The sequence below is a fragment of the Pan paniscus genome, chromosome 20, assembly GCF_029289425.2.
Source record: "Pan paniscus chromosome 20, NHGRI_mPanPan1-v2.0_pri, whole genome shotgun sequence".
NCBI classification, from domain to species: Eukaryota; Metazoa; Chordata; class Mammalia; order Primates; family Hominidae; genus Pan; species Pan paniscus.
In genome coordinates this window covers 34,645,642-34,717,730 of record NC_073269.2, presented here as the reverse complement: position 1 = coordinate 34,717,730, position 72,089 = coordinate 34,645,642, and the positions used below count along the sequence as shown (strand labels likewise).

Below are 72,089 nucleotides of genomic sequence, written 5' to 3'. Positions count from 1 at the left end.
TTAAGCTGCCCTCTAGTGGAAAATACATGCTAAGATTTGGGTCTGGCTTTTCTTTGGTTTCGTTTTCATTATGGTAAGCCCTAGATACTCAAATCAGTAGCAGTGAGCTAGTATCTCTTCTCTCCCTGAAGCCGATGGGAGTTGTGGGCTACCTTTCTTTCTTATGGAAGGTGCTCAGGCCCACCCTGGGCCCATGTGGAGCTCTATACAGCTGCAGATAGAGAGACAAGCCTTACCCCAATGGGACCCCTCCTACAATCAGGGGCCCTCTTTCCCTTTCTCTGCTGTTCAGAATATGTGCTGTCTGTCTGGTCCATATCTGCTCTCTGAAATTGATTCACATGAATGTCCAATAATGACTTACAGTAGTACTTGTCTTCTAGGGAATCAAAGCCCTTAGCCACACTGTTAGTTACCACCCGAAAGGCTGTTCCTGTTCTTAGGGAAGCTGTTGAGATGATTTGCAGGCGGAAGAGGGTCACCAATACAATCAGCCTTCACTGACCCTGACTCGCGTAATGATGTCAATGTTGAATCTGCTTCCTGGAAGCATCTGGGCAGAAGCAGCCAGCATGGCCCCAGCCCTGGCTGCTAGACTCTAAACCCAAGTTATTCGGCTAATGACATTGTATTGTTATATATAAAAAGAACCATAGGCAAACCACTATCTGAAAGGTCCACTAGGGGTTAGAGACCATGTTGGTGATGAAAAGAGAATGCGAAGGAAGGAAGGAAGGAAGGAAGGAAGGAAGGAAGGAAGGAAGGAAGGAAGGGAAAACAAGCAGTAAATTAGAGAATCCGGTAATGACGAAGATGGCAGATGAGAGGCTTTCCGCATGCCACAGCCACAGAGAAACAGAAAAATAGTGCTTAAAGATCAACTCTGTGAACTTTCACTCAAGAAGGAAGACAGGAATTCACCAGACTAGTGAAGGACACACCAGACTCTGGGGAGGGAAAGATGCACAAGCAGCTTCCATGACAGCATTTGGCTGATCAGTGAGTGGAGCCCTTGTCTGCAAGGGTGGCAGCCTGTCTCCCTCTGTGTCTCACCCTTCTGCTAGGGGTCTGTGCAACCCAGGCCAAGACAGAGCACCCCTTTTTTCTCAAGCCCCGGAGCTAGCTTGGGGGAGGCTGAGAGATGGAGGGAGGGAAGACACTGGGAAAAGCTGCTGGCATTTTCCCAGACTTGGGACTGAGAGGATGATACTATTTTTAATCTGGGCTCATACCAAGGCAGTCATTGTGTGGCAACCTGGCAATAGTGTCTTCTGCAGACATTTTAGTCTCAGGCCAGAGAGTAGAGCATTTGCCCTGGAGCAGGGGAAGGGCCCCCACAGCCAGAATTGAGTGGTGAGTGTGGAGACCACCCCAGGAGTAGGCAGTGAAATTAGACTCTCTTGTTATAGGAGGCTGCCGCAGGAGGAGAAGTGCTGAAGAAGAGGTTTCTCCTTAGCAGGAGGACTTGCAGCCAAGGACAGCTTTACGATCTGGAACCAGTCAGTGTGTATCCTTGCTGGGTGCCCCAGTTTGCTCCCTTGATCAGCTGGCGAAGTGTGACCCACCAACTTTGAGGAGTGGAAGGGAGGCGCCCTCCCCCTTACCTGCCCCGCACACCTGCGCTGGAGACCTAACCCTTGGTGAGGACAGCCTTTAAGGGAAGTAAGAACACAGCCTGTCAAAGCTTCCCTTGGGTCAAAGGAAATGGAAGCGCAGTGCCAACCACTGGAGGGGGTAACACCAAAGCCTACAAACAAACTTGGAGAGGAGGTCGTCTGATTGCCCCTGTCTCTCCTCAGTGCCTTGCTGTGGATGCAGCCATAGATCTTCCTGTTGGGTCCCGGGAAGCGTGGGCTGAAAGAGGCACTTCTCGAGCTTCTCAAGGGCCTCTACTTCTGCTGAAGAACAGCAGTGCTAGGGGAGGGTGCTCTCGTATGTCTCTATTGCCTCCACCCCTGCTGAGGGTGAGCACAAGCAAAGTGAGACCCTCCTGCTGGCTCTTGCCCTGAAGTGCCATCGACTTGACTGCAGTCTGAATTATAGCACCAAATGAAAACACATTGCTACACCAAGCAGTTTCCGAGAAAGCCACCATATGAATCTGTCTGCAACCAAGGAACCCAGGCCCTCTGATAGCTCTCAGACATAAAGCCAATTGATCATACACAACATAAACCACAGTCAAATTCTCAAAGGAAAAAACAATAAGAAATCAAAATGCCCCATCCAAATGATAGCACATTTGAAAAATAAAGCGTCAACTTTCTCAGATGAGAAGAAATCAGCACAATAACTCCAGTAATATAAAAAGCCAGAGTGTTTTGTCACCTCCAAAGTATCTTACTAGCTCCCAAGAAGTGGATTCTAACCAAAAAGAAATGTCTGAAATGACAGAAATATAATTCAGAGTGTGAGTGGCAAAGAAACTCAACAAGATCTAAGAGAAAGTTGAAATCCAACACAAAGGAAACAGAAAAGTGATTCAGGTTTTGAAAGACAACATAATTATGTTATGAAATAAACAGAACTTTTGGAATTGAAAATTTTAAAAATTCACTACAGTAACTTCAAAATACACTGAAAACCTTAGCAACAGAATAGACCAAGCAGATGAAAGAATCTCAGAGTCCAAAGATTGGTTCTTTGAATCAACCCCAACAAAAATAAAGACAAAAAATGTTTAATGAACAAAGCTTTTGAGAAACATGAGATTATGTAAAGCAATAAAAATCTAAGACATATTTGCACTCTTGAGAGAGAAGAAGAGAAAGTAAGCAGCTTGGAGAATATGTTTGAGAATATAATTCAGGGAAGTTTCTCCAACTTTTCTATAAAGGTCAACCTGCAGATATAAGAAATCCAGAGAACTCCTGCAAGATAACTATAAAAGACACCTATCCCCAAGGCGCATAGTCAGACTATCCAAGGTCAGTGTGAAAGAAAAAAATCTTAAAGTCAGCTAAAGAAAAGGGTCATGTTAACTATGAGGGGAAACCCAGCAGAAGAACAGCAGACTTCTCAGCAAAAACCTTGCAAGCCAGAATAGATTGAGGCCCGTATTTAGCATCCTTAAAGAAAAGAAATGCCAGCCAAGAATTTTATATGCTGACAAACTAAGCTTCATAAAGCAGAAGTAAAGTCTTTCCCAGACAAACAATAGCTGAGGGAATCTATCACCACCAGACCAGGCCTACAAGAGATGCTTAATGAAGTTCTAAACATGGAAATAAAAGAATGATACTCACTACCAAACAAACAAGAACAACAAACAAACAAAAACAACTACTCACCAAAAAAAAGCCCTGGACTACAGCTGAATTCTACCAGACACATAAAAAACAGCTAGTACCAATCCCACTGAAACTATTCAAACAAAATTGAAGAGGAGGGATTCTTTCCTAAAACATTCCATGAAACCAGTATCATCCTGATATCAAAATCTGGCAAAGACACAACCGAAAAATAAAATTACAGGCCAATATCCCTGATGAACATACATTCAAAAGTCCTCAACAAAATACTAGCAAACTAAATTTAGCAGCACATCAGAAACTTAGTTCACACATGATCAGATGGGCTTTACTTCTGGAATGCAAAGTTAGTTTAATGTATGCAAATTAATAAATGTGATTCAACTTATAAACAGAATTAAAAACAAAAACTATAGGATTATCTCATAGATGCAGAAAAAGCATTCGATAAAATCCAGCATTTGTTCATGATAAAAACCCTCAAATAACTAGTCATAAAAGGAACATGCATCAAAATAATAAGAGCCATCTATGATAAAGCAACAGCCAACATTATATTGAATGGCCAAAAGCTGGGCCATTTCCCCTAGGAACTGGAACACAACAAGGATATTCAGTTTCACCACTTTTATTCAACACAGTACTGGATGTCCTAGCCAGAGCAATAAGGAAAGAGCAAGAAGTAAAAGGCATTAAAATAGGAAAAGAAGTAGTCATGTTTTCTCTCTTTACTGATGATATAATCCTGCACCTAAAAAAGCCCAAAGACTCCACCAAAATATCTCTAGACCCAATAAATGACTTCAGTAAAGTTTCAGGACACAAAATCAACATACAAACATCAGTAACATTTCTATACACTAATAACGTTCAAGCCGATTACCAAGTAAAGACTGAAATCTTATTTACAATAGCCACACACAAAAAAATACCTAGTAATATATCTAACCAAGAAGGTGAAAGAGCTCTGCAAGGAGAATTACAAAACATTGCTGAAAGAAAGCATAAATGACACAAACAAATGGAAAACATTCCATACTCATGGATTGGAAAAGTGGATATCATTAAAATAGCCATACTTTCCAAAGCAGCCTACAAATTCAATGCATTCCTATCAAATTACCAACTTCATTTTCCACAAAACTAGGAAAAACTATTCTAAATTTCATGTGGAACCAACAAAGTGCCTGAATACCCAAAGCAATCCTAAGTAAAAAGAACAAGGCCAGAGGCATCGCATCACCTGATTTCAAACTACTACAAGGCTACAGTAACCAAAACAGTATGTTACTGATACTAATGAAACAGAATAGACTAATGAAACAGAATAGATAATTCAGAAATAAAGATGCACACCTACAATCAACTGATCTTCAACAAAGGTAGCAACAACAACAACAAAGTAATGGGTAGAGATACCTTATTCAATATATACATCCAACAAAGAACTAGTATCCAGTATCTATAAGGAACTTAAATGAATCAGCAACAACAAATACCACCCCATTGAAAAGTGAGCAAAGGATGTGAACATGAACAGACACTTCTCAAAAGAAGAAGACATACATGTGGCCAACAGCATATGGAAAAAGGTGCTCAGTATTACTAATCAGAAAAATGCAAATCAAAATCACCATGAGAGAACATCTCATTCCAATCAAAATGCTATTAATTAAAAAGTCAAAAAATAACAGATGTTGGCATGGTTGCAAAAAAAAAAAAAGAGAGAGAACATTTATCCACTTTTGGTAGGAATGTTTGGCCACTTTGGGAAACAGTTTAGAGATTTCTCAAAGGACTAAATATAAAACAATCATTCAACCCAGCAGTCCTATTATTGGGTATATAGCTAAAGGAAAAGAAATCATTCTACCTAAAAGACAATTGCACTCGTATGTTCATTGCAGCACTGTTCACAATAGGAAAGACATGGAATCAACCTAGGTGCCTATCAGTAGTGGACTGGATAAAGAAAATGTACTGCATATATACCATGGAATATTACACAGCAATAAAAAAGAATGAAATCATCCCCTTTGCAGCAGTATGAATGCAGCTGGAGGCCATTATCCTAAACAAACTAATGCAGAAATAGAAATGCATATATTGCATGTTCTCACTTATAAGTGGGAGCTAAACATTGGGTTTACATGGACATAAAGATGAGAACAATAGACACTGGTTACTCCAGAAAGTGGAAGAAAAGGAGGAGGGCAAGGGTTGAAAAACTACCTATTGGGTACTGATATGGTTTGGCTCTGTGTCCCCATCCAAATCTCATGTGGAATTGTAATCTCCATGTGTCAAGAGAGGGAACTGGTGGGAGGTGATTGGATCATAGGGGCAGATTTCCCTTTTCCTGTTCTCATGATAGTGTGTCCTCACAAGATCTGGTTGTTTAAAAGTATGTGCTGCTGCTGCCTCCTCCTCCTCCTCCTCCTCCTCCTCCACCTCCTCCTCCTCCTCCTCCTTCTTCTTTCTCTTTCTCCTTCTTTCTCTCTCTCTCTCCTGCCACCATGTAAGATGTGCCTTGCTTCCCCTGCGCCTTCCTCCATGATTGTAAGTTTCCTGAGACCTCCCCAGTCATGCAGAACTGTGAGTCAATTAAACCTCTTGTCTTTATAAATTACCCAGTCTCAAGTGGTTATTTATAGCAGTGTGAAAACTGAAAAATACAGGTACTGTGTTCACTATTTGGGTGTCAGGATCAATAGAAACCCAAACCTTAGCATCATGCAATATGTCCTTGCAAGAATCCCACATCTGTGCCCTTGAATCTAAAATTTAAAAGAAAAAGGACAGACACACACACAGATACAAACAGTATTAATTTAGTTTTTCCCTTTACTAAATCCGTCCTAGTGGTAGGTGCCAGCAACGCAATAAAGAACATGACACGTTTCTTGCCTTCAAAGACTGCACAGCCTCTGTGACAATGCACCATGCAGACTAGGTCTTAGATGTCTCAAACTGGTGGTCTGCAGATAGGTTTTATTTGGTGGGCATACTGTTTGAATTTTTAAAAACTAGATGTTAACATTTTAATATGGAAATTGTCTCATTACATTTAGCTTTATGGCTTCTCTTGGAAGGCCCACGTGGCAACATTGGCTCATCTCCTGCCCACTGGAGAAAGAGCAGCACTCACTTCTCTGCTTTGTGTCTTTGGTCTAGACTTTCGATATTTAAGTTTGAGACCCCTAGACCAGGAGCAGCAAGAGGAGAGCAGTCAATTCTGAAGGGCTGGGGCAGGTGGAGGCTTGAGCGTGACTTCCTAGATGCTGCCCCAGCAGCCCTAGGGGAGATAGTGGCGGCCCACACAGGCCGTGGTCGGGGAGTGGGACATGGTGAGAGACATCTAAACTGGAGGATGGGCTGTGCTTAGGTGTGGCTTTGCAGCATTGTGGAGGTGGAGGTGAACCACAGGTAAGAACCCCAGGTCAAGTTTTCCAGCAGGAATATGAAAATTAAACAGCCTCAGGAAAGACATGAGTTCTGAAGGCCTTTGCATCAAATGTGAATGATGTCACTTGGGGACTGTGGAACGTGTTGAACACAGATTCTGATCCAGCAGCTCTGGGGGATGGGTTGGGGAGGGAGGGAGGGGCTCTGTATTTCTAACAATCTCCTGGTCCCTGGACTACATTTTCAGTAGTTGGAGCTTGAACAGAAATTACAATCTGGTGGGCCATGGGCCAATTTGGCCCAGGAAGTAAAGTTTTTCGGGCTTACATGGTATTTAATTTTTTTAAAAATTAGTTGCTAACAGTTTAAAATCAAGTGTTTTGCATAAAATCTGAATTTGTTCCCCCTTCATTTTCTGTCACATCATTGAATTTCTTTTATTTTTTGCATTTTTTATAATTGAAATTTGCTTGTGAATTGATTTTTTTTTTTTTTTACTTTTTCATCATGTGCAGGCTGGGATGTTGGCTGTCTTATTTGCCCTGTTACCCTAGAATGTAGAACAATGTCTGGCACACAGTCTATTCTATATATATATTTATTATTTGACAAATAAATGAGCAAATCTACTTTCTTGCATGAATCACCATAACCTGTACTAGGCCTTCTGTAGTATATGCCCCTGGGAATCACCTAGGTTTAGAGAATCTGAGAGACAGGAAGAAAAACAAGGGCAAGAAAGAGTACAGTAGTGCCCCCTTATCCTTGGGGACACTACTGTACTCCCACTGTGCTGTTCCAAGACCCCCAGTGAATGCCTGAAATTACAAATAGTACCAAACCCACCAAACCCTGTATATACTATACTATACTTTTTTGATCTGATAATTGAGATGGCCACTGAGTGATACTGGGGCCCAGAAACTGATACCCCAAACCACAGTGCTTTGTCATGGTGAGCTGAAGAAGCAGCCTCAAGGTCTCTCTGACCTTCACTATCCTGTCTTCCAATCCTCTGTCTCTCACAAAGCACAGATGAAGTTCTCTGAAGTTCCTTTTTCTGCCTAAAGTCTGACCCACCAAAGAAGGAAACAATTACCTTGGGTTTCTTCCCTGAATTTTAATTAACTGAATGTATATTGCAGGAAGAAAGACGGGAGTTTTTCAATACCCCTGGACGGACTTTTGTCATAAACCATTGTCTGCTCTGTGGGCTCAACAGACTTTGTCCCAGGTCATTGTATGTTCTTTAAGCCCATGGAATTCTCCCCCCATACCCCTCAATCATCCACACTTCCTCACCTCCCTTTGCCCTAAGAAGAAGGGTGTACAACCACCTCTACCCCACTGCCTGGTGCGGTCATCCTGTGTGATATCCCCAACCCCGTGCATGTGAATACATTTGTATGCCTTTTCTCTTATTAATCTGCCTTTTGTTGGTTGATTTTCAACAAACCTTCAAGGGTAAAGGAGAAGTTTTCCTTCGGCCTTGTCAGTGACTACCAGATGGGTAGCGTATACAGTGTGGGCACTTGTGGACAAAGGAATGAGTCTTGTTACTCAGAACAGCTCACAATTTGAAACTTTTCATTTATTTCTGGAATTTTTCATTCAATCCTTTCAGACCACAGTTCACCCAGGTACTGTAGTCAGAGAACTAGAATGGAGATCAAGGGAGAGGACGCAGAGGGCAAGGGAGGAAAGAGCACAGGTGGGTGGTCAGCCAGGTCAGTGCTGTGGGGTGGAGGTTGGGGGCCTCAGGAGGGGCTGCTGGCCTTCAACAAAGCAGGAGAGGGAGGCACTGTACTGAAAAGTCTGGGGCTACCAAGAAGGGAAGCAAAAGGGCAGTTTCTCAGGGTTGAAGTTGGGCTTTGGGAAGGTTTTAGGGGGAGTGCAGGTATTTGTGAGCCCATGTTTAAACAGAGTAAGGACCCAGTAGTGATAAAAAGAGCAAAGATATAAAAAAGATGGAATAGCAGTAGGTGATGTCCACCTTAGGGCGAGTAGAAGGTTATGATAGGCTACAAGGGAAGAGATTGAAAAGGAGGAAGAAGAAAAATCCTTTCTTTAGGATATGGAGGGGCAGGGAAAGAAAACTCACAAGAAATATGTGCTTCTAACAGGTCTCCACTTAGGGAGAGACTCTAAAAACCTCTGATAGAATCTGAACAAGTAGGGAATATGTGGTGACACCGGTGTGGAAATGAGAAGGGCTGTGTCTAGCAGATGTATCCCATGTAATCAATAGTTTCTCCTTAATGGAGTTTGCAATAGCATTGGTATTTTGTCTGACCCTGTTGCCTCCTGTTCCTTTCAAATAATTTTCTAGAAGCACTGGTTTGAGTAATATCTTGATGTTTGAAGAAATATTTGGTAATTGAATAAGAAGAGAGCTGTGTTGTCTAAAGTGATGATGAAAATGGGTAAGGAGAAATGCTGCCACTTGTGAGGTTTATGGGCGGGAGAGTTAAACGGGAAAATTATGAAAAAGCTACCTTAGTCCTCAAGGCCCGTTGTTAGTCCTAATTTTATTGTTTTGTGTTTTCACCTTATGGTGCTCAATAAATATTTGTTCAGTGAACAAATAAATGTAAGGTCAGACTCTGCACACAAGTCAAAGAAATCTTGTTTCCTGGCAAAGCTAGCTGAATTAAGTGCAGGTTTCCACAATCACCTCTCCTGGCTCCGTTTTATTTCAGCTGTAGGGGATCTGAGAGACTGTAGCCCAGGTTTTCCGTCAAAGCAGTAAGTGGAAATATTTCCCTACGACAAGGCTGCCCTGGGTGTCATGTCCAGGCTCCTGGCCTCCTGTGGACTCACCCCGCCTGGTGTCCTGGTGACCTGGGCTATCTCAGATTGCTCTCATCAGCCTGGCAAGTGAGGGCCTGACAGAGGCACTAAAGGGTTTCTTCTGGAGTCTGGCTGATTTCACCTCCTGGCTTTGCCTAGTTAGATCGGAGAAGTCACTTCACTTCTCGTTGACTCTATGAGTTCTCTGTAAAATGGGTATAATAATAGTTCCTCTCTCACGGGATGGTTTTTGAAGATTAAATAAGGTAATTCAGGTAAAGCATGCAGAAGGGTGTCTCGCACACAGTACTCGGTAAATGTCAGCCATTATTATTGGAAGCTACAGCTGCCTTTGATCAATAATAAAAAAATACTACATTTGACATTCTTTGAAAATACACTGTGTGTGTGCGTGTGCGTGTGTGTGCTGAGAGGAGAGAGAGAGAGACTGGTTTGGTGGTGGAATTTTCTGGCCATGGGGCCAGCATCCTGGCACAGGTGAGGTGCGCCTGAAAGGGGAAATGATTTGCCCAAGGCAGTGCCCCTAGGAATGGCCGAAGTCCGTCTAAACACCATGTCTTCTGACTCTCAATCCAGTGTCTTTCCCACTCTCCCTCATTTCCAGGCATGGCTTGCTCGTTTTTCAAAAATCATCTCGAAGGATGTCCCAGTTCAACTTCGCCCCAGTTGCTCCAGCGCAGCCCCACGCCAGAACTTGAGCGAGAGCAGCAGTCCGCCTGCCGGGAGGGGGCGCTCGGCGGGGCGGCGGGGCGGCGGGGCGGCGGGGCGGCGGGGCGGCGGGGCGGCGGGGCGGCGGGGCGGCGGGGCGGCGGGGCGGCGGGGCGGCGGGGCGGCGGGGCGGCGGGGCGGCGGGGCGGCGGGGCGGCGGGGCGGCGGGGCGGCGGGGCGGCGGGGCGGCGGGGCGGGGCTCTCACTGGTACGAGCTCGGCCGCCCGTCCAATCAGAGGCGCCGCGCCGTCGCGGGGCCCGTCCGCGGGAATTTGAAGTGCCTGACTGGGTGGCCGGGAGACGGAGTCTCGGGGTCGCGTGCACCTGGGCGGCCAGGGAGGCTCCAGTGCCCGGGAGAAAGGTGAGCGCCCGCCGGGCCGGGCCAGGAGCCGCTCCCTAGTGAGGCCTGGGCGTCCGGACCCTCGGGGGGCGCCCGGGCCGGGGCCTCGGGACTCGGCGGGCCCGGACGTCGGGGTCAGGAAGGACCCGGGGCGGGGCTTCCCTCTCTGCCTCAGCTTCCCCGAGACTGCAGAGAGTTGGGCTGCGCCAGGGGCTGCCCACCTGGGTGGGTTTCAAGGAACTGCCGCGAGCTGTGGAGCGAGGGCTCCGCTTTTCCAGCTCCATCTCCGCGGAGATCTGAGCCATTCGCTCTCCCGAAGATAAAGGCAGCTGGAACCCTGGGCCCACGCAGCTGTCCTGATCGTCCGGGTCAGAGCGACCCCAAGTCGGGCGAGCAGCCTGCGGACAGGGTCCAGAAATGGAACCGGGTCCCCTTGTTCTCGGTCCTTTCTGCCTCCTCACTCCTCAGGTAGATTCCTTCCCCCCGCTTCCGTTCCCCCGCCCCCGACATTTTAAACTGGGTCACGTTTTTACTTTAACACGTTCAGTTGTATCGTGTAGTGGAAAGAGCCGCTGCGAAGTGAAAAGGCCTAAGTGTGACTTAATTCCACCACTGACCCACCTTTCCAACTAGCAAAAGTCGCCGGGCGGCAGTTTTCCCATCCAAAGACGGAGCCAGTGGCCGTCCTTGTGGTGAAGACGCAGTGAAACACTGTGCGAAGGGGAATATTTTTAAAGTGGCTGTAAATAAAGAAAAATTCTAAATAATATCACCTATGTGGAAAATAAAGCAGAACTGAGAGAAAAAGAGCAGCGTAGTGGTTGCTAGGGGCTGCAAGTGGGAGAAATGGGGAAGATGTGGGTCAAAGAGTACAAAGTTGAGTAAGTTCTGGGGATCTAGTGTGCAGCTTGGTAACTGTAGTTAATGACACTACTGTGTACTTGAAATTTGCCGAGAGCGAGACATGTTCTCAGCGCACAAATGCGAGGTGATGGAAATGTTAATTTGCTTTATGGTGGCAATCATTTCATAATGTATATCAAAACATCACATTGTACACCTTAGATTATACAATATTTTTGTTTACTTCAGTAAAGCTGGAAAAACGAAATAGCTGTAAAGAGTGGTGCTGAAGTAAGGTATATTTAACAAATATACATATATACTGTGTAATTGGCACTGTAGTAAATGGTTAACAAGTAATTTCTTTAATTCTCTTAATTTAATTGAAGTAAGGATACTATTTTTATCTTCTCTTTATAGGCAAGAAAACTGAGGCACAGAGAGATTGTCACACAGCCAGTAAGGTGTTGATGCCCTCTAAGGCTCATGCCTGTCAGTGTTTGTGAACAGTAGTAGACCCTTGCCTGCTTTGATCATCTCATCTGTGGGATCAAGTAATTCTGGGGGCCTGAGCTGGGACAAAGGAATGGAAGGAAGGAGAAAGGGAAAGGAGAAAATCAAAGGTGGTGGAGGAAGAAAGACTGCTGCTAATTACCGTCTCAGACACCTTCCTTGAAACCACCTTCGGAAACTACTCTGCCAGTCTAAGTGCTACCCTCGGCATTGCTTATTTAGTGGTCATTTCGGTTTTTTTTTTTTTTTTTTTTTTTTTTTGAGACGGAGTCTCGCTCTGTCGCCCAGGCTGGAGTGCAGTGGCACGATCTCGGCTCATTGCAAGCTCCGTCTCCCGGGTTCACGCCATTCTCCTGCCTCAGCCTCCCAAGTAGCTGGGACTACAGGCGCCCGCCACCACGCCCAGCTAATTTTTTGTATTTTTAGTAGAGGCGGGGTTTCACCGTGTTAGCCAGGATGGTCTCGATCTCCTGACCTCATGATCCGCCCGCCTCGGCCTCCCAAAGTGCTGGGATTACAGGCGTGAGCCACCGTGCCCAGCCGTCATTTCGTTTTTTAAAAACATCTTATTACACAGAATTAGATATGCCACTGGCTGAATCATGCCTTATGAAACATAATTACATACAGCCCAAACCTAATGTGATTTGCATTTTCTGATCTTTTCCTTAGACACAGTCATTGAAATTAATGAGGAGGAACCTAGTAGTCTTAGTGAAGTAAACCTTATGCATTATTAAGAATCTCTCATCCCTGTTTATTGAGGAGCCATTGGCAGACTGATATTGTAGAAAGTAAAGAGAGGCTTCAACCCGTTGGAGAGGGAGTATAGGAAATCAGCTCTCTCTTTTAATGCTGCTTTATGGAAGTGTTTGGGAGAAAAAAAAATAACAGATACTTGACTGTTATAACTTGCTAACTATAGTAAAGATAGTTACTTCTAGGGAGAAGAACTTAGGTGGTTTCCACTGGATTAAAAAACAACCTTATTTCTCTGCTTTCCCCCAAATCCCCACATAACAACAAAAACCTAACTTGTGAAAGATCTTAAGCTCTTACTGTTTTTAAGTAGAACTTGGATTTTCAGATATTTTTTAAGTTTGTAAAGCTGTTTCTTCTGACAATAATAGAGATAAATAGAGCATTCATACTCAAATCCTTGTTGGTTTGGAATTTCAAGCAAGGATGTGAAGACAGAAGCACTCTATGAGCACTGGAAGTATCTGGGATACTTGTGCCTGCTTATCGTTTTTGTTTTTTTAGGTTTCTTTCAAAATGAAGATTCACGCAGTGATTGTAACTGTCTTGATGAGCCAGGTTGTAGTTTACAAAGTTTTATTCCAGAAGGAAAAAAGCCACTTCACCTAGAAATTTTGCAAACAAATCAACTTTTACTCTGTGAGTAATCCAGGGCCTATCAAGACTACATTTTAGGTGAGGAGGTTCTTTTTTGTTTCTTTTCTGCTTTTTTTTTTTTTTTTTTTTTTTTGGTGATAGAGTCTTGCTTTGTCACCGAGGCTGGAGGGCAGTGTCACGATCTTGACTCACTGCAACCTCTGCTTCTTGGCTCAAGCCATCCTCCCACCTCAGCCTCTTGAGCAGCTGGGACTACACCTGGCATGCAGGCATGCACCACTACACCTGGCTAATTTTTGTATTTTTTCTAAAGAGAGGGTTTTGCCATGTTGCCCAGGCTGGTCTTGAACTCCTGAGCTCTAGTGATCTGCCCACCTCGGCCTCCCAAAGTGCTGGGATTACGGACGTGAGCCACCGTGCCTGTCCTTTTTTGCTCCTTTTATCTTTTTAGTTTATAAGTAGACTGCCTATCTCAGTCCCTCAGGTTGCCAGTTGTTGGTTCTGAGAAAATGGATTTAAGTGGATTTATTAACTTCCCTCTGCTTTATGCATTCTCACTTCTTCCTGTGTTTAATTTGTTTGTAGTTAACTGCAAGGCCTCTGAGGCACGGGAATTCACAGCTGAGTTCTTGGAGAAGGTCCTTGAGCCATCTGGATGGCGGACAGTCTGGCACATGATGTGCTCAAGGTGCTGCTTGAGGTAAAGTTAATTTTGTTGTTAAGACATTTGTCTCAAGCTGTAAGCACTTTACTTCAGACACTTAGAGCCAAAGTGCTTATTTTTAATTAAAGTTTATGAGCTGATTGAAATAGCATGTTTTTCACATCTAATTGCCATGGTGTAGGAAGTGTTCCGCAAATTTTAAAGGCAACTGAGGAGGAGCTACCAGGGAATTAAAGTGGCTTAAGTTTCAGCGTCCTTTGACGAGGGGAACTGGATTATAAACCTATGAAGTGGAGGAAGTATTTGAGATCATTTAAAAAATGAGGAGGCCTAATTATGAAGTCAACAGTTTCCATTAATTTTTTACCTTCTTAGTTGTAGCCCATTAAGTAGCTCAAACCAAAGAGGCATTTTAAAACTATCCCATTTTTGCCTAGTAAATTTGTAGATATGTGGTTAATCTTTTGATAATGTGTCTCATTGCAGAAAGTAAAAACAATCTTATTTTTCAACTGACTGGGCCTTTTACATTAAATTTGCACTCCAATTACAGCTGTGAATTTTTCTCAGTGTTTGTTAACTGAACCACAAAAAGTCCTGTTAAGCTAAAATGTTAAACCAGGGGGTGTGAATACAAGTTGTTGCTGCAGCTCCTTTAGAAAATGGCATTGCATACTGCAGTGATTATGAACGAGGCAGTGGGTTGCAGCTGTTCCTTGTGAGTTTTTAAGTTTTGGATTATGCTGATATCTTCAGTTGAAGTTCTGGCCTTTTCATTGGGTTATGATAGTGCCCACCCCTCCTGCCCCCATCACTTCTCTAAAAGCAGTCAAAGTCATTGTTTTAAAAGAGAAGTGTACAATTTCTCTGCTTAAAACTACTAATGCATTGCATTTACCGAGGGTCCCGTGTTGGCTTTATGGCTTCTCATTGTGCTGGAGAACATGTAAAATCCAAGCGCCAGATGCTCTATATGTCCTGGTCTTTTTGCCTTTCTCTCCTACCTCATCACTTACTGTTTCTCCCCTGCTCCCAGTTTCCTCCCTTTGGCTCTAGCAAGAAGGACTGCCTTTCTGCTCTTTCAGTGGCCAAGCCCATCTCGACCACAGGCCTTTTGCGTCTTCCCTGCTCTTTGGATGGCTGCTTCCTTTTCATTCTCAGCGCAGAGGTGACTTCCCCTGGCCATCCCAGCAAAACCAGATCACCACCCCTGCTAGTTACTCTCTGTCACCTACTCATCACTATCTTGTTTATTTACCCCCTTGATTACAATGTAAGTTCCATGAGCTAAAAGCCAGGCCTCTCATGTTTATCCTTTATGGAAGGATAGGCTTCCATAATGGAAGAAGCATCCCTGCCCCTATTGCATGCTTTAAAAAAATCAGGCTGTCAGTAGTGTTTTATACGTGGAGCTTAATTTTGATTTCCACGTGTTAAGTCACATTATTTTACATTTTAGGCCACAGATGTGGACATTTCAGCCTTGGAGGCAGTGGTGCAGCTTGCTGAGCCATACCTCTGTGAATCTTGAGCGAGTACTTTCACCTTGGAGTGTATGAAAGAGCTCCTCGAGCTGAAGGAACATCAGTTGCCCCTGCAGGAGCTGGGTGGTGTTTGATGATTCTGGAGTGTTTGACCAGACAGCACTTGTAACTGAGCATGTCAGCTAGGAAGGTAAGTTGATAAAAATAACTTTGTGGCCAGAAACTTTGGATGAATTGAAGTAATTCTGGTCTGTGTTAGACCCAGCTTTAAAATTCAAACTGTAAACTTGGTCATGGGAATATTTTAAAATATTCAATGATAGGATAATCTTTTTAAATTAAAAAAAACGTTTTAAATCATTTGGGATAATTTCAAACTCACAGAAAAGTTAACAAAAATAGTACAGTACAAAGCATTTCTGTTTGTCTTTTACCTGGTATCCCCAAATGTTAACAAAAGGTAGGGGATTCTTAATTTGGTTTGTCTATATTTAGAAACTGACTTAAAAGTTATGGCTGCTAAGGCTTATGGTTGGTATGTTTGAGTCTAAAAGGACAGAAAGAGGAAAGGAAGGAAAGCAAAGAAGTTTGTATACCATGATGATGATGTACGCACTGATTAAACTAATACACATTTTCTTCAAGGAGGTATCTGGTCAGAGAAGGTGTTTTCTGAGGCTGCCTACTGGATCCCTAGGGGTTGTGTTCCTGCCATTCAGCCTATTTGGCAGTTATTTCCACCTGTACAAACAGACCCTTTGTCCCTTACATGAGAAAGAAAGCCCACACCTGGATTCATATTAATAGGTATGATTTAAAATTTTTTTCAGATAAATCTTCTATCAGATAGTGCCTGATACAGATAGTTCTTTTGGATTTTCTATATGTAAGTATATTCACTGAAGAAGTCTACTTTTAGCCATGTAAAAATGGACTTATATTCCTCTAGTAAGTGGAAGACTGGCTAATGCAATGATCATAATGTTAATAATGTTGCTTGGTGTTTTGTAGTTTTGAAAGTACTTTCCTGTTTCTATACCATTTGTCAGTTAACCTGGTTTTGCCAAGCTTAGTTTAAATACTCGATAAAGAAGCAGAGTGCCTCAGATGCCGCTTCCGACATCTTATGGACAATCTCTAATTGCATGCAAGAACATTTAACCCTGGGTATTCAGTATTAAGCCAAGCAATATAAATCTAAAGAACTGGTTTCTGTCCAGGACCAAAATGACTCTGTTATGTTTCTCTTGCTTTAAAATAGTCTGTCAGTTGAAGCATTTGAAGGTGAAGGGATAACTGATGAGTTTAGGAAATTAGAGAGGATGCCAATCTCTATGGGTACAGAAGTTGGTAGAAAGACAAGTACCTGGAACTGGTAAGAGTTCCTGTTAAGGAAGAGGAGCCTGGTTACATTTACTCTCCATGTTGAGGACTCAGATTCTGGTTGGTGCCTAGAGAAGGTCAAATTATGAGGGTTTTCATTTGCCCATTGATTCAATAAGTGTGGAGTGCTGGGTTCTCAGTTGAGGGTGGGGTGTGACTGGTGCACAAAACCAACACCCTTGTCGGGGAGCTGCCAGTCTAAAGGTGGGAGGTGAAGCTTTATAGAATAGTCACATAAGGATGCAGAGGCAATTGGAAGCGGCCGTGAGCACCGTGAAGAATTGCAGAGTGTCCTAAGACTGGGTCAGGTTGCTCTTCTGTGCTTATTTCCTGAGGAAATGACATTCAAATTTGGGTGTAAAAGGTGAAAGGAATGGCAGGTGAAAGGGGTGGCAGAGATGGGGGAACCGGTTCAGGAACTCAGTGGCTTTGAGGAGCTGCAAGGTCAATGTGGCCAGAACACAGTGCTGGGAGAGTCCTGTGGACTCTCAACCAGGGTAGAGAGGTTGGCAGGGCTCAGACGGTGCAGGGCTCTGTCACCCAGTGAATCATTTTGTAAGAGCATGAAAAGCCATTGAGGGATTTTTATTCTGGGGTCAATATGACTTGCTTTGTGTTTTAAAAGATTCATTCTGGCTGCTGTGTGGAAAACAAATGGAGGGAGATGGAATAGGGAGATGGGGATATGGAGGGGTCTAGAGTGGAAATATGGAGGGGTCTAGAGTGGGGATATGGAGAGATCTAGAGTGGCGGATATGGAGGGGTCTAGAGTCAGGATACGGAGAGCACTAGAGTGGGGGATATGGAGGGGTCTAGAGTGGGGATATGGAGGGGTCTAGAGTGGGGATATGGCAGGGTCTAGAGTGGGGATATGGGGGGTCTAGAGTGAGGATATGGAGGGGTCTAGAGTGGGGATATGGAGGGGTCTAGAGTGGGGATATGGAGGGGTCTAGAGTGGGGATATGGAGGGGTCTAGAGTGGGGATATGGAGGGGTCTAGAGTGGGGATATGGAGGGGTCTAGAGTGGGGGAAATGGAGGGGTCTAAAGTGGGGATATGGAGGGGTCTAGAGTGGGGATATGGAGGGGTCTAGAGTGGGGATATGGAGGGGTCTAGAGTGGGGATATGGCAGGGTCTAGAGTGGGGATATGGGGGGGTCTAGAGTGAGGATATGGAGGGGTCTAGTGTGGGGATATGGAGAGGTCTAGAATGGGGATGCGGGTCTAGAGTGGGGATGTGGGGGGTCTAGAGTGGGGACATGGAGGGGTCTAGAGTGGGGATGGAGGCTTATTGAGAAAGTAGAATAGCTGGGCCTTGGTTGTCGAACAGTTATGGGGGATGAGACATGAGTGGATGTGGAAGTCAAGGCTGATACTCATGTTTCTGGCTTAAAGGAATAAAGACTGGGGAGGTGTAGATGTGAATGATGTGTAAGTGCCTGGCATGGTACCGGTGAGGAGGATATCTGAGCTGAGTCATGGGATGTAAATACAGGCTTACCAGGTGGAGAAGGAAGACACTTCTGGCAGCCTGACCAACATGTTACATGGAGGTTAGAAAAAGCTTGTGAAATTGACAGTTTACCCACAAGGGCTCTCAGGCAAGGGAGGTAATTGGAGTTAAATTATGAATCCATGTTATATTATCACGTTTAGGACTTCATTTTGAGGGCAGCAAAGAGCTGGCAGAGGTTTTTTTGAATTGAGTAAAGGCATGCTTAGATTCATTAAAAAAAAAAATAGACTCTAGAGGGTGAAGAGACTGACAGCCCAATCCATAAGAATTAAAAGACGGCTGGCTTCATTTTTAGTGCTCCTTTCTTTTCACACAGAACTTTTTGAAAGAGTTATATATAGTCACAGACAGACAGTCTGTACTTCTTGGCATCCCAGTAACACTTCTACTCTGACTTCACCATGAAAATTGTGCTCAAGATTATCAAGGACTTCCATGTTCTCAAATCCAGTTGACACTTCTCTGATCTCATCCTGCTTGACCTCTTGACTGTATTCTAGGTGTTTGATCATTTTTATTTTTTTATTTTTTATTTTTAATTTTTGTGGGTTTATTTTGTAGGTTTATATATTTATGGGTTACAGGAGATGTTTTGATACAGGCATGCAATGTGAAATAATCACATCATGGAGAATGGTGTATCCTTCCTTCAAATGCTTATCCTTTGTGTTATAAACAATCCAATTAGACTCTTTTCATTCTTTTAAAATGTATAATTATGTTATTATTGACTCTAGTCACTCTGTTATACTGTCAACTAATAGGTTCTATTCGTTCTTTCTAATTAACCATCCCTACCTTCTCCTCATCCCCCAACTACCCTTTTAGCCTGTAGTAACCATCCTTCTATCCTCTCTCTCCATAAGCTCAATTGTTTTGATTATTAGATCCTACAAATAAGTGAGAACATGCAATGTTTGTGTTTCTGTGCCTGGCTTATTTCACTTAACATAATGATCTCCAGTTTCATCCATGTTGTTGCAAATGATTCATTCTTTTTTACGGCTGAATAGTATTCCATTGTGTAGAAGTCCTACATTTTCTTTATCCGTTCGTCTGTTGATGGACACTTAGATTGCTGCCAGATCCCAGCTATTGTAAACAGTGCTGCAAATAAACGTAGGAGTGCAGGTATCTTTTCAGTATACTTATTTTCCTTCTTTTGGATATATACCCAGGAGTGGTATTGCTGGATGATATGGTAGCTCCATTTTTAGTTTTTTGAGGAACTTCCAAACAGTTCTCCATAGTTATTTTACTAATTTACATTCTCACCAACAGTGTAGGATGGTTCCCTTTTCTTTTTCTTTTTTTTTTGAGATGGAATTTCCTTCCTGTTGCCCAGGCTGTAGTGCAATGGCGCGATCTCTGCTCACCACAACCTCCGCCTTCCAGGTTCAAGCAATTCTCCTGCCTCAGCCTCCCGAGTAGCTTGGATTACAGGCATGTGCCACCATGCCCAGCTAATTTTGTATTTTTAGTAGAGACGGGGTTTCTCCATGTTGGTCAGGCTGGTCTCGAACTTCCAACCTCCACCCGCCTTGGCCTCCCAAAGTGCTGGGATTACAGGCATGAGGCACTGTGCCTGGCCTGGTTCCCTTTTCTTAACATCTTCGCCAGCATTTGGTATTGCCTGTGTTTTGGATATAAGCCATTTTAACTGGGGTGAGATGATATCTCATTGTAGTTTTGATTTGCATTGCTCTGGTGAGCAATGACATTGAGCACCTTTTCATATGCCTGTTTGCCATTTGTATGTCTTCTTTTGAGAAATGGCTATTCAAATCTTTTGCCCATTTTTTTATTATTAGATTTTTTCCTATAGAGTTGTTTGCAGCCCCGTGTATATTCTGGTTATTAATTTCTTGTCAGATGGGTAGTTTGCAAATATTTTCTCCCATTCCATGGGTTGTCTCTTCACTTTGTTGATTGTGTCCTTTGCTATGCAGAAGCTTTTTAACTTGATGTGATCCCATCAGTCCATTTCTGCTTTGGTTGCCTGTGCTTGTAGGGTATAACACAAGAAGTTTTTGCCCAGACCAATGTTCTAGGGAAAACCCTAATGTTTTCTTGTAGTAGTTTTGTAGTTTAAGGGTTTTTTTTTTTTTTTATAATTTAAGGTTTTAGATTTAAGTCTTCATTTGGATTTGATTTGTGTGTATAGTGAGAGATAGGAGTCTAGTTTCCTTCTTCTGCATATAGATAACCAGTTTTCCCAGCACCAGTTATTGAAGAAGCTGTCTTTTTCCCAGTGTATGTTCTTGGCACCTTTGTGGAAAATGAGTTCGCTTATGTGTGGGGATTTGTTTTTTGGTTCTCTATGTTTTATCATTGGTTTATGTGTCTGTTTTTATGCCAGTCCCTGAAGTTTGGTTACTATAGCTCTGTAATATAATCACGAGGTCAGGAGATCGAGACCATCCTGACTAACACGGTGAAACCCCGTCTCTACTAAAAATACAAAAAATTAGCCGGGCGCGGTGGCGGGTGCCTGTAGTCCCAGCTACTCGGGAGGCTGAGGCAGGAGTATGGCGTGAACCCGGGAGGCGGAGCTTGCAGTGAGCCGAGATCGGGCCACTGCACTCCAGCCTGGGCAACAGAGCAAGACTCCGTCTCAAAAAAAAAATAAGTAAATAAAATTAAAGTCAGGTAATGTGATTCTTCCAGTTTTGTTCTTTTTCCTTATGATAATACTGAATCTGTAGATTGCTTTGGGTAGTATGGACATTTTAACAAAATTGCTTCTTCCATTCCATGAACATGGAATATTTTTCCTTTTTTTGGTGTTCTCTTTTTTCATCACTGTTTTATAGTTTTCATTATAATCTTTCACTTCTTTGGGTAGTTCCTAGGAATTTAATTTTATGTGTAACTATTTTAAATGGGGTTACTTAAATTTTTTTCAGATTGTTCACTGTTGGCATATAAAAATGCTACTGATTTTTATATATTGATTTTGTAGTCTGCGACTTGACTGAATTTATCACTTCTAGTAGTTTTTGGGTGGAGTCTTTAGGTTTTTTTCAAATATAAGATCATATCACTTGCAAACAAGGTAATTTGACATCTTCCATTCCAACTTGGATGCCCTTTATATCCTTCTCTTGTCTGATTGCTGTAGCTAGGACTTATAGTACTGTGGTGAATAACAGTGGTGAAAGTGGGCATCCCTGTGTTCCAAATCTTAGAGGAAAGACTTTTCAGTTCTCCACATTCAGTATGATAAGAGCTATGGGTCTGCTGTATATGGCTTTTATTATGTTGAGATATGTTCCTTCTATACCCAGCTTTTTGAGAGTTTTTACCATGAAGGGATGTTGAATTTTATGAAATGCCTTTTCAGCATCAATTGAAATGATCATATGGTTTTTATCCTTCATTCTGTTGATATGATATGTCACATTGATTTGTGTATGTTGAACCATCCTTGCATCATGGGGATAAATTACATTTGGTTATGATGAATGATCTAATATATTAGCGAATTTGGTTTGGTAATGTTGAGAATTTTTCAATAAGTATTCATCAGAGATATTAGCCTGTAGTTTTCTTTCTTTTTTTTCTTTTCTTTTCTTTTCTTTTCTTTCCTTTTCTTTTCTTTTTTTTGATGTGTCTTTGTCTGATTTTGATATCAGGGTAACACTGGTCTTGTAGAATGAGTTTGAAAGTATTCCCTCCTCTGCTATTTTTTGGAATAGTTTGAGGAGGATTGGTAGAACTCAGCAGTAAAGCCATCAGTCCTGAGCTTTTCTTTACTGGGAGATTTTTTATTATAGCTTCGATATTGTTACTTGTTATTGGTCGATTCAGGTTTTAGATTTCTTCCTGATTGAATCTTGATTGGTTGTATATATCTAGAAATTTGTCCATTTCTTCTGTGTTTTCTGATTTATTGGTATATAGTTGCCTATACTATCCAACAATGATACTAGGAATCAAATTCTTTGAATTTCTGCAATATCAGTTGTAATGTCTCGTTTTTCATTTTTGATTTTATTTATTCGTATCTTTTTTTTTTTTTTTAGTTTGGCTATGTCAATTTTGTGTAACTTTTTAAAAAACAACCTTTTGTTTCATTGATGTTTTGTATTTTCATTTCAGTTTTATTTATGTCTGCGCTGATCTTTATTATTTATTTTCTTCTAATTTTGGGTTTGGTTTGCTCTTGCTTTTCTAGTTCTTTAAGATGCATTGTTAGATTATTTATGTGGAGTTCTTCCTCTTTTTGATGTAGGCACTTACAGCTATAAACTTTCCTTTGAGTACTGCTTTTACTGTATCCCATAGGTTTTGCTATATTGTATTTCCATTATGATTTGTTTCAAGAAATTGTTCAATTTTCTTCTTAATTTCTTCATTAACTCGTCATTTAGGCACATATTATTTGATTTCCATGTATTTGCAAAGTTTCCAAAATTCCTCTTGTTATTGATTTCTAGTTTTATTCTATTGTGGTCAGAGAAGATGCTTGATATTATCTCAGTTTTTTTGAATGTTTGAAGACTCGAAGGTACTGCTTTCATGGTCTTGGGCAAGATCCGGGAGAATTCTCTGGATTACCAGGCAGAGACTCTTGTTCTCTTCCCTTACTTTCTCCCAAGCAGAGTTTCTCTTCTGAGTCACCTAAAGTTGAGGGTGGAGTGACACAACCACCCCTGTGGCCACCACCACTGTGACCGCACTGGGTCAGACCTGAAGCCAGCACAGCACTGAGTCTCACCCAAGGCCTACTGTAACCACATCCTGGCTACTGCCTATGTTTTCTCAAGAACCTGGGGCTTAACAGTCAGCAAGTGACGAAGCCAGCCAGGCCTGTGTCCTTCCCTTCAGGGTGATGAAGTCCCCCAGGCTCCAGGTGGATCCAGAGGTGTCATCTTGAAGTCAGGGACTAGAGTCAAAGCCTTAGACGTCTACCTGGTCTTCTGTTGTACTGTGGCTGCGCTGACACTCAAACCACAAGATGCAGTCCTTCCCACTCTTCTGTCCACTTTCCAAAAGCAGAGGAGCCTCACCCTGTAGCTACCACCATCCCAGGCCACAAGGACTACTGCCAGACTATTGCTGATGTTCCCGTAAGGCCCCAGGTCTCTCGACTCAGTTGGTGGTGAATGCTGCCTGGCCTGGGACTCACCCTTCAGGGCAGTGGGCTTCCCTCCCTCTGACCCAGGACAGGTCCAGAAATGCCATTCAAGAATCAAATCCCAGAATTAGGGACACTAATAGCCCGCTGGGTACTCTACCCTGCTGTGGCTGTGCTAGTACCTAAGGTGAGAGACGAAGTCCCCTTTACTTTTCCCTCTGCTTTTCTCAAGCTGAAGGAGACTTGGCCTGTGGCCCACCACAGCTGGGAATGTGCAGAGTCTCCCCCGAAGCCAGCAAGTCTCAGTGGCTCATCAAGGCCCTTGACATAGTACCTGGGTATAGCTGCTGGTTATTCAGGGTCCAAGGGGTCTTCAGTTGGCAGGTGATGAATGCTGGCAGGACTGGGTCCTTTCCTTCAAAGCAGTGGGTTCCTTGTAACCCAGGATGTGTCTAGAAATGTCATTGGGGGTTGGGAGTTAGGGCCTGGAATGTGGATGGGGAAGCCTCACAACTCTGGCTGGTGACCTATCCTGCTGTGGCTGAGCTGGTATCCAAGATGGAAGATGAAGACCTCCCCACTCTTCCCCCTCCTCTTCTCAAGTGGAGGGATGGGGTCTCCTTTAGAGCTGTGAGCTGTGCAGTCTGGGTTTAGGGGAGGGGTGATGCCAGCACTCCTGTAGACACCCCAGCTGATGTCTCAGTAGGTCGTGTGCCCCCACCAAGTCCACTGTGTCTCTGTGTTTCTGGGCCCAGTTCAGCCCAAGGACTCACCTAAGAGTTGCAGTCCTTATGGCCTAGTGTGCCTGTCAAGTTTACTTAGAGACACAAAGTGCTTTAGCCCTCAGTGGCAAGGTTTGCAGGATCTCAAGTTTGGACTGCTGGGATGAGTGATTCCGCTCTGGCTGGGGCTGGTTTAAATGCCACCTCCATAGGTGAGTGTCAGCTGAGTTTGGTCTAGTTTTCCTTTCTGCTGTGGCAGGACAGCTCAGTTTAATGCCTCACAATTGCAGTGCTCTCCCTCCTGCAGCACCCAGATATGCTCTCTGTACCACACAGGATGGTGGGTGAGGGGTGGCATTGGCGATTCAAGACTGTTTTTTCTATCTCTTCCATGCCTCTTTTCAGTGATATGAAGTTAAAACCAGGTGCTGTAGGTGCTCACGTGATTTTTAGTTCTTACCAAAGAACTGGATAGTTGTTAAATTGGTGTCCTTGCACAGAGAATGATCAGAGGAGCCTTCTTTTCCACTACCTTGCTCCACCTCCTCCATTCCCATCTTAACACACTCTGCTCTCAGCCTCTATGACAGCACTGTTCATTTAGTGTCTCACCGGCTTGGTTTTCTAGTCATCTTGCCTAGCTCTTCTCTCATGCTCTAACTTTTTAGAGTGTTTGAGTTACCAAGGGATCAATCCTATTACTCTTCTTTTTCTCATCTACTCTACCTTGGAACCACATTATAATAACTTGGGGATTTTCCTTATAGACACATCCAACCACTACATGAAGAAGGAATGATAGAATATCCATATTTTGTAACCACTAATGAAATAAAGGTTGTAGGCAGTGATCCTCAATGACTGCTGTAATCTTTAGGTGAAAAACTAATAGAGAACTTCATAGTGGATGAATCAGGCTGACAACACCTGAATCCATTGATCAGTCTTAACCTCACAAAAAGAGATGGCTAGGCGTTATAGAAGTCTTCACTTACTGTTGTCGACAGGTTCTTGGAAACTTCAACTTTAAGCGAAATTACAAAACCAATGTTACCATAGGCTAATAGATACAAACAAAAGTTAAAGTTCCTATGGCCTATTTCTGGTCACAAAAACATCACCAAACTTCTAAATAAAGACCAAAAACAATTTTAATCTTGAACATTGAAATAAATGTGAATCCTGTATACATATAAGAAAGATTAATAAAAACAAAATAATTATTTACCCAATTTTTGGTGAATCAGTGAGTCACGGCAGTCATGGTGGTGGTTGGTCAAATTGAGGAATAAATGTCGGCAAAGTAAAAATTGTAAGGAGTACCCTTTACCACCACGTGGTTCAAACCGTCACCAACTTGATGGACTCGCTGAGTGATTTTATACTGCATTGTTTATTGTTGTGCATTTGTATGATTATTGTCTAATTTAAGATTTTTTATTTGACAATAATTCATATTCATTCTTTCATTTTCCAACCTGCTTATTCCAGTTCAGGGATGCAGGTGGCCAAAACCTATCATGGCAGCTTAGGGTGCAAGATAGGAACCAGCATGAGACACAATGCCACTTCATCCCAGGGTGCACTCACACCCATGCTCAGACTGGGACGATGTCGACACACCAGTTCAGCTAGCATGCTCATCTTTCGTATGCACATCTTTATGATGTGGGAAGCCAGGGTACCTGTAGAAAACCCATGCAGACATAGGAAAAACATGAAAACTCCACACAGACTGCGACTATGGCCAGGAATTGATGTTTATTCCCTTATATAGTGAAAGGCATTCAATGAAAGGCTGACATTAGAGGACTTGCTGTATGTGCTTCCCGATGCAAGTACATCATACCTTACTTGAAGTATTCCTGCCAAAAAATCTTTCCTGAAGCCCATCAAGCTCTAGATCTTACTATCAGTTTACTAGAAAGAAAAGAAACAGAAAAACATGTTAAATGACCCCATGGATAAGTAATCAACAAAATTCAGTGTGTGTGAAACTGTTAAATAAATTACAGGGGTAAAAAGAGCAAGGGGTAATGTATAGAATAAAAGTGATTTAAGAGACGCATCCATTAAGGGCCACAGCTGGCCTTGTTTGGATCCTAATTTGAACAAGTCAGTTGTAAAACAACAACAGCAAAAGAGAAAATTAGGAAAATTTGAGTACTGACTGGATATTTGGTAATATTAAGAAATTAAAACTTTTTTGGCATAAAGATTTATTTTAGAGCTACATACTAAAAATTTGTGAATGATTTGATACATCTGAGATTTGCTTCAAAATAAGCCAGGGTCAGGATGATGAGAGGAGAGGAGCAGAGGGTAGGTTGGTGAGGTAGAGATGAAATAAGATTGCTCCTAAGTGGGTAATTCTTGAAGTTGGCTGATGGATACATGATATTCATGATACTATTTTATCTGTTGTATGTTTAGAATTTTTTGTAATAAAAATTTGTTAAAGTGCTTAGAGAGCTTTAAAAAACATGTGAATGCTAACCCCCTTCCCTCCACAGATATCTGATTTATTGGTCTGGGATAGGGAATCAATTTTTTAAAGTATCCCGGGGGACCCTAATGTGCAACCAGGGTTGAGAACTGCTGCTTTATATTATGTCCCTAGATGATCTCATTTACTGCTTTAAAACTATTAATATGCTGACACCTCCCAGATTTATGTCTCTAGCCCTGACCTTTCCCTGGATCTCTGGGCTTGTATATTTCTTTGCACATTTGACATCATTACTGGGAGGTCAGATAGGCACCTCAGCCTGAACATGGCAAAGACACAACTCTTCATTTTCAACCCCAAACCTGTTTCTCTCCCAGTGTTTTCTATCTCAAGAAATGGAACTACTATCTGCCCAGTTACAGATGGTCAATAAATACTACTTCTGATAAAAAGAAAGTTTTAAAAAAATGAATGTTATAGAAAAACCCCTCTAGCTGATTCAAAGAAGGTCTTTATCTTGCGTGACTCAACGGATAACCATAGCAAATATGCAGCATTCTCTGAGATATGAGAATTGCTTTGATTTATTCTTTAGCTCTCATCCCTCCAGAATCCTAACATTTGGAGCCAGTGATTAAATTTGAATGATATTAAGTTATTTTTCAGGTTTTTCTACCAGAACATTTGGAAGAGTTGGGATGAAGAAAAGGATGATGCATATGATTGTTTTGTCAGACGTGTTAAACCTCAATTGAGATTGTGTTTATTACTGACCTTGTACATATTGGAAAAAATAGTTACCATGGCTTAATTTTACCTTTGTGAGACACACACATGCGTATGCACGCACACACACACACACACACACACATACACATGCACATACTCTTACTCCAAGGGCCTATAGACAGAAATAGACCAATATACAAATAGTGCAGCCCCTTTTCAAGTTATTAAATGAAACGAACAAGTGCAGAGAAACTTGCTTTAACTGTTTATAAACTAAGCCTAAAATCAGGAGGTTTGTGAACATCTATTTAATGACAATTGTTTGAAAAACAATGAACTTATTTGAATTATAGAGACTTTTTTGCTTGAAACTTTTAAATAATACTTTTTTTTAAAGTATATGGCTTTACTCTGAGTTCCTATAGTAAAACATACTAGGTTAAACTAACAGATGAATCAAAAATACCTAAAAGCATTCTTCTAATTTATCATATTTTGACAAGGAAAAGCTTTTCCATTCAAAAATACCAAAATTAATCATGCAACCTAAATTAAGTAGTTGTTCTATGCTGATCTTGTTACATGCGACACTTATCTTTCCACTAGATGGTGCTGTAAGACCAGTAATTTTCTCCTGTATTCATGAGCAGTAAATTAACAGGCAATGCTGCAATAAAATTAGAACTCACACTAAAAAGAATTGTAGAAGGTGATTTGTTTTTCCTATGTGAAAGATGATTTGACATTATATAAGACAAGGCCTTTACATTTTCATGCAGTTTGATTTGATTTAGTAAGTTTCTCTTGGTTTAAATAGTAAATAATAACAAAATTTTTTTAAAAATGAAAATCTGGTTAATGGTTCTACCTGGTTTACAATTATGTATGTCTGATTTCAGCTTTCATAAGTTGACTGTGATTTCTACCTTTCTAATTTTTCTATTGTGCATTTCCTATTTTTCTATAGTGTGTTCAGTACCATCCCAGAACATCAAAAAGCTTGAATATTTTCTAGGTTTGATACACTTGCTCTTAAAGAGCAGTCATTGGTTTTGATTGAAGTAGAATGTAATGGTAGGTAAATATAATGCGTATCTGGCAAATTTGATCTGTATGTGGACAAAAAAAATTGTATTCTGATTTGAGAGCCTTGCATGTGTGGACAAGTAATGATCTCCATACATGCCTTGTACATCACTGGCAGATGGGACAGCATAAGGGAGGAATTGTCTTTAGTTACGGAGAAGAAACTGTGGCACTTGATGGAGAGACTGGAATGTTATCACATGTAGGCAGACTCTAAAAAGGTTCCTGGGCTAAGATAGGAGTAGAGCTATCAGCAGGCAAGATCAAATCACTGTCTTGATTTTGCACCATGTGGCAAATATTTTTCCTTTCTAATTCAAAACACACTACTTCAGAACTTAGGGGTCTGAAGATGATGTTGGTTCACTGGTTCTAGACTGTAAAGTATCAATCTAATGAGAAGAAATAAGCTAACTTGCATGGATATTGGAAATGCTAAGAAACTTATTTTAAAATTTTAGTCTTAATCTTCGCAACTTAATAGACCAGTGGTTTGGTTCGTAATTTCTTATTTGCAAAGTAGATTTCTAGAGTATCTTTAAATGAGTGTGGATAACCAAAGTAGACAAAATCCTTACTTTTTCAAGCTTTACCCAATCCATTTACTTGGAAAAGCAAGAAAATAAAATCTTCTGTTCATTTTAAATATTGAGTGTTCACCATAATTTAATATGAATTAGGATTTTGTTCTGCTTTCTCCCCCGCCCCCGCCATCTTCTTAAGAGCATGACGAAGTTAAAAAAATAATAATCTAAGACAATAGTTCTCAACCTTGGCTACACATTACATGCCTAGGGAACTTTAAAAAGTACCTCTCCGCTTTCAGAGGCCCGTTTTTATTGCTCTGGATGTTGGCCTGAGCATCTGTATTTTTGAAAGATCCTAGGTGATTCTAATATTCATCAGAATTGAGAAGCTCTAACCTAAGGCACAGCTAGTTGATATACATTTAACTGAAAAATAAAGCAATTATTTTAAAACTACAGATAATGGCAATATTTTATTTTATTGTTAAACCCATTAATTTAATATCTATTGACTGTACATTTATAAATTATTTTATTACATTGAGACATACTTTTTGTTCTGTAATTATATTTGAGAATTTATGTAAATGAATAAATTTCAAGTGCCAGTAAAGTTGTCCAGTACAAGGTTATTTTGTGTTAATCATTCTCTAATAATGACAGCATTTTTTTCCCCTCAAAATCTCAAAGGTTTATTTTTTTGAAATCCCCTGATCTTTCTCTGGGAATATTCAACATAATTTTGTGCCTGTATAGTGCTTTAAATGTAAGGAAGGACTAGACAGTTTGAGTCATTTCTAATTTTTGATCCTATAAATATGGTAATCTTTTAAAACATTTTAAAATCACATTCAGATCTCTGAAAAACATGGCAGTCTTAACCATTGTGAAACAATTTACTTCCCTCTATACCCCTACTCCCCAGTTGGCCCTTGCCACCCACTCCTTATTAAGATTTTGAATCTAATATATGAGAAGAAAATAATTTCTTATTAAATAATGATTACAAATTGTACAATATGAACTTTAGGTAATTCTAAAGCACAAATGTTTGGATCTAATAAAAAACAATTCCTCAAAAGAAGAAAAATTAATGACTTCAATGAAGTGGTGTTTGAAACTTTCAACAGTTACCACTTAGAGTACTATTCAGAGAGACTTAACATGTACCTGAGTTATAAAGCACTTTTCTTAGTGGGTCTTTGAGGACTCCATGGGCTTTCTTAATGAGAAAAAATGTGTCTGAAAGGCAATGGATTTCAGTTTGCTTTTAAACTCTCAGGGATTATGACATTCTTGAAAACTGAGTTCCTTCAGGACGTGACCACCACAATCTGTTGTCTCAATGTGAGGAGAGTTACAGCAAATTTTTTAATCTGAGAAGCAGTTTGGCAAATTGTAGCTCTGAGCAGGAAAATATCTCCATGGTTGAAGGGTTAAAATTGTATTCAGAGATTGAACAGGTGAAGCAAAAGCTAAAACTCATGGAGAGTCCTTTGTTGAGGTATGTGGGCCTTTGTAATTCTTAGCTAGTTAGCATCTTTTCTTCCTTGCTATCTTACTGAGAACTGTTAGGTCTGTTTGGTTTCTTCATGGTATGTGTTTGGTTATCAGAATTCTAACATCTAAGCAAAGGGTGTCCATCCAGTTGTCAGAAGTTCCACCCATGAGATCTCCTCCACCATGATGACTGGTCTGCTGTGGACCCTACTCATGGACAGGCTTTGCCAGGTGCCTTGGGGGAAGATATAGAAATTCAGGTAAAAGAAGAGTGTCTTGCTGCAAGTGGCTTTTTCATGAATTCTACACAGAGCTTCCCAGAGATGGTTTTCTGTTAAATAGGAAGTAGTGAGAACCCTGCCTTTCATCAGCAGTAGCCACTTACCAGGCATGCATTAGGTTCAGTCCACTACCAAAGGAGATGCTTCAGCGTGCAGTGTTGGCTCCATTTTCAGAGTGAGACATGAAGGCACTTGGAATAATACTCGAGTTGCTTTGTGGGGTTGTATATTTGTCACTTTGCACACTGCCTATAAATACCTGAAACTGAGTAATTTATAAAGAAAAGAGGTTTAATTGGCTCACAGTTCTGCAGGTTATAAGGACCCATGGCAGGGGAGGCCTCAGGAAACTTACAATCATGGCAGAAGGTGAAGGGGAAGCAGGCATGGCTTAAATGGCTGGAGGAGGAGGAAGAAAGAGAATGAGGGTAGGTGCTACATACTTTTTTTTTTACTATCTTTTTTTTTTTTTTTTTATACTTTAAGTTTTAGGGTACATGTGCACATTGTGCAGGTTAGTTACATATGTATACATGTGCCATGCTGGTGCGCTGCACCCACTAACTCGTCATCTAGCATTAGGTATATCTCCCAATGCTATCCCTCCCCCCTCCCCCCTCCCCACCACAGTCCCCAGAGTGTGATATTCCCCTTCCTGTGTCCATGTGATCTCATTGTTCAATTCCCACCTATGAGTGAGAATATGCGGTGTTTGGTTTTTTGTTCTTGCGATAGTTTACTGAGAATGATGATTTCCAATTTCATCCATGTCCCTACAAAGGACATGAACTAATCATTTTTTAGGTGCTACATACTTTTAAACAACCAGATCTCGTGAGAACTCTATCATGAGACAGCACTAGGGAGATGGTACTAAACCATTAGAAACTGTCCCCATGACCCAGTCACCTCCCACTAGGCCCCACATCCAACATTGGGGATTACAATTGAACATGAGACATGAGACTTGGGTGGGGACAGAGATCCACACCATATGTGGGTGTATATTTGCAAATATGTTGTTGTTTTCTAGTTCTTTGGTGATCCATTATCTGTTATAAATGCCTGCTATGAAGGTGACACTGTTATCGTTTGTCCTGACCATTTTGTGGTATGTGGCATAATGGAGTGCAGTGTTGACTCCATTGAGTTGGAAGGTGGGTATGGAAGACACAACCAAACTCTCATGCATGACATGATTAAGTAAACAATAAATGACTGTTCTTGTCAAAGCTCCAAGAATGTGATTTCAACCTATTTGACTTCAAATGAATTATTGAATTGCCTTGAAACATTAAAGGCATTGGAAGCTTAAAAGGAGTTGACCCAGTTTTTGAGTAAGTGGACTTGTGGTTCTTTGTAGCAGTGTATATGTTGGGAAGATACTTACAGGGCTGTATAGAAAAAAGACCATAAGGAAGAAGCAAACTATACAGATCGTAGGTGATTTATGGAAAGGATGTCAAATTTCTAGAATTAAAAAAAAAAAGATTCCCAACAATATTATTTTTATTTTCAGTATTTTTTAGTTTGTTACTTGCTCTTATCTCGTAGATATTGTGATATCTTAGTGCATGGCTGTTTGTTTTTTGTTTTAAATTTAGCTTATTTTTGTGAGCGATATGGTGAAGGGCGTTTTACTTGAAATTGGTATCAAAAATTATCTTAATTCTCTAAAAGTTTGCTGAGTGTCACAAATGCTACACTTTGTGTCTTGACAGTATACTTTTGAAAACGTTAATGTTGAAAGATTAATATTAAAATAAATATATAATAGTTAATAGATAACTATTATCTGCTTTAATAGATATATTTAATATCTATTAAAAATAACTTTTCCAGTTATAATCTTTTTGTTCATTTGGAGTAATTCCTAAGTTTAGGTTACTTTACAGTTGTTCATCTTGGTCTTGTATATTTCCGTAATGTGTCAAATTTAGTTGTACCTGTTCAACTATTTACCAAAACTGCTACAAGTTAGCAATGAAGTTTGTAATGCAAAAAAATCATATATCATTTTGGGACTTATGCAGCTGTTCACTAACTGCTTAAGCTGTGTTCTTGATCTTTATCTTGTCAAAACTTCTTAATGGAAGCAAGGCTGGGAGCTTAATTTCCTGCTGTTCACTAGTACATCATCTCACTCCCTTTTTTGTTTTATGTTTGTTAATTTTGTTCTTTCTCCTCTCCAATACTTGATTTATAATAGATGTGTATGTATAAGTAACACATGTGCAGGATAAATCACTGCAATAAAAACACTTTATTTTTTGGCAGAGTAAAAATAACATTCATATTATAAATTGTATAGTAGATAAGAGTTCTTAGATCGGTGAGGAAATTACAATGTAATTGCCAGAGTGTCATAAATAACCTATCAAATTCTGATAGTTGAGTGTAAAAATGACTGTAAATTTACTGACAGAGGACATTTCTGAGAATTGAGGAATCAAATGGTATCTCTGGTGTGAATATATGGAGCACTAGCTTATGAGTAAATTAAGCTTATCTGATAGTAATCTATACCTAACACTTAAGAGATATATTGAGTACCTACTATGTGCAGGGTATTAATAGTACTTATGATTGGGCTTCTCTTTCTTTAGAAAATCTGTTCACTTTAGGTAATGGCTTTATGTTTTAAATTGGTAAGAATACATAATTTGTGTAAAAATCTGTTTTTTCTTCAATATGCAATTCTTTTTCTATTTTTAATTTTTCTGATGCTAAAAAAACAATGGTTATTGTAGAAAATATTCAAAGTACAGGCAGACACATACAGAATCAGAAACAAAATTACTCACTGTTCAGTCATTTCTAGTCCACCCCGGTAGCATTCCAGTGTATGGAGTCGTCTTGCCTTCTCTAGTGCCCCCAGAGGCTTGTCTGTACCCTTCAAGTATGGATAAGTTCAGTGGCTTTGCCTGTTTACTGCAGTTACTGCTTTCATGTACTCAAGGACTTATCATTAGACAATGAGGTCTTTCTTTCTTACAGCTTCGTCTATGTGTTTGTCTTCTGTTTTATACTGAAAGTCAAGCGAGTTCTTTAGTTTTCCGATATTCCAGGTTTTTGTAAGCCCACTCAGAGGCTTGGCCTGTATTACTGATTTGATTAAGATTTATGGAGAGCTAATGGTTTTTGTTGATTAATGAAATAGACTGTTTTTTCCTGTAGCTAAACTGTCATAAGTCAGTTTGTCAGATTTTAAGTCATTCTTTCTACGAGAATATTAAAATTAGGTAATCTTGAGAACTGCTTAGGTTTATTCAAATGTAATTTATATTAGAATCATAGAATCTCAGATACTTAAGGTTCCTTCTACAGCACCCATGCAGTTAGAAAAAAGCTTAAGAGAGCCGAATGCTTTAAAGCCCTTTGACCCAGTTGTAGATCCTTAGGATTATTTTTTAACTTTCATGGCAGCTTTGTATGTGAATTTTGTGCTGGGCTGGTCTGACATGGCTGATAGAGTAGTCTTGCTAATATGGGGACACATTGGGAAGTTGTTATTGTTAAAAATTTGATGCCCTGGTTTAAATAAGATATGTGGGGAGATCGACTTTATTTAAATGCATCTGGGTTGACTGGTCTCATTATCATTTCAAGCCCCTTGCACTAGAGAAATGTGTTCTACATTTTTGTGTTTGGACATTTCCCCTCACCCACCTTAAATGTTTCTGTTCTCTTCCTTAGGATATGGTCTACCAATTAATATTGTGATAGAAAAGAGGGAAAAAGGTGACACTTCTGTGGACTGCATGAATGAGGATATTAACATCTCAGGCATAAGATTTGTTCAGCATGGTGTTGTAAAAGAAATCTTAAATGTCTGACTGTTTGGTGTATTTACTCATTCTAGGCTTTGAAGGAAAACTTTACTTTCTATGGAAGATAGAATTTAATGAAATGCCACTGTTGAGTACAGGAATACCTAATTGTATTGTGCTTCGCAGATATTGAATGTTTTATACATTGAAGGTTTGTGGTAACCCTGCTTCGAGTAAGTCTACTTGGCCTCATTTTTCCAATAACTGGTACTCACTTTATGCCTTTGTGTGACATTTTGGTAATTCTCACAATATTTCAAACATTTTTATTATTATTATATTTGTTATGCTGATCTGTGACCAGTGGTCTTTGATATTACCACTGTAATTGTTTTGGGGTGACGTGAACTGCATCACCATAGAAAATGGTGAACTTAGTAAGTGTTGTGTGTGTTCTGACTGTTCCAACAATCAGCCATGCTCCCTTCTCTCTTCCTCTTCTTGGGCTTCTCTATTCTGAGACAAAGCAATATAGAAAGGAGACCAATTAATAACCCTACAATGGCATCTATGTGTTCAAGTGAAAGGAAGAGTTGCATGTCCCTCACATTAAACAAAGTCTAGAAATGATTAAGCCTAGTGAGAAAGGCACATCAAAAGCCAAACACATGAATAAGAGAGCAAAACAGCCTTATTACTAATATGGAGAAAGTTTTAGTTGTCAGCATAGAAGATTAAATCAACTACAACATTCCCTTAAGCATAAGCCTACACAGCAAGGTCCTAACTCTTTTTAATTCTGTGAAGGCTGAGAGAGTCAAGGGAGCTACAGAAGAAAAAGTTGGCTAGCAGAGGTTGGTTCATGAGGTTTAAGGAAAGAAGCCATCTCTGTAACATAAAAGTGCAAGGTGAAGCAGTAGTTTCTATTGTAGAAGCTGCGGAAAGCTATCCAGAAGAGCTAGCTGAAATCACTGATGAGGGTGGCTACACTAAACAGCAGATTTTCAGTGTAGATGAAATGGCCTTCTATTGGAAGAAGATGCATCTAGGACTTTTCATAACTAGAGAAAAGTCATTAGTTCGCTTCAAAGCTTCAAAAGACAGGCCAATTCTCTTACTGGTGACTTTAAGTTGAATCAGTGGTCAATTACAATTCTGAAAATCTTAGGGCCCTTAAGAATTATGCTATGTCTATTCTGTCTGTGCTCTAGAAATGGAACAACAAAGCCTGAGTGGTAGCAAATCCGTTTATTGCATTGTTTGCTGAATATTTCAAGCCCACTGTTGAGACGCACTGCTCAGAAAAAAAAAAAAAAAGTCCTTCCAAAATATTATTGCTTACCGAACAATGCACCTGGTCACCTGAGAGCTCTGACAGAAATGTGCGAGGAGATTAATGTTCTTTTCATGCTAACACAACATCCATTCTGCAGCCCATGGATCAAGGAGTAATTTCAACTTTCAAGTCTTAATATTTAAGAAATAGACTTCATAAACTATAGCTTCAATTGATAGTGATTTCTCTGATGGATCTGGGCAAAGTCAATTGAAAACCTTCTGGGAAGGATTCACCACTTAGATGTCATTAAGAACATTCAAGACTCATGAGAGGAGGTCAGAATGTCAACATTAACATTGAGTTTGGGAGAAATTGATTCTAACACTCCCAAACTCTTTGAGGGTCAAGATGTCAGTGGAGGAAGTAACTGCAGATGAGTGGAAATAGTAAGAGAACCAGAATTAGAAGTGGAGCCTGGTGATGGGACTGAGTTGCTGCAATCTTATGACAAAACTTGAACAGGTGAGGAGTTGCTTCTTACGGATGAGCAGAGAAGATGATTTCTTGAGATGGAATCTACTCCTGGTAAAGAGAATGAATATTGTTGAAATGACAACAAAGGATTTAGCATAGTACATCAATGTAGTTGATAAAGCAGAGGAGGGCTTTGAGATGATCAACTCCTATTTTGAAAAACATTCTTCTGTGAGTAAAATGCTATCATAACATCGCATTACGTGCTACTGAGAAATCTTTTTCGAAAGGAGGGGTCAATGCAGCAAACTGTTTGTCTTATTTTAAGAAATTGCCACAGCCAGCCCAACCTTCAGCAACCACTATCCTGATCAGTCAGCAGCCATCAACATTGAGGCAAGACCCTCCACCAGCAAAAAAGATTATGATTTTCTGAAGGTCAGATGATCCTTGTATGTTTTAGCAAAATAAAGTATTTTTAAATTAAGGTTTATACTTTTTTTTAAAACCATAGTGCTTTTGTACACTTAGACTACAATATTATATAAACATAACTTTTTTTTTTTTTTTTTTTTTTTTTTTTTTTGAGAGACAGGGTCTCACTCTGTCAACCAGGCTGGAGAGCAGTGGTGCAGTCCTAGCTCACTACAGCCTCAATCTCCTGGGGTCAAGTGATTCTTCTGCCTCAGCCTTTTGAGCAGCTGAGACTACAGGCACGTACCACCACACCAGGCTAATCTTTTTATTTCTTTCTAGAGATAGAGTCTCACTATGTAGCCAGGCTGCTCTCAAACTTGTGGGCTTAAGTGATCCTCCTGCCTTGTTCTCTCATAAAAATAACTTTTATATGCATTAAGAAACCAAAAAATTGGTGTGACTCATTCTATTGCAATATTTGCTTTATTGCAGTGGTCTGGAAACTACACTACAATATCTCCAAGGTATGCCTGTACGTGGAAGGCTGATTATGTACACAGCATGACAACTTAGGAATCTTACCCTGAAGTGAAAAATAGTTCAGCCTATTCTTGAAAATGTGTTAGTTTAATATTAATTTCTTCTCGGTGCAGTCATCTTTTTCTTTTAATACTTTCCAACGTAGTGGTCTGTATTCATTGTTTTCAATTTAGCACTAGACTGAAACTAGCTATCTTCACATTGCAGTAGTATTTGTTTCCTAAGATCTGTGTCTTCTTTCTTGAATAAGATCTTTTTTTCCCAAGATACTGAGCAAAGTTGATCTCTGATATTCTTTTGTGGTAATGAAAAGTGCTTTTGCATTTCTGAGGTCAAGTCATTCTTTTTTAAGAATGTTACTTTTAGATTTGAGAAAATAGCTCAAAATGGTCATTGTTTTGTATTTTATGAATTTCGAATTTAAGTTTAAATGGAAGTTATTAAATATTTAGACTACGTCTAATGTCAGCTCCAGGCTGTCCCTGATACTGGAAAAGGTACATTACTTCTTCAAGCAGTCAGCTGTGTGTTTTCATCACAGGCACTCACCATAAGGAGACTCCATCAGAAAATTGTGCTGCCATGTGAAGTAGCATGAGGCACAGCACGCACATTTTTAATGAAGAACTTGGATTTACATGGTGACAAGATATGATGAGCTCTTTTTGGGAAATAGTTTGAGTTTAAGTTGTAAATAAATATATAAAATATGAGACCAAGATATAAGTGCAGACTCCTATTCTCTTTCTTCAAAGAATTTCAGACATTTATGTCTACTAAGTCATGCAAGCTCAATTGTACAAGGTTCTTACGTAGCATTTTCAAAACATAGATTAGTAAGAAAAATAATAAATCTCACAATTTACTGTAACTTTCAGAGAATTTTAGGCTCTTAAAATTATGACTTTATGAACAATTTTGTAACAGTCAAAGCTCAGTTGCTTTTATTTAATTACTTTTTATTTTGAGGTAATTATAGATTCACTACTGTTGTAAGCGATAACACAGAGAGGTCCGGTATGTACATTTTTTACCAGTTTGGCCCAGTGGTGACATCTTATGAAACCACAGTATCGTAGCACAGCCAGAATGCTGACATTCAGTTAGGCTGAGGAGCATGTCCATCACCACAGCGATTCCTCTGGTTGCCTTTTATAGCCACACTCACTTACTTTCCTCTCCCATCAGTCTCTTCCTTAACTGTTGGCAAACCTTAATCTGTTTTCCATTTCTATTATTTCATCATTTCAAAAAAGTTTTAAAAATGAAATCACATTCCTTTTGGGATATGACCTTGTGGGACTGGCATTTTTCACTTAACACAATTCTCTGGAGCCTCATCCCAGTAGCTCAGTAATTTGTTCCTTTTTATTGTTGGGTAGTAGTCCAACATGTGGTGGTTCTGTAGTTTGTTTATTCACCCGTTGGAGGACATCTAGATTATTTTCAGTTTTTGCCTATTGTCACTAAAGCTGCTATAAGCATTTGTGTACAGATTTTGCTGAGAAGATACTTTTTATTTCTTAGGGGTAAATGCCCAGGAATACAATTGTAGGTCCTATGGCAGTTGCATGTTTAGTTTTTTAAGGAAACTTCCAGAATGTTCTCCAGAGTGGTTATACAATTTTCGATTCCCACTAGCAATGTTTGAGTGATCCAGTTTCTTTGTATCCTGAAAGCATTTGGTGTTTTCACTATTTTTTGTTTTAGCCATTCTGATAGGTGTGTAGTACTAACTGTGGTTTTAATTATTTCCGTAGTGGTTAACGGTGTTGAACATTTTCTCATAGGCTTATTTGCCATTCTTCTATCCTCTTTAGTGTAATGTCTATTTGTGACTTTTGCCTATTTTCTAATTGGATTGTTTGTCCTTTTTTACTGTAGTTTTGGGAGTTCTATATATATTCTAGATACTAGTCTTTTGTCAGGTATGTGGTTTGCGGATACTTTCTGCTGCGCTGTAACTAGTCTTTTTATCTTCTTTATATGGGCTTTTACAGAGCAAAGTTTTTATTTTTGATGAAGTCCAGTTCATCAATTTTTCCTTTTATGGACTGAGCATTTCAGTGTTAAGTTTAAGAACTCTTTGCCTAGCTGTAGATTTCCAAATATTTTCTCCTATTTTTTTCTAAAATTTTTATAGTTTTACATTTTATATAAAGTTGTAATCCATTTCTTCGTTAATTTTGCTGTAAGATGTGAGGTTTAGGTCAAGGTTCATTTTTTTGCCTTTGGATGTCCAGTTGCTCCTTTACCATTTCTTGAAAAGACTGTCCTTCCTCCAATAAATTGGTTTTACATTTTTTTCAAATACCGTTTGGGCATATTTGTATAGGTCTATTTCTGTGTTCTCTATTCTGTTTCACTGATCAGTGTCCTGTTTCTTCACTAATACCTGTAGCTGTATTTATGTCTTGAAATCAAATAGAGGATTTCTCCCACTTGGTCTCTTTGAAAATTGTTTCAGCTACCCAAGTTCTTTGCCTTTCAATATAAATTTTAGAATAATTTTATATCCACAAGAAATGATGCTGAAATTTTGAAAGGAATTTTAATAAACTCGTATATAAACTTGGGAAGAATTGACATCTTTGTTATGTTGAGTCTTCCAATCTGTGAACATATTTCTCTGTTTATTTAGATCTTTGATTTCTTTCATCAACATTATGTAGTCGTCAGCATACAATTGTTGTTTGCGTTTTGTACTTTTTTTTTTCAACTTTTATTTTAGATTCATGAGGTACATGCGCAGGTTCATTACATGGGTAAATTGTATGTCACTGGGGTTTGATGTGCAAATGATTTAGCCACTCAAGTAGTGAGCATAGTACCCAATAGGTAGTTTTTTGAACTTCATCCACCTCCCTCTCTGCCCGCTAAAGTAGCTTCTGTTGTCTGTTGTTCTCATCTTTGTGTCCATGTGTACTGAGTACTTAGCTCCCATCTATAAGTGAGAACACGCAGTATTTGGTTTTCTGTTCCAGTGTTAATTCGCTTAGGATAATGACCTCCATTTGCATCCATGTTGCTTCAAGGGACATGATTTTTTTATGTCTGCCTAGTATTCCATGGTATATATTTACCACATTTTCTTTATCCAGTCCACCCTTGATGGGCATCTAGATTGTTTCCATATCTTTGCTATTGTGACTAGTGCTGCGATGAACATAGGAATATAGAACGATTTATATTCCTTTAGGTATATATCCAGTAATAAGATTGTTAGGTCAAATGGTAGTTGTGTTTTAAGTTCACTGAAAAATCTTGAAACTGCTTTCCATAATGACTGAATTAATTTACAGTACCACCAAGAGTGTTTAAGCATGACCTTTTCTGTAACTTCACCAACATCTGCTATTTTTTGACTTTAATTATGGCCATTCTGACTGGTGTAAGATGGTATCTCATTGTGGCTTTTATTTGCGTTTCTCTAATGATTACTGATATTGAGAATTTTTTCATATGCTTGTTGGCCATGCATGTATCTTCTTTTCAGAAGTGTCTTTATATCCGTTGCCCATTTTTAAATGGGTTTGTTTTTTGCCTGTTTTTTTTTTTCTTATAGATTCTAGCCATTAAGACTTTTGTCAGATGCATAGCTTACAAATATTTACTCTCATTCTGTAGGTTGTTTACTCTGTTGATACTCTGCAGTAGCTCTTTAGTTTTTCTTCTAGGGTTTTTATGCTTTTGGATCTTACTTTTAAGTCTTTAATCCATTTTCAGTTGATTTTTTAATATGGTGAAAGGAAGGGGTTCAGTTTCAATCTTCTGCATATGGCTAGCCAGTTATCCCAGCACCACTTATTGAATAGGGAGTTTTTTCTTCATTGCTTGTTATTATTAGATTGTCATACTATATTTTTAAGTTCAGTGTTCATATGTTTATTGCTAGTATATAGAAATATAATTGATTTCTGTATGTTCATTTTGTATTTTGTGACCTTGCTGAATGTTACCTATTAGTTATAAAAGTGTTTTTGTAGATTCCTTGGGATTTTCTATGTAGACAATCATGTTATCTATAAGTATCAAAAGTTGCATTTTTTTGTTGTTTTTTTTCTGATTAGTAAGCTTTTTTTTTTTTTTTTTTTTTTAATTTCTTGCCTTATTGCACTGGCTAGAACTTCCAGCACTATTTTGAATAAGAGTAGATATCTTAACTTTATTTTTCATGTTATGGGGAGTGTATTCAATATTTCATCATTAAGAATGAGGTTAACTAGGTTTTTTATGAAAATTCTTTATCAAGTTTTTTTATGGATATTCTTTATCAAATTCTTTATCAAGTATTTTTCTGCATTTCTTGAGATGATCACCTGATTTTTATTATTAGAAAAAAAAATAATGATGAGTTATACTGGTTGACTTTCAAATTTTGAACCAGCCTTGCCTCAATGGCATAAATACCACTTTGCCATAGTGTATAATCTTTTTATATTTTGCTGAATTGTACTTGCTAATGTTTTGTGAGGAAATTTTGCATCTATATTCATAAAGAATATTTGTCTGCAGTTTTGTCTTTTTGTACTCCCGTCTTTGTCTGGTTTGGGTACACTAATATTAGCTTCATAAAATGAACTCTGAAGTATTTTTTTCTCTTTTATTTTCTAAAAGAGATTTTGTAGAATTACTGTTAATTCTTTAAATGTTTACTAGATTTCTCCAATGAAACCATCGGGGCCAGGAGATTTATCTTTTGGAATTTTTAAAATTATGAATTCAATTTTCTTAATAGGTAAAGAGCTATTCAAATGACCTATTTTATATAGAGTAAATTTTGGTAGTTTTTGCTTTTAGCAGTATTGGACCATTTCTTCTAAGTTTTCAAATTTACATATATCGAATTTTTTGTAGTATTTCCTTATTCTTTTGAAGTCGGCAGGGTCTGTAGTGATAATCTCTGTTTGGTCATCTATACTGGTAGTTCGTTTGTTCCCTCTCTTTTAAGAACCAACCCTGTTTCATTGATGTTTAAAAATTGTTCTGTTTTCAATTTCCTTGGTTTTTGTTGTTTTTATGATTTCATTCCTTCTGCTTGTTTTGGGTTTGTTTTGCTTTTTCTGTGTTTTCCACATGAAAGCAAAGGTTATTGATCTGAGACTTTTCCTCTTTTCTAATGTGCACACTTAATGTTAACAAACTTCCCTCTTGGCATTACTTTAGCTGTGTTCCACATATTTTTATATTTTGTATTTTCATTCTTTGACCCATGCAGATTTTAGAAGTGTTAGTTTCTAAGTATTGGGAGTTTTACTGTTATCTTTTTGTTGATTCCTAGTTTGATTCCATGGTTGTAAGAAAACACTGTGTATGATTTCAACTCTTTGAAATTTGTTGAGGTTTGTTTCATGGCCCAAGATGTGGTCTGTCTTGTTATGTGTAAAGTGGCCCTATGAAAAGAATATGTATTCTGCTGTTTTTGGTTATTTCTTTCTATAAATGTCAACTAGATCAAATTGGTAGGTGGTATTATTGAGTTTTTCTGTATTCTTTCTGATTTTCTGTTTAGTAATTCTGTCAATTTTTGAGATAGGGTTGCTAAAATCTCTAGGCACAAGTATGGATATGTTTGTCTTTTCAGTTCTGTTAGTTTTTGCTTCACGTATCTTGCAGTTCTGTTATTTGTTTTATGCCCATTTAGGATTGCTATGTTGTCATTTTGGTGAAACATATTTCTCATTATGTAATGTCATTATCTGTCTCTGGTAATTTTGTTTGCTCCAAAGTCTACCTTATCTGACATTAATATAACCACACTTGCCTTCCCTTGATTAATGTTTGCATGATATATCTTTTTCCACTATTTTACTTTCAACTTGCCTATATTATTCTGTTTAAATTTGGTTGTAGACAGCATATAGTTGAGTCATGTTTTTAATCCACTCTCCCAATCTGTGTCTTTTAATGTCTTTAGACCATTTACATTTAATTATTGATGTTTAGTCATTAGTCTATTTTATTTGTTGTTTTCTGTTTATTCTGCTTTTTATTTCTTGATTTGCATTTTTCTGCCATCCTGTGGATTACCTGAGTAGTTTTCGTAGTTTCATTTGTTTTTGAATATATCTTTTTGTATAGCTATTTTTTTAGTGATCGCTTCAGGTAATATATGTACATAGCCTCACAGTTTACTGGTGTCTTCATTCACCAGTTCAAGTGAAGTAGAGAAACTCTGCTTTTTTTACATCTCTTGTGGAGCACCCGATTCTGTCACTGACTGGGGCACCACTATGTAACCTGCACAGACCTAGGGGGACCAAACAAAGCCGGGTGAATGTGGGAATAAAAGACAAGAGACAAAAGAGTATATTTGGAAGAAGGGGTTGGGGGCACCTTGCCTCTAGTGGACAAGGGCCCTGAGCTTTACACAGTTTTCCATATTTATTAGGCAAAAGAGATAGTGAGAAGGGGGATGAAAGAAGGGGTCAGCTGCCTGGTCCAGAGTAGGCTTGCAAGAATGCAGTCCTCGAACAACAGGCTGTAGATGTCACAGCAGATAACCTCAGCACCAGGGAGTGATTGCCTCCAGCAAACCTTCTGTTAGCAGGAGCAGTCATGAGTTTGCCCACATCCTGCATTCATGAAAAACAGTTTGCTGTTTGATCATATAGCCTCCAGTGGAATGCTGAGTTGGTCACGTCCCACAAGCCTTTGGCTCCCTGCAATTTCTTTTTCTTCTTTTTATAATCGTCTTAAATATCTCCTTTATGTACATCTAGAACCACATTAGACGATACTAATATTTTAATTTCAAATTTCAAACATAATTTAAACTCAAGAGGAGAAGGAAAGCCTATTTACTGGTATTTTTGCTTGCTTTTGCCCCTTTTTCCTTTCTGATGTTCCAAGATTCCCTCTTTTATTATTTCTCTTTTGTTCAGAGAACTTTCTTTACCCATTCCATTAGAGTAGATCTGCTGGTTGCTAATTATCTTAGTTTCTCTTCTTCTTAGAATGTTTTGATTTCTTCATTCCTGAAGAATATCTTTATCAGGTATAGGATTCTGGATTGACAGTTCTTTTCTTTCCACCCTTAAGTAATACTGGACCTCTTTTGTCTGGCATCCATGGTTTCTGATGCTGTCAATCACAATTTCTCTCCAATGGCTAAGGTGTAAAATTTTCACTGATGCTTTCAATATTTTTTTTTTGTTTTTGCCATTAGCTTTCAGTAATTTAATTATGATATATCTTTTCATGGATTTATTTGAGTTGATCCTGTGTGAAGTTTGCTCAGCTTCTTGACTCTGTGGGCTTATTGTGTCTTACCAAATGTGGGAGCTTTTAGTCATTATTTCCTTTTTAGCCTCACCTTTTTTCTCCTCTCCTTCCAGGTCTGTAATGACACAAATATTGGATCTTTTCTTATAGTCCAATAGGTCCCTGAAGCTCTGTTTACGTTTATTTTTCAGTTTAATTTCTCTCTATTGTTCAGATAGGGTAATTTTTATTGTTCTATCTTTCCATGCACTGTTTCTTTCCTCTGTTCTTTTCATTCTGCTGTTGAACTTATCATTGAGCTATTTAATTATTCTCCAGTTCTAAAATTTTTATTTTTGTTTTTATATATATATATACACACACACACACACACATCATGAAATACTACTCAGAAAATTATGAACTATGAAAAATAAATAATGTCTTTTGCAGCAACTTAGATCAAACTGGAGGCCATTATTCTACAGGAAGTAACTCAGGAGTGGAAAATCAAATACTACATGTTGTCACTTACAAGTGGGAGCTAAGCTTTAGGTATACAGAGGCTTACAGACTGGTATCACCAACATTGGAGGCTCAGAATAGGCGAGGTTGGAAGGAGGGTGAAGGATGAAAAAGTACCTGTTGGGTACAATGTGTACTATTTGGGTGATGGATATTCTAAAATCCCAGACTCTCCACCACTCTATAATTCATCCTGTAACCAAAAAGCATGTGTACTCTGTATTAGGATGTTCTTGCACTGCTATAAAGAAATATGTGAGGCTGGGTAGTTCATAGGAATAGGGGTTTAATTGGCTAATGGTTCTGCAGGCTATATAGGAAGCATAGTGGCTTCTGCTTCTAGTGGCATCTGCTTCTATCTAGGGAGGTCTCAGGAAGCTTACTATTATGACAGAAGGCAGAGGGGGAGCTGGCACATTGTGGCTCCTGGCTGGACCAGGAGCAAGAGAGATAGAGGGGCTGCAGGTGTCATATACTTTTAAATGACTAGATCTCACAAGATCTCACTCACTATCATGAAGACAGCATCAGTCCATGAGGGAACTGCCCGCATGGTCCAAGAGCTTCCCACCAGGCCCCACCTTCAGCATTGGGGATTACAATTCAACAAGAGATTTGGGCAGGGAAAAATGTATATCCAAACTATATCATTCTGCCCCGGACCCTCCCAAATCTCGCGTCTCTCTCACATTGCAAAAAACAATCATGCCTTCCTGATAGTCCCCTAAAGTCTTAACTTATTCCAGCATTAGTTCAAAAGTTTAAGGTTCAAAATCTCATCTGAGTCTCATCTGAACAAGGCAAGTCAAAAGGAAGTTATGCACTTCCAACATAGAATGCAGCTATAGGCATCGGGTAAACATTCCCATTCCACAAGGGAGGAACCAGGCAAAAGAAAGGGGTTACAGGCCTCATACAGGTTTAAAACCCAGCAGGGAAGTCATGAAATCTTAAATCTCCAAAATAATCTCCGTTGACTCCGTGTCCCACACCCAGGTTACACTGACGGAAGGGGTGAGCTCCTGGGGTCTTGGGCAGCTCTTCCCCTGTGCCTTTCCAGAGTTCAGCTCCTGCAGCTGCTCTCACTGGCTGTTGAGTGCCTGTGGCTTTTCCAGGCTCAGGGTGCAAGCTGATGGTGGATCTACCATTCTCAGATCTGGAGTTTGGTCACCTGCTTCTCACAGCTCCACTAGGCAATGCTCCAGTGGGGACTCTAGGAGTTCCATCCCCACATTTCCTCTAGGCACTGCCTTAGTAGAGGTTCTCCATGAGGGCTCTTCCCCTACAGCAGGCTTCTGTCTGGACATCCAGGCTTTTCTGTATGTCCTCTGAAATCTATGTAGAGAGTACCAAGCCTCATTCACTCTTACGCTCTGTGCACTCACAGGCTTAACACCATGTGGAAGCTGCCAAAGCCTATGGTGGCTTACCCACTCTGGACTGGAGCCACAAGCAGTATCTGCAACTCTTTGAGCCACAGCTGGAGCCAGAGCAGCCAGAATGTGGGGAGCACTGTCCTGAGGTTGTGCAGGCTTTGGGAACCTTGTCCTGGCCACCCAAACAATTCTTCCCTCCTAGGCCTTTGGGCTTGTGATAGGAGGGGCTGCTGAGAAGAACTCGAAATGCCTTCAAGACCTTTTTCCCAGTGTCTTGGATATTAGCACTTGGATCCCTTTTAGTCACGCAAGTATCTAACAAGTAGTTGTTCCGCAGCCTGCTTGAATTCTTCTCCCCCAGAAAGCTTTTTCTTTCTCTGCCACATGGCCAGGCTGCAAATTTTCTAAACTTTTATGCTCTGCTCCCCCTTTAAAGCTCCAACTTAAAGTCATTCCTTTGCTCTTGCATCTGGGCGTAGATTGTTAGAAGCAGCAGCCAGGCCACGTTTTGAGTGCTTTGTGGCTTAGAAATTTCTTCCGCCAGATACCCTGAGTCATCACTCTGTAGTGCAAACTTCCACAGATCCCTAGGGCATGAATAGAATGCAGCCAAGCTCTTTGCCAAGGCATAACACACGTGACCTCCAGTTTTGAGTAAGTTTCTCATGTCCATCTGAGGCTGGGCTTCATTGTCCATATCACTATCAGTGTTTTGGTCACAATCATTTAACCAGTCTTTAAGAAATTCCAAACTTTTTCTCATCTTCTTGTCTTTTTTGGAGCCTTCCACACTTTTTCTAACCTCTGCTATTACCCAGTTCCAAAGCTGCCTCCACATTTTCAGGTGTTTTGAAAGCAATGCCCCACTCCTTGGTACCAGTTTTCTGTATTAGGCCATTCTTGCATTGCTGTAATGAAATGCCTGATACTGGGTAATTTAAAAAGAAAAGAGGTTTAATTGGCTCATGGTTCTGCAGACTTTAGAGGAAGCATGATGCTGGCATTTGCTTAGTTTCTAGGGAGGCTCAGGGAGCTTACTATCATGGTGGAAGGCAAAGAGGGAGCAGGTACCTCACATGGCAAAAGCAGGAGCAAGTGAAAGGGGGTAGGAGGGGGCACACACTTAAATGACCACATCTCACAAGAACTCACTTATTATTGAAAAGACAGAACCAAGCCAAGAGAGATTTGCCCCCGTGACTCAAACACCACCCACCAAACCCTACCCTCAGCATTGGCGATTACAATTCAATATGAGATTTGGGTGGGGACAAATATCCAAACTATATTACACTCCTAAAGCTATTGAAATAAAAAATAAAAATAAAATTTTAATTGGGTTCTTTCTGTGTTCTATTTCTTTGCTGAGACTCATTTTTCATTTGTTTGAAGTATGTTTATAATTGCTCATTGAAGCATTTTTATCCTGGCTGCTTTCAAATTATTGTCAGCTAATTCTGTCATCTCTGACATCTTGGTTTTGATATCAGTTGATTGTCTTATTCAATTTGACACCTTCTTGGTTCTTGGTATGACAAGTAATTTTCATTTGAATCCTGGACATTTTTTGTATTACATTATGAAAGTCTGGATCTTCTCTAACTTCTCTGACATTTCTGCAGAAAGATAAAAGATGGGGGTAGGTGGCCATTACCTTGTTGAGGTAGAAGTCATAGATTCCCCTAAGCCTCTGTTGATACTCAAGCTGGGTGGAGGAGCTCCTTGTTGCTGCTGGGTAAGAGTGGGAATTCTAGCTTCCCATTTGGTCTCCACTGACACTGTGGTATATGGGGCTGGTCTTCTTACCACTGGCCAATTGTGAAAGTTGTAATCTCCACTAGGCTTGCTCTGACACCACCCCAATGGGGAGGGGGCAGGCATCTTGTTGCTGCTAGGTGGGGGTACAAGCCCAGGCTCCTCAGTCTTCACTAATACTGCTGCAGAGAGGGCCTTGTCACCAGTTAGTGGGGATGAAAGTCCTGGCTCCCTGTTTTGCTTTTACTGATTCCACCCCAGTGGGAGTGTTGGGATACCTGGTTACAGCCTTCAGAGGGCAAAAGTCCAGGTTCCTCTCAACCTTGGCTGGCATGATGGGAATGGGGTTGCTCTTTTATTTTGTGCTGTTTGGCTGGAGTGGAGGTATTATTGTCTGTTTTCTGTCTTTTGTGGGGAAAAGCAAGAGAGATCAGATTGTTACTGTGTCTGTGTAGAAAGAAGTAGACATAGGAGACTCCATTTTGTTCTGTACTAAGAAAAATTCTTCTGCCTTGAGATTCTGTTAATCTATGACCTTACCCCCAACCCCGTGCTCTCTGAAACATGTGCTGTGTCAAACTCAGGGTTAAATGGATTAAGGGTTGTGCAAGATGTGCTTTGTTAAACAGATGCTTGAAGGCAGCATGCTCCTTAAGAGTCATCACCACTCCCTAATCTCAAGTACCCAGGGACACAAATACTGCGGAAGGCCGCAGGGACCTCTGCCTAGGAAAGCCAGGTATTGTCCAAGGTTTCTTCCCATGTGATAGTCTGAAATATGGCCTCGTGGGAAGGGAAAGACCTGACCGTCCCCCAGCCTGACACCCACAAAGGGTCTGTGCTGAGGAGGATTAGTATAAGAGGAAGGCATGCCTCTTTGCAGTTGAGACAAGAAGAAGGCATCTGTCTCCTGCCCGTCCCTGGGCAATGGAATGTCTCCATATAAAACCCGATTGTACGTTCCATCTACTGAGATAGGGGAAAACCGCCTTAGGGCTGGAGGTGAGACATGTGGGTAGCAATACTGCTTTGTAAAGCATTGAGATGTTTATGTGTATGCATATCTAAAAGCACAGCACTTGATTCTTTACCTTGTCTATGATGCAGAGACCTTTGTTCACGTGTTTGTCTGCTGACCCTCTCCCCACTATTGTCTTGTGACCCTGACACATCCCCTTCTCGGAGAAACACCCACAAATGATCAATAAATACTAAGGGAACTCAGAGGCTGGCGAGATCCTCCATATGCTGAACGCTGGTTCCCTGGGTCCCCTTATTTCTTTCTCTATACTTTGTCTCTGTGTCTTTTTCTTTTCCAAGTCTCTCGTTCCACCTAACGAGAAACACCCACAGGTGTGGAGGGGCAACCCACCCCTTCATCTTTCTAGGTTGCCTAGTCCTTTGACTAGACAAAGCAGTATTTTGGGGGCATTTTTGGTCTTTGTCTGTTTGTATACTGGATTGCCAGCTACATAAGCTCCAAGTCTGGGGATTATGAAGTGAAAAGAAAACCCTGGGAACTTCCCACTGTGTTGGTGTTCTTTCTTGGGTCTTGAGGTCTGCTGCTGGTCTGCCACCTTCTCTCCATTTTTCAGTTATCTTATGTTTATTTTATATACAATGCCCATGGTTTTTGGTTATACCTAGCAGAAAAAATAGAGACATCTCTATTGTTCCACAAGTGGCAGTTACTTTTTAATTGCCAAATTATTTGTTCATCTTTATAACTAAGTTTGAATATGATCATATCATTTGCCAGATAGCTGCTGTTCCCATTCTTTTTAAATTTTATGTGATTCCTGAAGTTGGATATTTAACTATTTGTATATGTATTTTTAATATCACTCCTGTGTCTTTTTTGCACATAACCCCGAGCTGAAAATTTTTTAGCTGAAGTCCCAGTTAGCAGATTTTTAAAAACATCTCTACAGAAGAGATAAGTTAGTGTGTACATATATGGTTCAGGCGTATGCAAAGGGAAAAATAATAATAAATGTTTTCTCATGGTATATGACTGCTCTTAGAAAAGTATCATACATGCAGTAGATGTGTCATGAGTAGTTATACCAGCTCTTCTTCACCTATGATTTTGTGTATTAAATTATTCCTAAGTGGTTTCCTAAATAACTATAGAGGTTTGAGTGACTCATTTTGCTTTTTAAAGTGCCTTGCATAACATTAGGAAATAAATTATTCCTATTACTGTTTCTTTTTTGTTGGTGCCATGTGGTGTGAGGAGACAGTGTGAGAGAATCGGACCAGGTTTGAATCTTTCTGGTTACTCTATATAAATTACACTTGAACTAGTTGTTAATTTTAACCTGTGTAGCAGTGAAGGCCATTGCTTAATTCGTAGAAGTGATTTTTAAGTTGGATTGGGGTATCTTATAACTGGAATTTTTTAAATATAGGGCCTTGTTTCTAGTCTCAAATTATAATATTTTACTAAACTCAAATACTGTTCTTCACTAATTGAGTAGATGAGAGAATGGTCATTTTGATTAAGTGCATCTTTCAACAAAATTGTTAAAGGATTTCTACTTTTGGCAGAATCTGAAAACCGATTTATCTAGAATGAAAGACGGTGGAACAGGAATTGAATGTTGACTCAGCCTGTATGTTGGGGTGGGGTGGGGGTGGTTTGAAAATGATACATGCTAATGACTTGCTAATCTGGAACAAATGAAGTGTTGGTTTAAAATACCTAATAAAGCTTATCTGTAAAATGCTTTATCTTTGTGCTTTACATTTGCACTGTGTAAAAGGCTAAAAAGTGATTGTAATAAAATTCTTCCTGCCTTTTTGAAACTGATTGTTATTATCTCAAATTGTAACTTGCAGGGTGCTGGCATAGAAATATATCCTGGGAGTAAGTTCAGGTTCCCTGAGTGAGAATGGACCCGCCGTTGCAAGGAAGGGCTCCTCATTAAGCTGAGCGTTGGCCGAGACACTTGCTTTCTAAAGGTTGGAATGATTTCACCTAAGAAATTATGCTTTATTACATTCCCATGTTGGGTCCTATTGTTTTCTGACTTTGAAAGGCCTAAATAGTATATAAATTCTAATAATATCAGTAGCTAATGATTGAAAGTCTTTTGCAAGAATACTTTGTTGCCTGTAGATCTGCAGAAATGACAGAGGAATGCTGCATCACACTGTGCTACAGCATGTGAATCAGCATAGCAGCATAGCTTTTCTGCTTTATTTTTAGAATAGTGTGAAAAAAAGGCAAGATTTTTTAAGCAGGCAGTGTTGAAAAGACAGTTCCTTGAAACATTTGTTTTCAGTGTCACAGGTCTTCTTAGATGAGCATTATGACATTCCCAAAATATCCTTGGTGAGTAATATCATAAAATGAAGGTTATGGTGTTTTCTTGGTGAAAGCTACAGTTTTCTCTAACCTCCAAGAAAGTGCCCAAGATGAAACTGAAGGTATGCGATATTTAGGAATTTTAGATAGAAAAATCAGACCTAATTTACTTTTTTTCTCAGCATTAAAATCCGATTAAGGATCTGAGTCTTCCTGCTTTTTTTTTTTTTTTTTTTTTTAAGATTGCCAGAATATGTTTGGGCATGGAGAAAGAGAAGTTTTGGTAAAGCTATAACATTATAGAATCTGAGGGAGAAAGGAACTTTCAAAGTCAACTAGTTCAACTGTTCATTCAAAACCTTGACATTGTGGTTTCTGTGGTCCTGCAGTTCCCTTCTTACTGTGGTTGGCTTTCTATAAACGTATAGAATGAGGATGGGTGTGTGATAGCAGTGGTGGCTCCGGCTGGTATCTGTTGAGGTTGGAGGTGGGGTAATCCATGTGCCAGGTTGAGGGCTGTGTTTACTGGAGCCAATAGTGGAGTTTGCCTCCATTTTTTATTGGTAGAAGGAAGTGCCTCCCTGTCATCTGCCTTTCTTGGCAGCAAAGGTGAGCTAACTCACTGGATATTTGTGAACTTCAAAGCGATGACATAGATCTCAGTCTACTAAATCTCAGTCATAGAGAAGAATTAAGCATTGACCGAGTTAAGGAAAGTTTAAAGCAGTTTCAAGAGTACTCCTTGTCATCCTTCAGGGTCCACTCCTGAAGAGCAAGTTCTTTATTTCTTCACAGGTCTGAAGGGTGAAGTCGTGGTGTCAGCTGGACAGTGCTCTGGTTTGAAAGCTCAGATGGGGCTGGACACAGTGGCTCATGCCTGTAATCCCAGCACTTTGGGAGGCCGAGGTGGGCAGATCACCTGAGGTCAGGAGTTTGAGACCAGACTGAACAACATGGAGAAACCCCGTCTCTACTAAAAATACAAAATTAGCCGGGTGTGGTGGCGCATGCCTATAATCCCAGCTACTCCTGAGGCTGAGGCAAGAGAATCACTTGAACCTGGGAGGCAGAGGTTGCAGTGAGCCGAGATCGTGCCATTGCACTCCAGCCTGGGCAACAAGAATGAAACTCCATCTCAAAAAAGAAAAGAAAAGAAAAGCTCAGTTGGAAGAATCTACTTCCAAATACATTCATGTTATTCATCAACAGAATTTATTTCTGTAGGTTGAAGGACTGAGGTCTCTGTTTTCTTGTTGGCTATTTGCTGGGGCTCGCACTTAGCTTCTAGAGGCTGCTCTCAGATTCTTGCCTCATGGTCCCCTCTATCTCAGCAGAAGAGGACCTCACTCAAGGCAAACCTTTCATGCTTTGAATCTCTCTGACTTCCTCTTTTCCTCTTTTGCAACCAGCTGGAGAAAACTGATTAGGAACCTTAATTACATTGCAAATTGCAGTGCAAACTCCTTTTGCCATTTAATCGTCATGAAAATAATACCAGGGGGCTGGGATCATGGGGCTCATCTAGAGTTTGCTGCTAGATTGGGAGTTAAAGGAAAGTAGCACTGTCTTACCAATCTGCATCCTAGTTCCTAACACAATGTTTAACAGATAGTAAATATCCAATAAATATCTGTTGAGTGGGGAAGATTCTAGGATGAAAAGGGTAGACAAATAGTTCAAAATTTGTGATCCTCTATGAAGATCAGGAAACCTTGGCATAAAGAGCAAGACAGTCACTCATCGAGATTCTTTTTTTTTCTTTTTATTATTATTATTATTATACTTTAAGTTCTAGGGTACATGTGCCAATGTGCAGGTTTGTTACATATGTATACATGTGCCATGTTGGTATGCTGCATCCATTAACTCCTCGTTTACATTAGGTATATCTCCTAATGCTATCCCTCCCCCTCCCTCCACCCCACAACAGGCCCCAGTGTGTGACGTTCCCCTTCTTGTGTCCAGGTGTTCTCATGGTTCATTTCCCACCTATGAGTGAGAACATGGGGTGTTTGGTTTTTTGTCCTTGCGATAGTTTCCTGAGAATGATGGTTTCTAGCTTCATCCATGTCCCTACAAAGGACATGAACTCATCCTTTTTTATGACTGCGTAGTATTCCATGGTATATATGTGCCACATTTTCTTAATCCAGTCTATCATTGATGGACATTTGGGTTGGTTCCAAGTCTTTGCTATTGTGAATAGTGCCACAATAAACATATGTGTGCATGTGTCTTTATAGCAGCATGATTTATAATCCTTTGGGTATATACCCAGTAATGGGATGGCTGGGTCAAATGGTATTTCCAGTTCTAGATCCTTGAGGAATCGCCACACTGACTTCCACAATGGTTGAACTAGTTTACAGTCCCACCAACAGTGTAAAAGTGTTCCTATTTCTCCACATCCTCTCCAGCACCTGTTGTTTCCTGACTTTTTAATGATTGCCATTCTAACTGGTGTGAGATGGTATCTCATTGTGGTTTTGATTTGCATTTCTCTGATGTCCAGTGATGATGAGCATTTTTTCATGTGTTTTTTGGCTGCATAAATGTCTTCTTTTGAGAAGTGTCTGTTCATATCCTTCGCCCACTTTTTGATGGGGTTGTTTGTTTGTTTCTTGTAAATTTGTTTGAGTTCTTTGTAGATTCTGGGTATTAGCCCTTTGTCAGATGAGTAGATAGCAAAAATTTTCTCCCATTCTGTAGTTTGCCTGTTCACTCTGATGGTGGTTTCTTTTGCTGTCCAGAAGCTCTTTAGTTTAATTAGATCCCATTTGTCAATTTTTGCTTTTGTTGCCATTGCTTTTGGTGTTTTAGACATGAAGTCCTTGCCCATGCCTATTTCCTGAATGGTATTGCCTAGGTTTTCTTCTGGGGTTTTTATGGTTTTAGGTCTAACATTTAAGTCTTTAATCCATCTCAAATTAATTTTTGTATAAGGTGTAAGGAAGTTTCAGCTTTCTACATATGGCTAGCCAGTTTTCCCAGCACCATTTATTAAATAGGGAATCCTTTCCCTATTTCTTGTTTTTGTCAGGTTTGTCAAAGATCAGATGGTTGTAGATGTGTGGTATTATTTCTGAGGGCTCTATTCTGTTCTATTGGTCTATATCTCTGTTTTGGTACCAGTACCATGCTGTTTTGGTTACTGTAGCCTTTTAGTATAGTCAGGTAGTGTGATGCCTCCAGCTTTGTTCTTTTGGCTTAGGATTGTCTTAGCAATGCAGACTCTTTTTGGGTTCCATATGAACTTTCACCGCTTCTATTCAACATAGTGTTGGAAGCTCTGGCCAGGGCAATCAGGCAGGAGAAAGAAATAAGGGGTATTCAATTAGGAAAAGAGGAAGTCAAATTGTCCCTGTTTGCAGATGTGACATGATTGTATATTTAGAAAACCTCATCGTCTCAGCCCAAAATCTTCTTAAGCTGATAAGCAACTTTAGCAAAGTCTCAGGATACAAAATCAATGTGCAAAAATCACAAGCATTCTTATGCAGCAATAACAGACAAACAGAGAGCCAAATCATGAGTGAACTCCCATTCACAATTGCTTCAAAGAGAATAAAATACCTAGGAATCTAACTTACAAGGGATGTGAAGGACCTCTTCAAGGAGAACTACAAACCACTGCTCAATGAAATAAAAGAGGACACAAACAAATGGAAGAACATTCCATGCTTATGGATAGGAAGAATCAATATTGTGAAAATGGTCATACTGCCCAAGGTAATTTATAGATTCAGTGTCATCCCCATCAAGCTACCAATGACTTTCTTCACAGAATTGGAAAAAACTACTCATTGAGATTCTTATGGCAAGGAATTTGTGAACTCCAGTTAGATGACAGCAGGAATACTTGGCAGAAAACACTTGAAAGCTCTAACAAACTGTGTAGAAATGTTATGTTTTTGTTGGGCTAGCTTGCATACTGAACTTTGTCATAGTTTATTTATCCAGAAAATAAAGCACTTAAAATTCAGACAAGTAGAAAGGCAGATGTAGCTGAAAGAGTAGATCCAGAGGAGCTGATGCAATGTGCAACTGCTAAAATGGAGTTTTATGCAAGATCTGACCTTTCTGAGCAAGTTGAGGGAAATTGTAAATGAACTGGTTTCTGCCTTTACACAAAAAGGCCAGATGAAGAAGAAAAGGTTAAGTGAACTGGGGATCATGCAAGCTGATGACAACCTAATGTCACAAGTGATGTTTGTTGGAATTATGGAGATCCAGTTCAAGTGGAATGAGAAAGAGTGTTTTGGCACATTTCTTTTCTGATCACAATGATATTAGATAGCAAAATACTGTATTTTGCACATGCTGCCCCAAGAATCACTGTTGCCGTTGTAGTTTGCTTTATATCTGTATTTTATATTTGATATTCTACTGGGCTTGAGTGTAGATTTATTTCTGTTAGCAGGTGTTGCGCATCAAACACTCCTTCTTATAAGAAAGATTGTAAAAAACATATAACAGAAAATATTTGGAGATTTCTTATCTGAAAGCCTCACTGTCTTAAACATATAGTTCTCTTCTAATAAGCCCATTTGTAACTCTCTAGTGTAATTATACTTTAATGTGGGGCTTCAAAGAGGAGGAAGAAAGGAAGAGAATGCAAGATGAGTGCACCAAATGCAGTAAGTGTCACATGTACAGCCTTCTTCTCAGAGTGTCTTCTTATCCCAATTACAGTGAGTCCGATTTTCACCCTAGATTTGCATAATGGTTGTCCTAAAATAAAAGCTTTTATGATTGGAAAGTTATCTGCCTAATCAGACTTATTATTGAGAATCTGAATGGGACGCATTTTCATATTGAACTGTGTAATCACCAAAACAGCAATAGATAGCACAGCAGGTCTGAAAAAGAGATGAAATGTGTTCTTCAGAGCCACCGTGTACATACAGCATTTTTACCATTGCTGAATGAGAATGATTAAAAAGAAGGTATTTTTCCTTTATTGTAACAGTATTCTGATCATATTTTTTCACAGTCAAAATGATTACCTATACAACCTGTATCAGCTGTCTGTTTTTGGTATATATTGTTGAGACATAGCTTTTAAAAATAAATATTAAAAAAGTATATGTGACATTAATATGCCTAATGATTAAGATTATAGTGATGAAATAATAAAATCAAATCTTGTTATTTTTTCAAACCCATTATGGACCGTAGTGCCAGGGTGGCATATGTAATTATCTTAAGAACCCACAGTATTTTATCTTTTTGGTGTTTCAGAAAGAGTATTACTTTTTTTTCCCTAAGTGTGGTTATCTTTGTTTCTTAAATTTGAAAAAAAAAAAACTCTTATTTTTAAGATGCTACTAAATGTAGAAGGATATATGTTAGATTTATTGTTTGATCATTGAAAGGTTTCTTTTTTACTTCTTTTTAAAAAGCCTGTTGCAAAGAGTTTTAAAATGTAATACTGATTAATTCTACATCAGCTTCAGCCAAATATTGACTTAAAAACCATGTATTCTTTTTTCTTTTTCCCTCTAGAAATGATGCCTCAAGATAAAGCCATTTATTCATCTTAAAGAATCATGTTGGTTTTTCAATTGAATTTTCACTTTATCTTGGAGTTTAGATTTCATATATTCTTTTGTACCTTTCTAGAGTGTCAAGACAATACACAGATAGGTCAGTGAAGTTAATACCATCCTTGTTCCTGTTTATAGCATGATAGTTTTTCAGAGTTTATTTTGATTTTAGTTTAAATCTAAGCTAATATTAATTTTTATTCACATAATTAGTTATTAGTGAATAGGCCTTATGCGTTCTTGTTTAAGTTACAGAGATTTTTTTCTCAGTCATGGGGAGTCACACATCTCAGCATAGTGTAGGGAGTACTGAGAGCACCCTGGAGTGGTATGGATTTGGCATTTTAGATGAAAAGACTGATGTGGAAAAAGGATAGTCTTCTGTGTTGATTGAGTTACCCTGTGTCCTGTCGTTCTGGTCTTCCCTTAGTGTAACCTGAATATGGCAGGTAGCAAAATTCTGTATGTTAATTGACTACATTTGAGCTTCACAAGTATCACCTTTCCTAGGTTTCTTGTTCTGTCATTGCAACATAGATGTAAACATGAATATATTTTTAAAAACTGCCCAGAGATCATTTGACCTCAAGTATATCTCCCTTTCCTGGAGTTGTAGAAGGATGTTGAAATATTTATTTTCTGGATTTGGCTTTCCAGAGGGAGATGAAGAAAGTTATATATCAAACACTGATGACCTCATGGGAGCAATACCACTTTTGTTTCTTTATAATTCAGTTTGCTGCTGCTATTTCTTCTCCTTTCTAGGAAAAATATTCCATGGGCTTCTTTGGAAATTAAGGTAAATTTGATGACTGGGCTTTGATGCAAATTTTATGCATGATGTTTTATTTTATTGCGTGATTTTAAAAAATGTGTATAAATAATATTTTTCAAGGTCTTTTATGTGTTAGTGTTAAAATGAATATTCTCCTCTTTTGCCAGCGCTCACTATTAACAGAAAAATATATGTCTTTTAAAAACAACAAACCAGGCATAATATAATAATGCTCTGAAAATTGCTATTGCTGTTTTCCCTTAACACCTTGTGGAAAATTATGTCTGTACATACAGATCCACCTCATCCCTGTGTATTTGTGTTCTACTCCATTGCCAGAGTTCTTTCAGTTATAAGTTACAGAAACTCAGCTCAAGCAGGCCTTATGAGGTTTGGTCCTGGAACTAGGAAGTCTGAGGACAAGAGCTGATTTTAGGCATGGTTAGTGGATTCATCTTTTTAGTGCTGCCTTTTCTGGTGTGGCTGTCACTCTCAGGTTGGCTTTGTTCGACGTGGTGCCAAAGATGGCCCCAGTTTTTATGGACTCGGAGAGAGAGACTCCTTTCTTCTAGCATCTGCTTGGGTCTGGCCATATTTTCTGCTTGTTTTTTGACCACTCACTATACAACCAGAGAAATGGAGTCATCTGTTCCCATTAAATCACATTTCTGTCCTGATAGAGAGCGGGTAGAGCCTCATGAATGATACCTCCCAGGTGATGGAAGGGCAGTTTCTAGGGGAAAGGGGGCGGTTCTGTTGCTAGAAGAAGGTGGAAGAACTGCTTTGCAGGCAAAAACATCTATGTCTGCTGTGGATGGATGAGTCATTACTTAACCTATTCCCCAGTATTGATGGGTATTCAAATTTCTAGTTTTTCATTATTACAAATAGATACATAAAAAGGATTCAAAATGCAACACTTTGTGTCTTCTCTAAGATAGTCTGTTTAGATTATTGGATGAAGACTTTTGGATTGAGGGTTGTGGATTTAAAATTTTGATAGCTTTTGCCAGAGTGTCTTGAACAACAGAGCACTGGTTTATACTCCTACCCACAGTATATGGGAGTGACAGTTTGACATGCTTTCATAACACTGAATATTAATAATTTTAAAAAATGCTTCTCTGATGAATGAAAAAAACATTGTAATTTGTATTTATTTGATTACTGTTATTTGATTTGATTATCTCATCATTTACTATATTTTCACAGGTTTATTTTTCTGAAAATTGCCAGTTCATCTTTTGCCTGTTCTATTGGACTTGAGTTTTTTTTTTTTTTTAAATATACTTTAAGTTTTAGGGTACATGTGCACAATGTGCAGGTTAGTTACATATGTATACATGTGCCATGCTGGTGTGCTGCACCCACTAACTCATCATCTAGCATTAAGTATATCTCCCAATGCTATCCCTCCCCCCTCCCCCCACCCCACAACAGTCCCCAGAGTGTGATGTTCCCCTTCCTGTGTCCATGTGTTCTCATTGTTCATTTCCCACCTATGAGTGAGAATATGTGGTGTTTGATTTTTTGTTCTTGTGATAGTTTGCTGAGAATGATGATTTCCAATTTCATCCATGTCCCTACAAAGGACATGAACTCATCATTTTTTATGGCTGCATAGTATTCCATGGTGTATATGTGCCACATTTTCTTAATCCAGTCTATCATTGTTGGACATTTGGATTGGTTCCAAGTCTTTGCTATTGTGAATAATGCCGCAATAAACATACGTGTGCATGTGTCTTTATAGCAGCATGATTTATAATCCTTTGGGTATATAGCCAGTAATGGGATGGCTGGGTCAAATGGTATTTCTAGTTCTAGATCCCTGAGGAATCGCCACACTGACTTCCACAATGGTTGAACTAGTTTACAGTCCCACCAACAGTGTAAAAGTGTTCCTATTTCTCCACATCCTCTCCAGCACCTGTTGTTTCCTGACTTTTTAATGATTGCCATTCTAACTGGTGTGAGATGGTATCTCATTGTGGTTTTGATTTGCATTTCTCTGATGGCCAGTGATGGTGAGTATTTTTTCATGTGTTTTTTGGCTGCATAAATGTCTTCTTTTGAGAAGTGTCTGTTCATGTCCTTCGCCCACTTTTTGATGGGGTTGTTTTTTTCTTGTAAATTTGTTTGAGTTCATTGTAGATTCTGGATATTAGCCCTTTGTCAGATGAGTAGGTTGCGAAAATTTTCTCCCATTTTGTAGATTGCCTGTTCACTCTGATGGTGGTTTCTTTTGCTGTGCAGAAGCTCTTTAGTTTAATTAGATCCCATTTGTCAATTTTTGCTTTTGTTGCCATTGCTTTTGGTGTTTTAGACATGAAGTCCTTGCCCATGCCTGTGTCCTGAATGGTAATGCCTAGGTTTTGTTCTAGGGTTTTTATGGTTTTAGGTCTAACGTTTAAGTCTTTAATCCATCTTGAATTGATTTTTGTATAAGGTGTAAGGAAGGGATCCAGTTTCAGCTTTCTACATATGGCTAGCCAGTTTTCCCAGCACCATTTATTAAATAGGGAGTCCTTTCCCGTTGCTTATTTTTCTCAGGTTTGTCAAAGATCAGATAGTTGTAGATATGTGTCATTATTTCTGAGGGCTCTGTTCTGTTCCATTGATCTATATCTCTGTTTTGGTACCAGTACTATGCTGTTTTGGTTACTGTAGCCTTGTAGTATAGTTTGAAGTCAGGTAGTGTGATGCCTCCAGCTTTGTTCTTTTGGCTTAGGATTGACTTGGTGATGCGGGCTCTTTTTTGGTTCCATATGAACTTTAAAGTAGTTTTTTCCAATTCTGTGAAGAAAGTCATTGGTAGCTTGATGGGGATGGCATTGAATCTATAAATTACCTTGGGCAGTATGGCCATTTTCACGATATTGATTCTTCCTACCCATGAGCATGGAATGTTTTTCCATTTGTTTGTATCCTCTTTTGTTTCCTTGAACATTGGTTTGTAGTTCTCCTTGAAGAGGTCCTTCACATCCCTTGTAAGTTGGATTCCTAGGTATTTTATTCTCTTTGAAGTGATTGTGAATGGGAGTTCACTCATGATTTGGCTCTCTGTTTGTCTGTTGTTGGTGTATAAGAATGCTTGTGATTTTTGTACATTGATTTTGTATCCTGAGACTTTGCTGAAGTTGCTTATCAGCTTAAGGAGATTTTGGGCTGAGACAATGGGGTTTTCTAGATATAGAATCATGTTGTCTGCAAACAGGGACAATTTGACTTCCTCTTTTCCTAATTGAATACCCTTTATTTCCTTCTCCTGCCTAATTGCCCTGGCCAGAACTTCCAAAACTATGTTGAATAGGAGTGTTGAGAGAGGGCATCCCTGTCTTGTGCCAGTTTTCAAAGGGAATGCTTCCAGTTTTTGCCCATTCAGTATGATATTGGCTGTGGGTTTGTCATAGATAGCTCTTATTATTTTGAAATACGTCCCATCAATACCTAATTTATTGAGAGTTTTTAGCATGAAGCATTGTTGAATTTTGTCAAAGGCCTTTTCTGCATCTATTGAGATAATCATGTGGTTTTTGTCTTTGGTTCTGTTTATATGCTGGGTTACATTTATTGATTTGGGTGTATTGAACCAGCCTTGCATCCCAGGGATGAAGCCCACTTGATCATGGTGGATAAGCTTTTTGATGTGCTGCTGGATTCGGTTTGCCAGTATTTTATTGAGGATTTTTGCATCAATGTTCATCAAGGATATTGGTCTAAAATTCTCTTTTTTGGTTGTGTCTGTGCCCGGCTTTGGTATCAGGATGATGCTGGCCTCATAAAATGAGTTAGGGAGGATTCCCTCTTTTTCTATTGATTGGAATAGTTTCAGAAGGAATGGTACCAGTTCCTCCTTGTACCTCTGGTAGAATTCGGCTGTGAATCCATCTGGTCCTGGACTCTTTTTGGTTGGTAAGCTATTGATTATCGCCACAATTTCAGATCCTATTATTGGTCTATTCAGAGATTCAACTTCTTCCTGGTTTAGTCTTGGGAGAGTGTATGTGTCGAGGAATTTATCCATTTCTTCTCCTGATTTATAGGTATTGTATACAGTGTGGCTTTTAATCGTTTAGTATTTAAACAAATGCATCATATATATATAAGTATATTTATAAGTAACCTATACTCATATATATAGAAATGTTTATACTTTCATGTATGAAGTATCTTTTGGGCTGTCTGAGCTTGTGAACTTGGTTTACAGTATTTTATTTAAGTTTTAATTGTAGTCAGATCTACTCTTCTGGGTCTTGTGACTTGTTTACATAGGCCTTATCTATCACAAGATTTAAAAAATTTAATATTATCTTCTAGTGACTTTATAATCTTGTTTAAATTTACATTTGTATTCCATCTGTAATTTGATTTTGTGTACTGTATGCTATGGAACTGTTTTTCTCTAAATGCCTCAGGAGTTCTCATGATACTGTCTATTGAAGAGTTGATTCTTTCCCCATTTACTGGGAATAATACTAAATTCCCATGTGTGCCTACTGTTAACCCTGTGGCCTAAATACTCCCAACCAGTATTTTAGTTAAATATATATTCTGCTACAGGGACCCAAAGCACTAGCACCCTACCAAATTTGACCAGAAGGACTATTTCCCAGACATCCTGAATGTAGCAAGTTGTTTTTCCTACTAATGACTAGGGGAAAATGTAGTCTCACTCTTGCTCCATTCTTATTTCTAAAGGCTTCCTGGCTATTTTTGTTTTAAATCAGCTTATATCATCTTTTTTGATACAATAAAAATATCACCAATTTTAAATGATTCTCTGGGTCTTGACAAATATATGCAGTTGTGTAACTATGACAATCATAATATTGAATGTTTGTATCACCTCCAAAAGTCCCCTCATTTTCTTTTGCAGGCAAGTTCCTCTGCCCATAGTTCAACCTGGCAACCACTGATGTGCTTTCTGTCACTACAGTTTTGCCTCTTCTTGAATTACATAGAAAAGAAATGAGTCAGTATATAGTCTTTGCTGTTGCTCTTACACTTTGCATAATGCCCTTAAGATGAATTCATCTGTTGTTTCTTGTATCAGTAGTTTGTTTCTTTCTATTTGTTCATTTACTAGTTGATGGACCACTTGGGTTGTTCATGCTCTTTGATTATCATGGATAAAGTTGCTAAGAATATTTGGGCAACAATTTTTGCCTGAACATATATTTCATTTCTCTTGGGGCAAATACCTATGAGATTGCTGGGCTATATAGTGAGTGCACATTTATTTCATTGTAAAGTTTCAAATTGTTTTCCAAAGTGGTTGTCCCATTCTGTAGTCTTACCAGCCATGCCTGAGAGTTCTAGTTGCTCCTCATCTTTGTCAGCACTTGTTATTGTCCGTCTCTTAAATCTTCAGTGTTCTGTGGATGTGTCGTGGTAGTTCATTTTGGTTTTAATTTGGATTTCTCTTATTAATGATGTTTAATATATTTTCATATGCATATTTGCCTTCTTTTTATATTGTCTCTAAATCAGGTTGTCTTGAGTCATATATATATATATATATATATATTTTTTTTTTTTTTTGGGCGGTGGGGTCAAGCTAGTACTTTATCAAATGTGTGTTTTGCAGATATTTTCCTTCTGTCTGTGGCTTGGTTTTTAATTTTTTTAGCAGTGTCTTTTGAGGAGCAGAAGTTTAAATTTTGATCAAGTCTAATTTATCAATATTTTTTCTGTGGTTTATACTTATGCCTTATCTGAAAAATCTTTTTTCTTCTTCTGACTTCTTTTGGAATGAGAGTTTAAAAATTTTTTTTGAGGAATTCATTTTATTTCTACTATTGGCTTATCAGCTCTACCTTTATTTATTTATTTATTTGTATATTTTTTTGAGATGGAGTCTCACTGTGTCACCCAGGCTGGAGTACAGTGGCGCAATCTCTGCTCACTGCAACCTCTGCCTCCTGGTTTCAAGTGATTCTCCTGCCTCATCATCCCAAGTAGCTGGAACTACAGGCAAGTGCCACCATGCCCAGCTAATTTTTGTATTTTTAGTAGAGACGGAGTTTTACCATGTTGACCAGGCTTATCTTGAACTCCTGACCTCAGGTGATCCACCCTCCTTGGCCTCCAGAAGTGCTAGGATTACAGGCGTGAGCTACCATGCCTGGCCCAGCTCTACCTCTTTTTTATTTAAAAAAAAAAAAAAAAATAGATGTACTCCAGTGCAGTAGTTCTCAACTGCAGTCAGGTTTCTCTCTCACCCCCAGGATGTTTGTCAGTGTCTGGATACATATTTGATTGTCACTACTGGGGGTGGGTGTTCATGGCATCTATTGGGTAGAGGCCAGGGGTCCCACTAAACAGCTTACAGTGCACAGGACAACCCCCACAACAAGGGATTATCTGGCTCAAAATGTCAGTAGCGCCAAGGTAGAGAAATTTTATTCTAGGACAGGGCTTAGCAACTTTTTCTGTAAAGAACCAGGTAGCAAATATTTTAGATTTTGTGTGACGTAGATGCTTTCACGTTTCCTTTCCCTCCCACCTCTTCCAAAATGCAAAAACCATCCTTAGCTTCTGAACTATACAAAAATAACAGGCTGGATTTAGCCTGTGCCAGAGTTTGCTGACCCCGCTTCAGGGTTTACAACATGCACTTACTACCTGCAAATAATATTTTATCCCCTTCTGTGTAAGGTCCATTTCCCACCTATCGTTTGTGCTGTTGTCATACATTGTACTCTTTACATATGTTTATAAACTTCTCAAGATGTTGTTGTTATTTTTGTTTGAAACTATTATCCTTTAAAAAGTTTAAAAATTTTTTAATAGTGTTAATATAATGACCACTTCCAGTGCTCTTTACTCTTTGGTAAAGGCTCAAATTTCTATTTAGTATCTTATTCATTTCTTTTGCTTAAGTTTTGCTGACAACTGAATTCTCCCAGCTTTAATTTGAAAAATGTCTTTAATTTTGAAAGATGACTTTCGCTGGGTAGGGAATCCTGGAATCGACAGTTTATTTCAGTACTTTAAGGACGTTCCTCCACTGTCATTTGGCTCGCATAATTTCTGACAATGCTGCTCTCATGTATCTTTTTCTCTTGGATGTTTTTTCAGATTTTCATTTTATTACTGGTTAACAATTTCATTATCGTGTCTTTGTGTGGTTTTCTTCATTTTTATTCTGCAAGGAGTTTATTGTACTTCATCATATGAGTTTATTTCTTCATATTTTTATTCTATTCCACCTTCTCTTTTTTCTACTTCCTTGACTGTAATTGCATGCATGTTACTTCTTTCATTTTATCCCATATGTCACTGGTGCTTTATTCATTCTGTCGTTTTTTTCTTTCTGGATAATGTCTAGTACCATGTTTTCAAGTTTGCTCATCTTTTCCTCTGCACTGTTTACACCACTGTTAATCCCATTCAGTGAATTTTTTATTTCAGACATTGTATTTTTCATTTCTAAATGGTTTTTACTCTCTCTCTTCATCATGATGATGTTTTTCTCTCCTGACCATATTGAATATATTTATAATAGCCATTTTAGTATATTTATTTGCCCTTTTTATTACCTCTCTTGCCTCTGGCTCTGTTTCTATTGATTACTTTTTCTCTTGGATATGGGTCATATTTTTCCATTTCTTTGCTGTCTTTTTTCTGACTGGATGATGAATACGAAGAATTTCATATTATTGCTGTGATTGGTTTTATTTCTTTAAGTAATGTGGCTTCTTTGTGGAGTAGTTATTTGGGATTAGTTGGATCCTTTCAGTGCTTGCTTGTAAGCTTCGTTTGGGCACATGCAGAGCAGTCTTGGGCTAATTTAGGCCCTCCTTTCCTTTTTATTCATTTTTATTGTTATTTATGTTTAAATTTTATTTTTAATTGTGGTTATAAACCCATAAAGTTAAATTTGCCACCTTAACTATTTTTATGTGCACAGTTCAGTAATGTTAGTATATTTACATTGTTGTGCAACAGGTTTCCAGAGCTTCAGCTTGCAGAACTGAAACTCTACGCCCCTTAGACACTAATTCTGTCTCCTCTCAACAATCCCGGCAACCATCTTCCAACCTCTGTTTCTATGATTTTGACTTATTTAGATACCTCATGTGATTCCCCTTTATTTTAAAGAAATCTGTCTGGTCTCTCATGTATTATGTGGTCTTTTCACTCTGGCTGGTAGGAGTGAGATTTTTCCTGCTTATTCCTTTCTGGTGGCTCTTTCCCAGCCTCGAGTATTATCTTCTCACACCATGCAGATTGGAACTCGAGTAATCCTTGAGGGGACCCTCTGCAGGTTTCTGGTGCTCTCTGGCTCTGCATTTCCCTCATCTCCTGTGCTCTGCCTTACAAATTCTGGCTGCCTTGTCCTCTGAACTCTGTCTCCCTGAATTGGTGAATCAGGTGAGCTTCATTTCCCCTCCCTGTACTAAGGCCTGGAAACTGCCTTCAGGTAGGAAGCTGGTATAATTGTAGAGTTCACCTTTTCTATTTCCCTTCTTACGTATCACGGTCCTGTGTTGCCTGATACCTAATGTCCAGAAAACCATTGCTTCATATATTTTGTCCACTTTTGTAGTTATTTAAGGCTGGAGGGTAAATCTGATAACTGTTACTCAATCTTGACTGAAAGCTGAAGTTGTCTTGAATCTTCAGGATTGGAACCATTTCCAAAGGAAGTGGATGACTCTGTTAGTAGCCAGTTGGTAACCAGGTCAAATTTCTAAGAGTTTCTCTGGCTCATTTCTGTATAAATCTTAACTAAAATGGTTGGTGTTTGACCATAGAAACATTTGAGAATATTTAGATAAAGGGGAGTCTGGGTAGAGTGACCTCCCAGGACATTATCTTTTCCAGGTGAACGCATTCACATCCCAGAATCTCAGGCAACCCAGATTCCATTTGCTTACATCAAGTTGTTTTCTGCACTGAGACCTGTTTGTTTTGGTGAGGTCACAGGTGGTTGAAATAAAATCCTCCCTTACTAAAAAGCATGTGAGCCCCCCATGCCTGTGCACTTGTGGAGTTCAGTTTCTGCTGCCTTCAGGCTAGGAGGGCTGACAACTTTCTCACAGAAATATTGGAAGTATTTTTGGTGCATAGCTCTTTAAAGGCCATTTTGAATAAAATTGAACAATTTAGCAAGCAATTAAAAACTAATTAGAATCTTTGCATTATTTTCAGGGGAAGCATAATGCATTGTAGTTTTTTGTGAGTGTTACTGCAAAATTAAATATCTCTAATTTATAGCTGGCCCTTAGCTAGAGGCAGCTTTGTAGGTGATAGCTGACAATATTTTCCGTTAAGGCTTTTAGGAACTCACATGCCGTTTTACTTTAGATTTCTCAAAACTTTTTGGAAGGTGTTAGGCATACTACCATTGATGTGGCTTCCAATACATTAATAAAGTGCCCCTGCACTTAGCTTTTTTTCAGTGCTCACAAGGTACCAAATGAGCTGAGGGAAGATCAGACACTTTAACACTTTGTGAAGTAATATTAAGCTTTACAGCACTAGAAATCTATTTAATTCCCTGTCATTGCTTCTAAAATGCATTTCAAATCTGTTGTCATTGGCAGAATGCTCAGAGTCACTGAAGAATTATTTTTGACTTGGTGTTTATATCTAAAATTTTCTAGTGAGACAAATCCTCTCTAGTGCTGGAGGAAATTAACATTTTGGCTTTTCAAGGTAGTATTAGTATTAGGTTAGAGCTTACAGTTCCCTGAGGTCTTTCAGTCTTTGGGGCTTAGAAAGGCTAACAACATTTCATATTCCTTGTTTTTGGATAATGTGTTGGTCACAGTTTTTCTCTAAATCCCATTTTTTTTTCTTTTAAATCACTATTTTATTGAGTCAAGTCACTGTAATTCTATATTACATAGATGTTATCTCTTAATTTGAAAAGCAAAATCAACGGCTGTAATTCTTTTTTTAATCAGTGTAAAATGCATATGTCCAGAATGTAATTGACTACTCAGTAATTGGCAGGAGAGGTTTCCACTAGGCTCTGTGAAATGTAATAACTAATTTGCTGATGGCATTATGCTGTGATGAGGGAAGAACAGTATCACCTAAAAGCTTTTCTGGAAGAGGGGCTGATATGAGCTGGTAATGTTAGATGAGTGCAGCGCTTATACTATAAAATTAACTGCATAATGTCATAGGGAAAAAATCTCAGAATATTAAAGCAAATATTGACAATATAAGGCTAAATCATTTTCTCAAAATGTAAATGTTGGTCTACAGGTATTTCTCTGTAGTATTTACTACACCTTGGAGGCTTTACAAAAGAGATCAGGTATGCACATTGGCATATTAATCCTGCAGTAAAAAGGTACATTTAACCCTTTTAATCCCAGAGTTCCCCAAACATAGTTGAACACAAGCCTTTTTTGTTTTTTCTTTCTTTTTTGTTTTTTTAGATAACACCTGCAGAACGGCTATTCCTTGAAACACTTTTTGAGAAACACTTGGTCATGAGAAATTTTCTTTTTCCTTTTCTGGGCCTAATCTATAAAATGGCCAATGTCTACACCTCACAGGATTGTGAGGATAAAAACGTTTAACACTGTGCAGAGGACACAGGCTTAATAAGTGGCAGCTTAAAATTTTTTTTGAGGAATAATACATGCAATAAAATGCACAAATTTTAAGTAAACAGCTTGATTAACTTATATATATATATACACACACACCCATGTAACCACCACCCAGATCATAGCATAGAACCTCTCTAGCACACCAAATCTCCTTTGGGTCCCCTTGTAATCAATAGCTCCTAATTATTCTCTCTTCTGTCATATGGAAGAAGTCATACAGATTCTGATTTTCGTAAGTCTGGCTTCTTTCACTCAACATTATACCTGAGAAATTCACCTGTGTTGTATTTAATAGTCCAGTCTATAAATGCACAATTATATATCCCTTCTCCTACTGGTGGACATCTGCTTGGTTGCAGTGGGGCTATTATAAATAATGCTGCCATGAACTTATCTCTCACAGTTATATCGCTAGAATTGCTGAGTCATAGGGTGGGTATGTTTGTTTAGTAGAGAGGCAATTTTGTGTTTCCCACCACCTAAAATGCCCCTCTGAGACACACTCCAATCACTGCCAAGCCTTCCTTAACCATTGTAGGGTGACCGGCCCTCCTGGTTTGCCCACAACTGAAGGGTTTCCTAGGACATGGAACTTTCAGTGCTAACACAAGGGAAGTCCCAGACAGACCAGGATGAGCTGATCCCCCTACCACCCAGTCTACAGTGCCTTCTCTTTTCTCTGTACATCATAGTTTATCATTTGACTATTAATGTGCAGTAGTACAGACTTTTTTGGTAGGAGTCCCCTCACCTACAAAGGTTCATTGGAACAGGAGCTAGATCTTACATATCTTTCACTCTCCCACACACCCAGTAGAATGCCTTCTACAGAGCACTGTCCAGATATGCCACTGGGGAATGCTCAGACATTCTCATAAGAATGTTAAGAGACTTAGACATTAAGGAACCCTTCTGAAGTAGACTCTAAGCATATAGGCAAAGCTGTATTACTCCCATTTTTTACATGAGAAAATATTCACAGATGAGTTTTCACATGTTCAAGATCATATGACTAGTAGGTGGGAGAGGTCAGGAAAAAAAATTCACCCAACTCTATATTCAGAGTTCTGGGCTTTCTGCAAATATGGCCACCAGGCTTAATGTAACAACTGTGAGGAAACTAGATCAAGGATTACCAAGCAACATTTCTTAACTTGACCACAGATTTTTAGGAAGGGGATTGGGAGGACAGAGAGAATTTTAGAGGACTTTAGGAAACACTTCACTCTGCCATTTAAGCAGAGGTCTTCCCTTGGAGAGCTGTCTGGCCACAGTATGGTATGTGTAGTGAAGCAGTAAGAGAGAGAGTGGAGAGTTAGTTTGAGATTGGGCTACAGAGAGTGTTGAATACGATGCAAAATACATTGAACACAAGGCAATGACGTTGAAAGTATTCTAAAGAGACTTTATTGGGTGCACAGTGACTTGGCAGGGTGAGAAGAAGAGGTAAAGTCTTAATTAGCAGGCGTCGCTGTGGTCTACGGGTGAGTCAGAAAGGACCCAAGCTCAAGAACACAGCCGCAATGAGGCCACAAGCCAGCAATTGTGCTGGAGAGTCTAAGGCATCAAGTCAATCATCATTTTCTAAGAAATGTTTCACTTTTAATCTCAAAAGTCACTCAGGCCTTGTCATATCTATGTTACTACACTGGTGTTTTTGTTTTTGTGTGTGTGTGTTTTTTTCTTCGGGTGTGGCTTTTTTAAAATTACCATTTAATTTCTTAAGAAGTAGTCCCATGAACTTGTTCCAGAGTTCCCATCCCCTGCACAGAGCTGGTGGTTTTAAATATAGTAGGGTGGATGGAAAAGGTGTCAGGAAATTTGGGGGCATATCTTGTTTCAATGTAAAATAATGAAGAACAGCAGAGTTCTGGTGGCCAGGACACGGAGGCAAGATAACGGTCACCCATGCAAAGGTTTCCTTGGCATTTCCCGAGGGCTCTTCATTAGCAAACATGCTTTCAGAACTGGTTGCTTAAAAAGCTAGCCTTCTTAGAAGGTTATAAAGAAAGGAGTTCAGTTTTCCGTGGGAAACAACTTAGCTTAGTGGATTTAGGGACAGAATATCTGGATTCAAGTCCTGGATTCTCTACCTCCTGGTCATATGGCCTCTGGCAAACCCACCCACATTTTTAAAACTTTTTTTTTTTTTTTGAGGCAGAGTTTCACTCTTATTACCCAGGCTGGAGTACAATGGTGTGATCTCGGCTCACTGCAACCTCTGCCTCCTGGGTTCAAGTGATTCTCCTGCCTCAGCCTCCCAAGTAGCTGGGATTGCAGGTGCCCACGACCACGCCCAGATAATTTTTTGTATTTTTAGTAGAGATGGGGTTTCACCATGTTGGCCAGGCTGGTCTCGAACTCCTGACCTCAGGTGATCCACCTGCCTCAGCCTCCCAAAGTGCTGGGATTACAGGCATGAGCCACCATGCCCAGTCTAGGACACTTTTTCTAGTCTGTGTGTCAGATACAAAAGAAGTTCCTCTTCAAAGGTTTAGCTTGTTCAGTGACCTTGTTCTTTGTTCCCTACTTCAAGCCCAAACCAACTTCCTTATCCCTTATGCCTCCCTGTCTTAGTTTCAGTAAACAACTTTCCCGCCAGTCCTTATCTGCAAAGACCACATCTGCTAACCCATTCTGTGAATTACCCCTCCTGTCGCAACAGCTCTTCCTGCCAAAACTGCCCTTCCCATTGGTATAACCACGTTCCTGCACCTCTCAAGTTAGCCAGTGGGCTTCAGCTTAAATTGTGCAGTCCAACTCCAGCTAATGGATGCAGGACACAGTAGCAGGGACAAACTGCATTAGGGATAAAAGCCCCTTCCCCACTTTGTTCGGTGTGCTCTTGTGGTGACCAGACATGCAAGCAGCACCCTTCTGAAGAAGTAAATTTTGCCTTGCTGAGAAATCCTTTGTTTAAGTGCTCGTTTTCTTTGCAACTCTGAGCTTTACTTCCAACATGTGGAGTGGGAATAATGGTACCTGCCTCTTTTACATGTTCACCATAATAAAATGAGGCAATGTGTGTGCCAGTGCTTCCTAAACCCGAAAGCAACGTGCAAGTTCACGTAACTATTTCCCTGTTGATTGATTCTGTGCTTTTTATTTCCCTCCTTTTTGTGAGCATTCGTTCCCCATTAATTAGTTACTAATTATCATGATAAGTTCTTAATGTTGGCTGGCATTAATTATGTTCCAGAAGCTGAGAGCTTCATTTATGTTCTTTCTCTCTCTCTCTCTCCAAACTATGGCTTGTGAAACGACTATTAGCTTCTTCATCTGTTAAACTGGGCCAATGAGTCTCAGAGATGTTAGGCCACCTTCTTTGGATCATGCAACTGGAAGTCAAACCCAGAGCAGGCTGACTCTACAGCCTGAACTCCTAACATTTTTACTGCCTTGCACTTGAGTGAGATCTGGCTGTAGGAGGGCATCTTGGAGTCTGGGAAGGAACTAAAGCACTGTGTCCCTACCTCCTTATGGGGACAAAATGGAAGGGCTAATTGTGACTGCCTCTTTACCATACCTCTATCTGTTACAAGTCCAGCTTATCCTCAGGGAGGTCACATGTGGGCAGAAGTCTGAGTTTCTGCTATGGGTGAAAGCTCAGATGGTCAAGACATAGGGATTGAAAGTGCAACTGTGACATTCTTTTTATAGGATATGGACCTAAGCTTCTAAGGGTTTTTGTTTGTGTGTGTGTGTATGGTTTTGTTGTTGTTGTTGTTGTTTTGTTTTCTGTTTTGACCATAAGAAAACCCTACAATCCCTGGTAAGGTAAGGTAGAGTAGGACTTTGGTCCCAGCATAGAGGTTTAGAAGGACAGGTATGGAATAATGAATTGAAAGTTGCAGAGTCTTGCTGGCCATCTCTGGGGACTTTTTGCGCATGAGAAA

The 72,089-nt window shown here is 39.5% G+C and overlaps 1 pseudogene; it reads left to right on the top strand.

Moving 5' to 3' along the window:
- The first annotated feature begins 13,077 nt into the window (after window positions 1-13,077).
- Window positions 13,078-55,573, top strand: LOC100989350 (SHC SH2 domain-binding protein 1-like; annotated as a pseudogene).
- Window positions 55,574-72,089: the final 16,516 nt, after the last annotated feature.